General features: G+C 41.1%; 1 protein-coding gene and 1 long non-coding RNA gene across 2 annotated transcripts; one reads left to right on the top strand and one right to left on the bottom strand.

Annotated features, from left to right (window-relative positions):
• Positions 1-16,685: 16,685 nt before the first annotated feature.
• tshz3b (teashirt zinc finger homeobox 3b) lies at positions 16,686-55,780 on the bottom strand. Its single transcript, XM_047581083.1, has 3 exons — positions 51,126-55,780; positions 50,230-50,704; positions 16,686-22,023 (listed from the first exon to the last, which is right to left on the bottom strand). Exons 2-3 carry the CDS (start codon positions 50,267-50,269, stop codon positions 18,392-18,394), a joined length of 3,672 nt encoding a protein of 1,223 aa, XP_047437039.1. The 5' UTR covers positions 50,270-50,704; positions 51,126-55,780; the 3' UTR covers positions 16,686-18,391.
• On the top strand, positions 51,814-68,928 carry LOC125005624. Its single transcript, XR_007112467.1, has 3 exons — positions 51,814-51,954; positions 52,105-52,197; positions 65,316-68,928. It is a non-coding gene; the product is annotated as an uncharacterized LOC125005624 (long non-coding RNA).
• Positions 68,929-72,089: the final 3,161 nt, after the last annotated feature.

The raw sequence follows: 72,089 nt of genomic DNA, 5'->3' as shown, positions 1-72,089 counted from the left end.
CGTGTGTATGTGAGTTAGCGTGATGGAAACACTGACTCCTCTAATCTTTAAATTACCTCCGAAAAAGAGAGCGCTGACCTTTACACAGGAGTTATATAAAGTTCAATTTAACAAGCTTCTCCTCTCTATGATTTATTAACCTGAAATCTGAAGTGGAACCCATTTCTTTACCGCTATGTCTCTCGGTTTGCTGCAAGAAGGGCAGAGAGTAAAGTATCACCTGTGGAAGAGTTTGCCACTTTTTCTAAGTTTGTATCAGTGTGGGTGTGCGTCGCATGCTGTCTTGCATTTTGTCCCAGCTATTCCCGATTGAACATCAGCGCTTGTGTGTTAGCTGGAGTGGCAGAACAAAAATGACACAGGCATTGGAAAGCAATCATGCAAAATTGACTCATGCTTGTGTGCTGCATGTGCCAGTTCATTTCCCCCTCTTTGGTCTTTTGGTTCCTTTTGGCTGCTGGTGTCATTTCATCCCTTTACCCATATACCACTCCTCTTGTTAAAAAAAAAAGAAACTAAAAATACATCCCACCCTCCTTTTCACCGTACATCTTGAGCTCAAAGGGTTTAAAACGGGAAGAAAGGAGGGGCAGTTGTAGAATCAAGTAAGAGGGAGTGAGACAGTCCCTAAAAGGACAGAGATAAACAATTGAGATGAGAGGGTGAATGACAGAGAGAGAGAGAGGCAAAGATGGAGAAAAAGGCAGGATGGGAGGAGGGAGATCTCCGCAGAGCAGCCAGGCAATGTTTGAAGCAGGAAGCTGGCTAGACAACAGAGGCAGCTTTATTCCACAGACACAATGAACGAACGCCACAATGGGAGTCACGCTGAGAGCGGGCCTGCACTACACCGAGCCTCACACACAGGATTAAAGTGAGCACACACTTCAATATCCACCCCATGAAAGGGAAGGGAGGGGATATATCTTACACACCGACAGAGAAAACACAACACAATTCTCTGTTTGGTGTTCCTTTTTTCTTTTTTCCGATGAACACATTTTGTGAATAGTGTAATGTTTGCTTACACTTTCATAATAGCTGTAGGCGCATTGTGTCTGCCAAGCACCTTTTTGCCATTTTGAGAGATGATCCCAGCATTAGAGTGCATGGAACTGGTGGGGGTGGGTGGAGGAAAGGAATGGGAGTGCAAACATCAAGGTGCCGTGCTGCTTAAACAAACCTCTTCTCTAAATCATCTGTTTGTCATCCAATGGCGATTTTTATTTTTTTATTTTTTTTACCCTCCTTCCATCAGTACACCTGGGCCTTAAAGCCCCTCTCCTGCTCTGTGTGTCTAAAGCTGTCAAGGCAGATTTGCATAGAAAAGCCGTTTGCATATCAAACAGCTGGGACGCAGAGCTCACATCATCTTTCATTGATTTACAGGGAGATGCATGTTGTGCTGACACGCTGGAGTGCATGTCCCCTTTACCTCCATCTGCCCTCTGTGGGTATATCTTACAAGATCACTGGCGGCTGTGTCAAGAGTGTATGTTTCTGTTTGTGTGTGTCTACTCTGTGACAGTGCGATGTGTATTTGTGTGCATATTCTGATCTTGTGTGATAGAGAAGGTGTGTGTAAAAGCACAATAACGGACTTTCGCTACCTTTCTCTCTTTCTCTAACACACACACACACACACACACACACACACACACACACACACACACACACACTCCCGGTCAGCCTTGTTCTTGACAGGGTGCAGTGTGGCTGCTAATAAGGGTATTCGTCACGCCAGCAGCTCTCCGTGACAGCACACTTCGACCGGCCGCCTCACAATTGTCCCTCAAATATGAACTTATCATTTAATTACATTGGGGAGGGATTTGATTGCCTTGTCAAGATGCACGTTAGTTAAGAGGAGCAAGATCTTGCCTGGCGACGACATCGCTGTCCCGATGAGCTCTCAGGATCATCTAAGGTTCTAGTCTAATCTGAGAAATGCTCCTTCCTCTTCGTATTTTCCTCCAGCTGCATAGCCCTTGAATAGTAGTTTTACCCCATAAAGAAGTACTCAGAACGTGAGGCCTGTGAGTTCAGCTTCCATTGTACCTCTCTGCCTATGGTTATTTCCTCATCCCCATTTGTTTTCATAAACGATTAATTTTCTATGAATTCAGACCTGCGTGGTTTGGTGGTGGGCGTCTGCTGTTTTGCATGTGGAATTCCCATTCCTTCACTTGGCCTAAATTAGTCCTGTATCTGAGGTAATGAAATCACTCAGAACATTAGGAAGTAACTTGGCATTTCTTTTTATTTCCTGTGCACTGTTTAACAGTTCTCCTGGGGGAAACGGGCTCTTGCCAATGAAAGTTCCACCCTGGCACAGGCTAAGCCTTCACAAATGAAGACATATGTCACTAAGAGAGAGAATGAAGAAAAAGGTCTGCAGAACTTGTTTTTTATTCCTGCACATACCTCTCAGTTAACAAAAAGGCCTCATAAATTCAACCTTTCCAGTGAGACGCAAATGAAATTTGGAGTCTGAAGTTTTGGCTGTTTCTCTCTTGGATGATTGGAATGAATATGGGGTAGTTAAAGTTTAATATCCTATTATGTGTGTCTGTTTAACTTGCCTGGACTGTCAGGGACCTCTCTCTGTGTTTCTTTCTGCCTCTCCCTTGCTGATTTTTCAATATTTTCCAATGCCTATGAGCCTTTGTAACAGCTCAAATATTCTTTTTTTATATGACATGTTGTGCCTCCAGGGGAAGATTTGTGTCGTTTAGGAAGGCTGAGTCTGTAGGCTATGATGTCACACAAAAGTGCAAGATACGTCAACCAGCTCAAATGTTCACATACTGACAAGCTATTAACTGACACATGGAAACTTTTGCACAATAATAGGATAAAAATAATATATAAAAACAAATATAAGTTACAAAGAAAACATGAATAGAAATGGAACCTCTATACCATTTAAAAATAAAGTTACAAAGCAAGAATGATTGGTACAAAAATAGGGGAAATTGAAATGAGTGTCTCTGGCTTGGAGTTGTGTGTTTTTGACCTGTGGAGCTCTATACTGTAGCAGTTAACTCGCCTGTGATAGAAGCACCACTGTCACTAACAGTTTTATACCTCTGTGCTGTGGTTGAGATTCATTATCTATCTTTCATGTAACATCATCAGCTGTATTTTGTACTTGTATCTCGGTTGGATTCTACATACATTATAGTCAGATGTATGTTTATCTGGTGTCTCCTGCTGTTCTCTTCTCTCCCTTTTCTGTTTCTACCCTGCTGGCCTTAGGCAGATGGGTCCCTCCATGTGAGCCAGGGTCTACTTATGGTTTCTTCCCTTTTTCCTTGCCACCGTCGCCTTTGTTCTTGCTCTGGGGGTTTCGCTTGACGCTATATAAATGAAACTGAATTGAATAAAATTGTCTTCAAAAATGAATTTAGTAGTTATTTAAAGATGGCCAGATACTCATACAGTTGATAGTTTTATACGGTTCATATGGCAACAAAAGCTCATTAATGTATGTGGCACTACAGAAGTAATATATTTTTTAAATGTATGTAATTTTCTCCTCTCCTCCTTCTTTCCTCTCCTTTTTAAGACTATAAAATTCAGTTGAGTTTATTAGACAGCGACAGACATGCATTGGATCACAAACTAATTCTCCTAAGGATTCCATGCATATGCTGAACAGTTTTTTTTCTCATCAGATTTTTTTCACAAGCATTATGATAAAAATCATGTAACAGTAGTAAGGCATAAAAGGGATGTTCATTACATTGAGTTAATTAACAATGCATGGTTTACGCAAAATAATTTCATAAATGGCAGGACTAATTATGATAATGATGACAAATACTGAATGGTCCAGTATAATGAGTGAGTCCATATCCAATAGAACAAATTATTATTTATTTTTTTATTATTAAAAGAAATTACTCAGAGGTGGGTACTCAGAGGTCATCCTCTACGTAGTCACAATATATATTTCTTTTGAATGTACATCTCTGCCGATACACACAATAATTATTGTAAATACTGTAAATGAAGTCTTGTAGCATCTTATAGCAGCTTTGGATAGCTGTGGTAATGTTTACTTATAGCCTTAAAGATTTGAAGTAAGTGGCAAAGAAATTATACTCATATATGATACCGTTGCCTGTGCTGTACGTTGTCTTGCTTCAGCTGATTCTCCTAATAATAATTACAAAAATATGTTTCTAATCATATGTCTCACTTCACACTTTGGGAACCACAGACTTAACTAATGCAAAGACAGACAGGAGGCAGTGAGGATATGATCACATACAAGATTCTCTTTGAGACTAGTTACACACCTATAACAAGCAACTAGTAGTACCATCTTTTTACTGTACATCATTTAATCAATTACGTTTCTTTTTTTAATCTAAGTGCTTATTCCATTTTCGCACCATGGCTGTGATAAACCTGATAATATGCTGAATGCACCGTACACACATTCCACATCGGCATCACATTCTGATGTGACAAGCGTAGAGGAGTAATTGATTACATTAATAGCTAATTGCTGGCTCATAATTGGATCTGACTCAATTAAAAAACCTCTGGGTGATAGTAATGAAACAGGGCGCTGCGGCTGAGCGGGTGGCAGTGCGACCATGCTCACCGCTGTGCCACAGGCACAAAGAGAGGGGGGGTTGGCGAGCTCTTGATACACCTGCAATGCTAAATCATAAGTGCCTCAGAGGCCGGCCTGGGAATGCTTTGTGCTGTTTTTGCAATTCCTCAATGCGGATTTATATCTTTTGCTTTGGGAAAGGTTGTAATATTTCACTGGGTGTGCGGCAGTGGGAGTGCACACGTGAGGATTTGGAAAGGGGGGTTGTGGGAGGGTTGGGGTTGCGGAAATACGGTATCAGCATATATTGTAATTTCATTTTGATAAGGCCATGCTTATAGCCCGGTATGGCTCATCTTGAGCAGAGTGAGGCGAGTGTTATTTTACATATTCTCCCTGCTCAGGGACACTGAAGTGCCATCATTAGCAAGGCTGCGCTAAAAGAGGATAGGATCTGCAAATTAGGACAGGTGCTCAACTAGCATCGCAAACACAACACACTGGAATTCAGTGATAACACAAACCTGGCTTGGAGTCAGTTTATTTCCTGAAATGCAGATTTGATGTGTGCTGATATTTGTCTCTGTACGTGTGTTTAGTTGAATCTGTATGCAAATAGGTACACATTAATATTCCTGCACAAGTGTGTATCTTGTGTCTTAATCTTCAAGTGTGCTGCTGTGTCTGTGGATTTCTGCATTTTTGTATCTTCCATTCCCCCTGTCTGTCTGTGTGCATGTGTGTGCGTGTGTTGCATTCCCTACCTCCGCCGCACTGTCAAAATTCCCTTTCAAAGCCGTCTGATCGGGTCGGGCCTCGTCAGCCTGTCATAGAGGCCGGCGTTTCATTAGGGCTGCCGCTCTCCGTCCGTCCGCCCCGCCGAGCACAAGAGCTCAAACACATGCGCAAATTAAATCGACATCTAAACTCACTCCCATACACAAAGCAATTTAAATGATATTCATTAGAGCGATGACAAGTCCTGATGAGCCTTTCAGTACTGCAGAGAGACAGGAGGAGAGAGACTGAGAGACAGAGTGAGGGGATGGAGGACTCTTTTTTTTCTTCCCATCAGCTTTTTGCCAACTCTGTTTCACGGGCACTCAGGCGAAGCGTACCTTCTCTGAAATAAAACAAGAGAAAATTTGCGTATTCAAAAAAATACAGATGAGAGCTTCTTTGTTTCTCTCAGGTATGCTCACCTGTCCTGTTCACTCCTTCTGAGTTTCTCCCTTCATTCTGCGTTACCTGTTTTGAAAACTATTCCAAGTCTGGGACTTGCAGATCCCAATAGACCATTTACAGCACTCAGCCAACGTGAATAAAAACTGCTGGACCCTAGGTAAGATGTAGGATGTTGGAGTTGTTCAAGATTTCAAGTAATGGCTGTTGCACGCCTTCATACACATTTGAACTGTTTATATAAATTCAGTGCAATTTAGTGCACACAAGTTTGGTGTCTGATTCCTTTTGAAATAAACGATACTTAGCATGATGTGGTACTGCTCCTCAATAGGTCAGAGTATCCATGGTGATGGAACATGTCACCCTGTGTAAAAGTGTGGCACAATGCCGAAAATTTTATCAGGAGCGCTACATGGCCGCTATGCGTTAATAGGAGCTTCAGAGCTGGTTTCAGTCTTTCCATGAGGCTCACAGTAAGACTCCATCCTTAAACATTAATTATATAGTTATAACCATGGCAAGTCAACACTGTCAACTGACTCTGATGTAAGAAAACGTCACAATCCTTCCCTCTCCCGCTCTGTTATTTCCTCTGTCTTTTCTGGCACAAGCCAATTAATTCAGGTCTCTCCTTACAGCCCCTAATTAACCCCTTCTGGACTGAAATTATGCTTAACACTTGTGATTGAGGCCAAGCCTAAAATTATACATCCTGCTCTGGCATGATGAAAAAAAAAATCCAAAATGTATGTGTGTGTGTGTGTGTGTGTACTTGTGCCACCACACAGACACTTGTCTTTTTATGTTTGTGTCTGATATCTCTTGATTAACACCAGGCCTTTGTTGAATTGACACACATTTGTTACCTCCCTTATTTCATTAGCATATGCATAGAAGGCATGCACTATTTTTAAGATGCACTCACTGGGTACAACACTATACATTGTGTGGCATATGTAATATGTTTCTGCTGCCATTAGAGGCCTGCAGGCCCCACTGTGGGCCAGTCGCTTTTTGTTCCTGCCGAGGCCAGCTACGCACACACATTGGCTCTGATGTTGTAATCAATTTGTGCGGCCAGACGTGGTCTGGACATGTGTGTTAATTAACGTTCTTGTGGGAGGAAATAATTTAACTGCGATAATGAGCTTGAAGAGAGGCAGTGAGAGGGGTGTGATCTCTAGAATGTCAGGCAAACAGAAAAGGGAGCATCCTAACGCTACCTTGGCAGTCTACAGCTTATCTAGAAAAAAACAGGAAGCAGGAAATTTCTGGATTATGAATGTTTTAAGAGACCATTTATTTTAGCACATTGATTTTGATAAAACATTCAGTGTTTTGATAACCACCTCAGCTGGTGCACTTTTTACCCACAGCTCCTTTTGAACCATCATTTCTTTTCTTCATAACATAAAGCTCATGTGAGGTGTGGAACCTACATTGCTTGGAACTCAAACATGACTAGCCTGTTGCCTGACTCCTCTCTTGTCTCTATGTATTTTGCTCAGAATTTTCCTGAAACAACCTTGTGACTTATATATGCATTGGAGATCTTCACTGTAGAAAAATGTTTGAAAAAATTCAGCCACATTTTTTAAGTGCTCTTTTTCTCAGAGTTGAGTTTCAGGCCAAAGGCACACCCACCACTTTCCATTCATCCGTTTTACTCACAGGAGGAGTTCTATTGTGGAGTTGCACATTTCAAAAGGTCAATTTTCATAACATACGCTACCTAGTTCTTTCGGGTTCTAGCCTCTGATGAGATGGAGAAACTCTTGCTGATCATGCCAAATAAGAACAACCTGCTGTGTTTATGTTCCATGGTCTCCCACTAATCAAATGATCAACCAATCAATGGTCACCTGCATCAAATAAGCATTTGTAAAAGCATTAAGGATATGCATTTTCTGAATCTGTATTAATCAAATAATATTCTTACTGTGAAATTTGAGGAAGTGTATGGTGACTGCACGAAGGGACACTCAGCATGGATCACTTGTTATGTGTTATGTGTCACACTTATGTGTCTATCACGCTGTGGCCATTAAAGGGAAACACAGCTCATCATTTTGAATGGGGTCACACATTTGACCTCCTGATCCAATTTCACTATCAGCACCTATCAGGCTCTTCTCACGGAGGTTGAGGTCAGTAATGACAGCTCATGTACGCGTGCACTGATACACGTATATGTGCATCGCATGAGCGCAACACATAAAACTCTGGAGCCAAATTGACCACTGACTGTGTGTTTTGATGGTCACACACATTTTCTCATCACAAGGGTGATGCTTATTTCACAGTTGAGCATGCGAGATACTATGCAATAGAGTTTGAGGGCCTACGATTTGTCGGCCTGGTAGTGGAGGTAGCAACAATGTTAGAGGGTGGGAAAAAAACAGCACAGTTGGTTAGTTTTTTGGAAAAAGATACCAGGTGACCAATAATGACCAGTGACCAGTAAAAATACCTAACATCTAATATTGTAGTAATATTATTACTGGTATTAGTCTTGTCTACTTTTCAAAAGTAATTAATATAATAAAATGTTGATGCTATGCTGAACTTTTGTTCAAATCATTTGCTCAATGAGCTAACAATTCAGAATCATTCAGTATATGTATTTTCAATGTTCATCAGTGATCTGTTTAACACTCAATGCGGCATGCAGCAGAGATGCATTCATACACATGCACTCAACATGTGGTTGACAATACACCGCACTTTGGTTTGTTTTCTTTTTTATTTGCTCTCAGTATTTAGCACAGCTTATGGCTGAACTGAGCACTTCTCTAGTCCACACTGTGAAGCACTTTGAGTACCAATAGGTAGAAAACATTCTATAAATACAGTCCATTACAATACATAATAAATTATTTTCTATTCAAATCAAACCTGAAATAGATACTGCCAGACAGATACCTGAAATATCCACTACTCAGTATAATTTATTTTTTTTCTGTCCTATCTGAAAATCACAAATACAATTTTGTGGCCAAAATGATGTATTTTTCTGGCATCTTCTGTTCAGTAAGTGCCAAAATAGACCAACAGCTGAGTTAGCTTATCCAATAAGGATTGAATTTTGTGTGTTAATCAGCAACCCACTACCAAGGAGCTGGCTGTTAAGTCCCTGATTGACGTACACACACAAGTTTATTCATACAAATGGAAATAGCAAGCTCAGAAAACAAATATTACAACCATTGACAGTGAATTTACAAAACATCATACTGTCCCTTATGTCAGGCCTCTACACTCCTGACTTTGCAGTGGAAGTGGAAGTGTCGTGGCATGTGCTAGGGCTTAACTGGCCTAATCAACCACACTTAGAAAAGTTGATGACTCCTTCTGATGGGTTTTACCCACAGAGTTTTCCTATTTAAACCTCAACTCCCCACCAGTCTCTGAGAACTCAAGATGCTACTTGGATGAGAGGTGAAAGGGCTTCAAGAAATGAAGTCCAGTTGCCTTTATTCAACGCCTTGGGACTCTTCAGCTGCAGAAGGTCACCAGGCATCATTCTTTGTTATCCACTTGTGTTTTTAATGTAATAAACAGAATATGCATTTACCTAAGTAACTCTCATGGTGGTCTCCATTCGAGCCAGGTCATAGCACAAATGAAGGCTCATCCAGGAGATTTTGAGGGAGATTTTGTGGATACTGAACATCTTAGTTTGGTTCCTAGATGAGTGTAGGTCACTTAAGTTTTTACTTTGGTTGTTGACTGCTTTGTGTTACCTGTCAGTGAGTCTTTAGTGAGTGCCTTTTAGTCTCTTGTAGTCCCTTTGGTTCACTCATTTGTTTTTTATTAATTTATTTCTTAAGTAATCCTGGGTAGAGACATGTTTCTCTGGCTGAGGTAAACTAGTGATCCAGAAGATAGTTAGGATTTTATTTATGTTGGGCAGGTACCATGAAAATGTGACAGTAGGAGAAGTTGAAGTGAATGGATTGCTTTGCTTTATGGCCGCTTCTTGTTTCTCCGAATGTAGCTAGCCTGGTTTTAGGCCTATGTTTGAGAACGGCTTAAAGAGTCCTCAAGTTGAGGAGAAACCATACCTGTGACACAAACATGTTTTTAATTTCAGCAGCTAGCCTTTGTTACTGATGGTTTTGTTTTGGTTGATCAGGACCAGAGTACTGGACACCTCGTCCCTCAGGCGTTGGGACTGCTGGGCTCCAGTAAGGGGTGCAATTTTGTTCTTGGCAATTAATAGTAAGTAATCATTAATATAGGCCCAAGAGGACATTTTTGCCGACTGTGGCACCCCCTTCTTATTTGACCTCTTTCTAGGTCTGATGGATTGAACAAGGTAACTTAATGTTTTGTTCACCCTTCTGCACCTCTACTGACCTTCTCAGTGAAAGCTGTAAAAGCTCAACAGGTCATCCACTAGGGGTTGTAATCTAATAAATAGAATAAACGTTTAACTTTGCGACTCTGGTGTTGGTCTCAACTTCGTGTTGCGCAACTGATTCGTAACACCCTCAAGGCAACACAGTGGATTTAGAAAACATGATAGTGACAACTACTTACAGCCGGTGCTCATTCTAACCTCTCTTGTCAGGTCAGGTTCATTAGAGTTATTAGCCTCAGAAACCACATATTAACAGCCCCTCGGATTAGAACGTTCAAGAGTTCAAGTGGCAAATACATCTCATAGAAAACTGTTCAGACCAGACTGTGTGACTCAGGCCTTCATGGTCTAATCGCTACAAAGACACCTCTGCTGAAAAAGAACAAGAATAATTGTTTGCAGCTCCAACATAAACCTGGTGACCTGCTGTTGCATTCGTAACTGCTGAGGGACAGAGTAGAGGAGACACTCTCAACCACTCACGTTTTGTAAATGTTAGGATTTTCTGAATGTGTACACTGTGGATGTGCTTTCAACGACTGTCATGGAGCATGGGCGTGGAATACCATGTACAAGGAAATGATCAATGATCAATGCAGTGAACCATCTCAAGAATTCCAGCAACTTCAATTTCTTTGTATATAAAGATGAATGAAATCCATTTGTTTAAAGATTAATTGTATCTTTATAGGATACATTGGAAAATGCTGACTAAATGTGTCCATTCAGATACACCTCAACTTACTGAATTCAATAGGGCATTTGCTGTTAGTAACATCTGATACATACACTGAAAGAGAGCTATGCAAACAAATGGTGTACAGGTTATATTAAATTCTTTTAAAATGCTCCACACAACACCTGAAAATATAGAAAGCAGTGACACATATATACATAATGCAGTATGTTCAGTCATTGTATCTCGAATTTAAACAGCACACACATTCAGCAGACATCTTCTTGTGTGAATGTACGTGTGTTCGACCGTGTGACTGGGATTCTATTTGTGTCAGTGAAGTGGCTGAGCTGTGTTTGTAGCGTTTAGAGGAAATTACCCCGCAAGCGATGCCTCGGCCACAGTAGATAGCGGGTTGACTCTCCAGGCTGCATGGCATATTGATTTCTTGTTGTGAGGAGTGCTGTTCAAGCCCCATTTAAGATTTCCATCCAGCCCACAGCCCTGAGTACGCCAGTCTGTCGTAAATTAGGGAAATTGCACATTCATCACGTGCGTTATTTTAAGATACTTTGGAAATGCGTGGGGCCTGAGAAGATCTACAGCGTCCCAGGTAACAAACACACACACACCGCCTGTCTGAGTAATTCTTGTACTTATTAATAGACTAACAATGTTTATAGGTTACCTCTACTTGACAGCTTGCTATTTATAGATAGATGGATAGGTCATATGAGCTTAAAAATGATCAAAAATACTGAATGCATGATGATATATGAAGAACATGGGTAAACATAGAGAAGGTGATATGGCAAATTGCCTTGTCTTTGTATAGCGCCTTTCAATCTAGTTGTCCTCGAAGCACTTTGCAGTCACAATGACACTACCCATTCAAGTGACCTTTCAACATGTGGTCTACAGAGATCTATGATGATAACATTCACAGTCTGTGTATTTTACACAGTATCCTCTGTGATCAGCTGTGGACAGTGTTTTTCTGGACATGAAACTCCAGGAACCGGATGTAGACATGCCAGGAGCTAATTCTGCTGCTCGTAACTTGTGTTCTCAGTCAGTAAAAGTAAGTAAAACATTCACAGGAGTTAATGTACTTCATTACATTAACCCCCACAGAAAACATCCAAACAGCAGAATATATCTTCATGGGAAACATATTCTACATATATATATGTTTAATGTATAATAAGTGGATTGCAGATTATTTATATGGATTAGTGTCTGTCTTCCTCTTATATGAGCCAAAAAGAAGTTTTAGAGCCATTCTAGAATATGAAAGTTAACCCTTGAAAGGATTCTTTAAATATTTTATTCAAAAAGCAAATAAATGTCACAATTCTACCTCCCAGCTGCTTCTGATCTATGACTTTGATGTGCAACTTCCCAGTCTCTTGGCACACTTCCCATAGTCTTCTTAAGGAATCTAGCCCAAGAACCTCCTCAGACAGAATTTACATATGTCATTCCTATGATCTGAGACATAAGTGGCTGTACAAATGAATAACTTTCTCCGAATCAAGACATTAGTAAATCAAGGCTGTAGTGATGTTACCAGAAGAGTTTCTCTGGTGAATTAACAACTAAGTGGCTTGAAGACAGAAATCTGGAGAGTGCTCTTTTGGTCTCTCAGAGCCTTTCTTTGATGTTTTACATCCGAATGGGTTCAATTTGGTTTGTTTCTGTTTGTGCAAATGCTTCTGCTGTGTTCCATCTAAAGTGTATTTTGTTGCTGCAGGTAAGACTGGTTCTGGCATTGCAGGTTTGTGTTCTACTTTGAAATCAAATTAAAGCAAGCGCAATCAGATTAGTTATAAATGTCATTTCATTTTTCTCACACTGAACCTCTAGCAGCAATAGTGGAGTGCATGTACTGTGTAAGTGACAAACTTCTACAACTCAACATACCAAGTGGGAGAAACCAGTAACCAAAAAGTGTTTCCGTATGCTTTGCCTGTAATTATCACCAGGGAGCTGAAATAAACTCTTCCACAACCAAAAGCTTGAATTTACACACTTTATGGATATTGGGTCTGTTGCTGTGTTTTATCGCCAATATATTAAGTGTGTTTAATATGTATTTAGTATGTCTTTTTAACAGCAGCTTGTTTCTCTGGTTTGATTTGTTTCTCTGTTGGTGAACTTTGGCAGAGATTTGTGGTATTAGTGGAACTTAGTCAATTAGTCAAAACTTGAGGTGGAAGTACCTTTAATACCGATGAGGGTCTCTCAGTGCTGGCTCCAAAAAAAACAACATGTGCCGTTGTGATGTAACCGGCCAAATTCATCCCTTCTCATCAGTGAGATGGTGGTAACATGCCTGGCTTTTTTTATTTTTTGTTTTTTGGTAACATGCCTGGCTTGATTCACACATGGTCTGGAGTTTGACAGGCCGATTGGATGAAGCAGGCCAGGAGGATCATTCATCAGTGAAGCTGAGTCACATGTTTTGTTTCAGTTGTGATATCATGACTGCTGTGTTCTAGTCAGCTCTTGGTGGCTATGAGCTAACACACTGATTATGCTGTGCCTATTAGCTACAGTATGTGTTCCAATCAGGTCTCAAGGGTTACTCTTTATAAATATTTTTTTTTCATGTGTACTGTATATGTCAAAATCACCCAGTCAAATAATTGATGAGTTGTGGTGTTAATTGTGTTTCCACAACGGAAAAATATATAGACTTAAATGCCATTCAAATATATTTTTAGTGATCAGAATAGTGAAATCCTCAGATTATCAAGGCAAATCTGTAAAATGTGTATTTAGAGGTTTTATTTGTGAGGTCAGCAGTTATCGCAAAGAACAGCTGAAGTTAATGGGAAAGGTACTAGTATTTATTCATTTCAATTTTGTCCTAACAGAGGCACTTCACAAAAAATCATGGAATTGTCAAAGAAGAACAAACAAAAATGTTGACTGCCATCCTAGACTGCTGAATTCTCTCTGGACATAGTTGAAAATTCTGTTCTTGTTGTTCCATGATGTACTTATCATTATTATTTTTAATTTTAGATCTTGCATATCAAATAAGTTTTAGACATGAATCTCTGCTGATTGTTTTATTGTGGCAAATGTGCCACTACAATCTAGTAATTCCAGTAAAAAATCTAAAAGAAGAGCAGTTGGTTTCCTTCTGACCTGAGAGCCATCAAATCTCACTAGCAGGAACAATATTATGTTTGTAGGTAAATGGAAGCGTGAGACAGTTGCCTCCTCTGTCCAGAGGAAGCAATGTGTCTGTGTGACTGTCTCGCGGAAAAGAATGGAAAGAGAACAAACAGGAACAAATAAAAGAAATCACGAGAAAGTGAGATGGACAGGGCATTCTCCCTGTGTGTGTTTGTGTAAGGACTGTGCTTTCTTGTACCCGGGCTTTATTTGTGTTATGCTGTGTGATTCCATTGTGAGGAGGAGATCCACTGAGCTTGTATTCCCACCCCACCACCAGCCCCCCTGTTTTAGATAAAGCTATCTGGATCTGCAGCACACCTTCCTCAGATACATGCAGCTTACCATGGTGCAAGCTTTGTCTGTGTTCCTGAGGGATTCTGACGGTTGTATTGTGTGGGCTACAATGAGGGTGTGGTATGTTGGCACACAGCACCATCTCTAAAACCTAGGTTAAGATGTTAATGTTCACTGGCAGCTGCAGGCAGTGAAGTCCTTTTGCATTTCAGAAGGCCAACGTTCCACTGAAAAATCTACAAAGTCCACAGAAGAGTATGATGTATCAATAGATTCATTAAACTTTAGGGCACGAGACATGCACCTGCGATGTTGCTGCTAAGCAACAAGCTACATCAGCATGAGAAGGTCCGAACTGCAAATCCACAGCCAGGTTCCAGTTAGAATGCCATTACATGTATTTGTATTATGTAGAGAGTTCTGTAACATAATTCAGAATAATCAGTCTGTTAGTATTTAGTCACTTTACTGACTGTTTTCCAGTAGAATTGAGTCAACATTGTAATACATATTAAGTACGTAGTAATATGAGTATGTTCCACTTTGTGTGTGTGTGTGTGTGTGTGTGTGTTCGTGCATAGCCCGGCGGTGGCACCTATTGTCTCCTCCATGCTAGCTTTGAACCTTAATAAGCCCTTGCCTCTGCTCACCGGATGTGAAGGCAGGAAGAGAGAAAATGGCTTTTTTACACTTCAGCTCCACGCATATTTTCTTTGAGGCTAATGAGAGCCTTAAATACGGTGCCAGACTTCAGGCTGCACTGTTGAAGGCTGACATTTTCACACACAGTGGCACCTTGTCACTGCGGATGAAGTCCTTCTACCTGGCTGTTGAGAGGTGTGTATGTGTGTGTGTAGGTGCGTTTTGTGCGTCTATGTGTGAGGAAAAGGAGAGAATTACTGGTCGGTACAATTCAGAGCTTTTTGTGTCGTGTGGAGGCGTGTGTACTTGCCCATGTATGAATTTTCTTTTATTTATTTTTTCAGCATGTTATATTAAGAAGCAAAACCGTGCAGAAAGATGTGATTTAGCTGAGAAATACATCTCAGGCTGTTATCGTATGTGTGCTCTGTATATACTTATGCATTCCCAATGTCTGCTTGTATGAGCAGATGTATGTGTGGTTAATGTATTTGGTAGTTGTTAAAACATTTCTCTCTCCAACTAATATCTACCATTGTTTACCCTTATATGCACAAGAACACCTACTGAATCTCATACAGATCTGCGGTGAATCATCTCTCATACGTCTGCCCTCTTTCCTTATTCTATCTGCTTTATCCGTACTGTGCAGCATGCCTCATCAAATTATTAGTGATACAACTGCTATGTAGACGCAGTTGCACCCGGAGAAAAATGTGACTGAATGAACACTTGAAAGGACAAGCTCGTCTTGTCAGCATTGTTGTCATCTCCCATGAAGCCTAACCAAATATATCTGCCAGGTTTCTTACCTTGTGGAGACTAGTCACAAAATGGACGTCAGGGGTAATTATAGAGCTGAAGACATGGGAGGGAAACGTTGTAGGGGACTGTGCGGATCTTCATACTTTCATATCCCATGTGGAGGAGGAAGGTGAGTATGAAGCTCGGCTGATGTCTGGTTTTTAATTGCAAACAGTGAATGGATGAAATGGACTGTCACAGTGCTTTGTGACACTGTCATACACACGGATGTGTGCAAATATGCATGCATCCCTGCATTCAAAATCTATTTGCATGGCATTGGAGCAAAGTAGGTTGCAGGATTTTTCATTTCTAACTCTTTCTTTTTTTAAATAACTGAATTTGTTTGTTTGTTGTACTTAATGAGTACCCACCAACTCCTACCGAGCAATACTTTGTCTCACTTTCTTAGGATTTGCTGCAGATTCAGCATAACATATGCAGTATGTGCCTTGGTCTCAGGCACGGGAACAACTGTGAATGCTACAGGAAAGAAAGCAATGATGGTGTCTGTTTACATGACTGAATATGTGGTCCAGGTATTGCTCATGTTGTGGGGACCTAACTCTGTTTACGCAGTGGCACTATGGTAACATGTCTTCCCTGTGGGGACAAAAAGCATTTCCCATCCTCAAGTTTTAAGGTGAAGGCATGTGTTAAGGTAAGGGTAAAGTAGGGGTTATGGTTAGGCAAGTAGAAGTTGTGTTTAAGGTAAGAGTAAACCTCCAGAAAATGAGTGTAAGTCAATGTATGGCCTCTGAAGTCATGGATACACCTCTGTGTGTATGTGTGTGTTCGTGTGTGTTTGTCTCCCACACACCCTGCTGCTGCCACTCACTGTAAACTAGTCTGCAGCTCGTCACAGACAGACGTTGACACACTCCCAGTCTAATGTGCTCATTAGGGACTGCACAGCACACACATAATTGATAGCCATGACACACACAATGCACACAGACACATTATTGCAAAAAACGGTTTCCTTTTTTTTTTAATGCTGCAGTAGAAAACAAGGTTATATGAAGTCATATAATGGGGGTTCATTGTCAAGAACAACAACAACAGAAAACAAAAGAACGAAATGAAAAAGACTAACGGCACAGACTGCATAACAGTATCTGTGCTGTTTACATGCCGATATTTTACACATAAGGATTTTTTTTTTCATTATTTCTCTTCACTGGCAGCTGTCAGTTACTTCAGCAAATTAACTGCCAAAAACGTAGCAGAAGTTGTCACTCAAGAGGTTAGTGTAACCATGGTTACCTTTCATACCCCAAAAATATAAAGCTGCAGTGTGGAAGAAGAGTAATTAGACAGAACAAAAAATAGGACCAATCAAAAAGGCATTCAACGATATGAAACAACCAAGAGTGCTTATAAATAACAGTTTACATGTGAAATATCTTCATAAAGTAACATCTTTTTGTACAACCTTTAATATTTTCTTAGTGTTCATACAGGGGCACAAGTAGAGTAGTGTATGATAAAAAAGAGTCTTTAACCCTTTGAGCACGTGTTGGGAATAAAAAGATTTACCTGTTGACGTTCTTTTGCTACCAACCTTTTTTTGTATCCTCTGATTACATAACACATTTATAAAACTATTGTGCAAAACAATTTTCTTTATGTCTTCATATACTGTGCACCAGCAGATAGTCGTAATCCTTTTAAATTAAAAATATAGAAATGATGCATAATTTAAACAGGAATTAATTAATATGTTTTTATATACACATTTTACACAGACCTGAATTAATATAGGTCCCTGATCAACCAAAGTAAAATATTTCTTCCTTTTATTTTTTCTTATTTTATTTTTATTTTTTTGTTAACCACGTAGCTACAATGCTTGTGTCAAGTCCTGTGGGCATCAGCCAGACAAATATAAAGACCAAGATGAAGATTTTTCACTGATTAGTGAATGCTTTCATGTCTAGGATTAGACTCAACAAACTACATGTCTGGGAAACAAGCACTGCAGACGCAATGCAATCTAATTCTCACAATAACCCCAATAATTCCCAATCTCAAGTCTTGAATCTTAAGTGTAGAAGTGCTTTGATGTACTCAGAGGGTTAAATTGTATATGCTGACTCCAGCACATAAATGTTACAGGAAAGAAAAAAAATAAAATGAAAAATATAAAAAGGAGAGAACAATAAGCAGAGTGAAAAACCATGGAAAGTGCACCAGAATTAGTTATAAAATGTTTAACTAAACAGTTTTATTTATGCATGCAGCTTATCACACCTCAGTGATGACAAAATATAAGGGAACTTAATTCAATTTACACACCAAAATATACACCACTTCATTTTAGAATCTCTTTGTTAAACCTTCATACTTGTACCTTCTCAATAACAAAAGACACAATTCGCCGAGTTTGAAAAGGAAGTATATTTTTGCCATAGGAGATAACTGAAGTCAAGTGTGTTTGGCCAAAGGGTGTTTATCTCACACATGAACAAAATAAAAAAAAAAATAAAAACCTGCTACAACAGAAAATGTAAAACCATGTGCCAAAACTCAGAGCAGTAGTTGTATGGCATCTTTGTGCAGTTCCATAACTTTAATAATCCTTTCCTTTTTTAATGTCTGTGAAATGCTCAACAGAGACAGAGCAATAGTGAGTCATTAAGAAAGAGAGCAGCATTGTCCTCAACCAGTGCTACTGTTTCTCCAGCTCACACACATACATGAGATGATCTTCAGGGGACTTTCCATGAGTCTTGCTCAGGTGAAGCTTAACTGCATGCTTACTTGCAAAAGTCCGGTTGCAGAGCTTGCACTGGTACACAGCCCCACTGTCATCATCGTCTGGGGAGGGTGTTGGGGATTCAGTCAAGGGCAAAGGTGTGGCTAAGGATGAGGACAGGGAGATGGATAAGGAAGAAGGTAGGGATGTGGGTAGAGACGAAGGTAAAGGATGGCTGGATGGGTGAAGATTAGAGAATAGTTTTTCAGATAGTCCTTTCGTGTGACGTTGATGATGTGATATTTGGCTGATCAGCTGCTCCCCAGAAAGCTTAGCCAGGTCTCGCAGACGAAAGCCCAAGTGGGATTCTAGGTGGCTGACATAGGTCGATGGTGACCGAATCTGGGAGGCGCAGTCACTGCAGAAAAATACTGGGTGTCCTGAATCCAAGTTTTTCAGGAACTTGGTGCCACCGGTTCTCCTCAGCTGGTACTTGACATTAGCTAGCCAGTGGGATATTGTAGTCATAGAGAGGCCGGTGAAGCGGGAGATGTGCATTCTCTCCTGTGGGCTTAGGTCTGACATCATGTACTTGCCATCATTTGTTTGTCTCAGGCTGGAAGCAAACTGAGCTTGTAAGATGAGGAGATGTTGAGGGTTCCAGTTGGACTGACGTCCCTTACGTTTCTGGGCTGGTGAAACATCTTCTATCTCCTCTTGTGTGACACCTTCAATTTCTGAGCGCTCAGACTGACTGGTAGGTGTTGAAGACTTGGAGACAGCCTGACTTTCTGTCAGGTTTCTCAGCATGTCAGAGATATCTGAGAGGGCATTTTCCCTCAGAGGGGAGGTGGACATAAAGGAAGCTACTGCAGCTGAGGCTTTGGTCATAGTGACAGCAGAGGAGGGAGAGACTGAAGATGGGGTGGAGGTGGTAGAAGACAGAGCTGTCGAACCCATAGAACCACTATTGCTGCTTTTGTCAGCATGTTTTCCTTTGGTGAGATCTATAGGCTGATCATTGTTTAGATGTTGCTGGTAGAAGTAGCGGTCTAAGTGGTCGTTACTTGTCTTTTTGGTCTGTGCTGGTGGGGTGGAAGCAGCCACTGCAGCTTTCTCTGCCAGGCTGTTGCTCATCTTGAACAGCATGCTCATGGGGTCAAGGGAGGGCAGGGCAGGCTTAGCAGCCTTCCCCAGGTGGACGTTCATTACTGACTGCAGCGCACTTAGAGGGTTGACAAAGGGCTGTTCTGGAGGTGGATGGTCTGTGATGATAGCTGTATTGCCACACAGAGATTGAGGCAGAGGGGATGTCACGGCACTGGATTCCACCCCATTCTCAACAGATTCTTTTACAGAAATATCACCATTTGAATCTTTGTGGGTGGCTCCATTTACATCTCCTGCTACTTTATCCACTCCACTTGCATTCTCGGGAGTTTTACAGCCTCCTGCTCTATTTTCTTTAGGGGACTCCCCTTGGGCTAAGTCCCCTGCCTCACTGTTGCATGGTGAGGGTGTGGTATGTCTCAGAGGAGAACCCCTCACAACAACACCAGGCTCTCTCATTTTCTCCTCTACCTTGGCCACTTTCTCAGTCACTTTTTTGACTAACTCCTCCATAGCGTGGAAGTTGTTTTTAGGTAGTGGGGAGGTCTGTCGACTCGGAGGTGAGATCAGAGGCTGGCTCTTAGCAGTGGGAGAGAGAATCTCTCCTCCAGGGAACATATACTTGAGGGGAGAGCTCTTTCCAGAATTACCTAGAGAGAGCTTCATTATGTTTGGAAGCTGATAGGCTGCGTGGATACTGGGATATCCACCCCAGCTTGGTGCCCCATTCTGGGCTTTGTTGATTGCTGAGGTCACTGTGTTCTCTAAGGATTTGAGGATATCCAGACCACCCTTTGGACTTTCATCCAGATCCTCTTCAGTCAGATAAGTGTATTTTGAAGAAATATCAAACTTCTCCTCAGTGTCCTCATCATTTGCCTTCTTGTCTTTATTGACAATGTTACCATTGTTGATAACGGACTCTTTAGTGCATTCCTCTTCCTTCTCCTCCTTTTTTATCTCCACAATCATTGCAGTGGGGGAGATGCTGGTTGGAGGAGGCACTGGGGCAGGTGGAGGAGAGAAGGTTGTGGCAGCCAGGGGAACAGACTGCACTTTTTCTTCAACTGTTGAGTTGGATGTGGGGGCTTGGGTGGTTGACTCTATAATTGGCTTGCCTTTCTTAATTGCAGAGTTGGTCACTTTTATAAAGTGTCCCGTCACCATCATGTGAGCGGTTAGCTCTTGCAGTGTGTCATGAGAGCTGCCACACTCCATGCATTTGAGGATCTGTGACTTTCTGGATTCAAACTGCCAGGCATAACTGGCGCCATTTTGGTGTCCATAGCGATTGTTAGGTGTGATGTAAGGGTTGGTGACCTTTTGCATTATGTCATTAGAATCATTAAGGGAGGTGGGCTTAGGTGTGGTGCCTCCATTAGAGTCAGGTGAGCTAGGGATGTCTAACTCAATAGGAACTCTCTTTCGAGCTGAAGAGATAATCTTAGCTGCCACTGGAGTAACAGGCTCTTTCAGAGGCACTTTCTGGTAGTGTTTAGTCTTGATCATGTGGACACTTAGGTCCTGAAGGGATTCAAAGGAGTGTCCACAGTACATACACTTCAGCACTTTCTGTGCATCCTCCTTCCCCTCCATCTCTAGCAAGGAACGCTTTCTGGGTTTTGACCACCGTTTTGCACCCTCACCATCTGTCTCATGGTTATCATCGCGGTAATGACCTGTCTCGTTCATGTGTACCGTTAGCTCGACTAGTGTGTCATATGCTGCACTGCAGTCCTTACAACGGAATTTGCTGGCACCAGTGAATATAGAGCCATAGAGCTTAGAGCTCTGTCGGTACAACTGGACAGTGCTAAAAAGGTTGTGTTCTGTAGATGCTGTGGATACAGACACTGTGGGATGTTGAACCAGGCCGAGTCTGTTGTGGTGGTTCTGTGCCTGCTGGAGTGTTTTGGCCATAGCTGTCTGATGCCAGTCATAGCCTCCACTCCCTCCGCAGCTACTGCTACTGCTGCTACTACTGCTGCTGCTATGACTACGAGGCGGTTTTTCTGGAGGGGGCTGAGCCAGGTTCAGATTCAGTGTAGACCAATAGGAGTTGGTGAGAAAAGAGGTGTAAATGGCTTTCATCTTCTCCAGGCTATCCGCAACAGACCCTGTCCCAGCCAATATGGCCTCATCTCCACCAACTGGTGCAGCTGCCATCATGGCTGAAGAGGAGGACGGGGACAGGGCATTTGAGGGGTCTTTGGAGAGAAGGACATCATCCTCATTTTTAAGTGACGAGCTCTCAAAATCAGACATTCTGTCACTTGATTCACTCAGGTGAGACTCACTGTCCAGCTCCTGACCAGAAAAGTCAGCAGCATTGGGGGAGTCATGGAAGCCAGTAGATCCTGGCCTGTCTTTAAGAAGGAAATCCTTGTCATGGCACAGGAGCTTAACCGTAGGCTCCTCCCCTTCCTGTGCTGAGTCTTCTCCTTCCAGATCTTCATCCAATAGAGCAGATTCCTTCTCATCTTCAGGGACATATGCTGCACAGGCAAAAAAGAGAAGACAAAAAATACATTTGTTAGAACACAGTGGCAGCATATCTAATGATGGAGATTCGCAACTGTATTCTTCCATTCTTACCAGGGAACCAATACAATTAGTACTAGTGCTAGTGGTAACAGTACTGAAAACGGACCAGTGACATTCATGGACAACGTACCTACTCATTACGTCATAAACAGTAATTCTGTTCTTCTTCATGTACACTGACATTGTTTTCAAATTGGAATCAAGTCACTACCCTTCCTTTTCTTTCTCCACACCTTGTCTTTGTTCTGTACTGAAGAAGCCTTTACAGCGAGAGAGAGAGAGAGAGAGAGAGAGAGAGAGAGAGAGGGACTATGGACAGAGAAAGATGAAGTGGGGAGAAGGGAAAATGTCTCTTCAAACAGAACTTGCCACCTTATTCTTCTCAAGGGGCAACAGCTTGAAATTAAAACTAAATTTGAAATTAATGAAGCACATTCTGGCGGTGGCATTCGTTTCTGAAGTAATAAATTACTTGTATCAACCTCGGAGACAGCGGTTCCTGTCTGTCAATTAATATGTCTTACGCTTCTTCTGCAGACTCTAATGCATTCCCTAACAGACACACTCGCCATTTAAATTAAGCATGCATTTTCACTCATTACACTGCTCAGCCCTCGCCTCCTCGTAAATAAAAAAAAAATGTATGTACATTTCCCTGCGACAAATCTCTCCCCGCAAAACCCATTTGCTTCAATTACCAAAGATTAGAAAAAAGTTTAGAGTTATTATTTACAGTTTAGCTTCAGGGAGAGGGCTTGAGGCTTTCAATTTATATTCAAATCCTTACAGTTTAAGAATAATACAATGGAAGTCATATAGAGACAAATCACAGTCTCGCCTCTTTGTACATCTATGAATGTTTTCCTTTGTTAATAAGTCTATCAAAGGGATAAAACAACATCAGATGAGAAAAGCTTTATGCTCACACTCAGATTAACGCTGGCTTTCTGAATAAAAATTCAAGCACACATAGGGGTGTGCGTACACAAGCCTCTCCCACTGTTTTAGCAACTACACTGGCAAAGAGGATGAGCATGTGCATAGACGCCACTGGCCTTGTGTTCAGCATTCCTTTCTGTAACAGGCCCTCACTCATCTAACCTGGTATGTAAACACAGAGTGAGCGGGTCAGTGAAGTGGGTGTGACACAGAAGCAAATATGCCCTCATAATCTGAGACAGACAAAAAAAGACATACATCTATGACAAACAATATATACATTAGCACAAACGAACTGGGTTAAAGACACCACATTATGTCTTGAGTTTTGTGAAAAGATGGGAAAGTGGGGCTTCCACAAATAATACCTGCGTAGCATGCTAGACCTATCACACGTACCACACACTTCAGCTGTTGCCAACTCGCATCTCTCATGGAGTACTGCAAGTTGTGTGCGTGTATGTGTGCAAGTGTGTGCGTGTGCGCGTGAAGTTGTGTATGTGCTGGTACTGCATCAGCAGCAAAACAGAGAGGAGTCTTTGTCATTGTCAGACCACTGGTTGCCATCGGCAATGATACGACACTGCCGTGGGATAAACAGATGCATGGAGACACAGATATCCCAGAGCCCATCACACATCATGCACACAAGCAGGCACTCATACACTCACTCACTCACACACACACACACACACACACACACACACACACACACACACACACACACACACACGTACCAATTGTACTGTAAGTGCAGTCTAACAACTCTTTGCCTTCAGGCAAGCTCAGGAGTTTCTCTGTTGAACATGCAATCTGTTCCAGCATTCAATCTATCAAAAAGGATCCATTTGAAATTCTTAAAAGACACCGTTGTGTGCTGTTTCAAATTTGCAGCAACACATGACCCTTATGGATACTGCATTTATATTGTGTTAATACTACTTATCTTTTATTTCATTGTAGTATAGCTATCTAAAAACATGGATAGCCCTTTCCAGCTACTTTTTCTGCATATATTACATGCGCACACATACGCACACACATACTTCTCCTTATTCTCTAATCTAACAGAGCCTCCTCTTCTCTCCTCGTCTCTCTCTCGGTCTCGGAGGCACATCCACTCGCCTGAACATACGTGCAGCCGAGCAGACCCACATGTACATGCCATCTGTTCTGAATCAGCCAAAACGACAGCTGTTTAAGAGAACAATGCTCTGGCTGAGGAGACAGTTGAACACAGCAGCCCGGTGCTCTCATCAAGGCCAAACATCAATGTGAAATCACCTTTAAAACACAACGTGCACTTCAAATTAGCTGCCTTTGTGTGTGGAACATTGCGAATTTGTTTGTGTGTGTGTCTGCCCATCTGTGTACCTGCAAGTGTGTGATATGTGTGCAAAGGTAGAGAAAATAGTATTCACAAGCAAGACGGGATATGTGACAAATGAAATCTTAGTGTGTAGGCTTCATCCACCTACATGGGGAATGAAGCGCACGGTTGATTTCTAGACTTGTTTGAGGCAGAGGTTGGTGAAATATAGAAATGGTTCACCCACAGTTACCTGCATTGTTTCATGAAATACCCTAGTATCTTCTTTTATGAAAATATACTTAATGTTCTTTTTGAACTTGGATTACTGATTATCGGCCTTTTTGCTCAACAGTCCTGGTAGATAAGCTCTAAATGTGTTCCAAATGACAAATACTTGACCTTTCCCAACCTGTATTACGGCCAGTGTAGTCAGCCTGTCACTGTCACTTTATGGTGAGTGTAAAGAGGGCAGGGTGGGGATAGGGTCATTCTACACCTCACCCGGTACTGTATTCATTGTTGCAGTAAATGCAGTCAAATAAATCTGCGACATAATTTATAGTGTAAACCCAGGGAAGAAGGAGAAAGGAGGTGTGAATAAATGTTGTGCAGGGAGTGGAGGCTGAAGGAAGAGAAGAAGAAGTAGAGGAGGAATAGCAAAAAGACAAGAAGGGAGGGGGAGCCAGGACTTGGAAGGAAGTCAACTCTGGGGCCACACACACACTTGAGCACGCAGAGATGATCCCCAAGGCCCCTGGCTTAGGCCCAGACTGAGAAGTTCATAACACTATGACCCAGAATGCCGAGATAAATATGGACAAACACATGCACACAAATATACACACACACACAAACACAACCGCTGGAGTAGAAGGAACCTGGGCCAAATACAGCAGGAATGCAGGTGCTCTTTTAATTAGTAGAGCAAGGGATGGAGAGATTTCCAGATGAATTGTCAGCAGGGTGGAAAAGGGGGTTTGATCTCGTTTTGAGAAGAACTTGGTGAGACTGCTGCTTTTGAAATGGAGGTAGGCAAGATAACATCACTGCTGATCCCATGAGAGGCATCAGTCAAATTATTCTTGACACCTGAACAAAGTAACAAACCGTGCTATAATTGTAAATAATTCTATTAATAAGTTGAAGAAAATTAAACATTTGGATTTACAATAAAAAAATATTATGTAGCTTAACAACGTCTTCGAATTCCTGTCTGTGCTCAAAGTGAGGAAATGCTTATGCACTCTGCAGATGTTATGATGTTAGGAAACAGTTTATCATGCTTATATAACCACTTAACAGCCCTATCAGAGACACAGGCACTGACTGTTTACACTTCAGCTTAGATCGTGCAAATGCAGCATGTGTGCGTGAGAGAGAGAGAGAGAGACATACTGTCCACATCAGTCTCATGCAGGGCAATAGGTTTTTTTTTTTTAAAGCAAAGCTGAAGACAGCCCTGACATGAATTTTCTCAGATGTTCCCTATGTGTGAGTGTGTTTATACATATTTATGTGTTACATGCATCAACTCCTCTGCCATTTCCCACTTGATGAGATCCTATAATCTCCACCCTCACCTCCCTCTCTCATTTCTGTCCCTCCACAATCACCAGTGCAACCCACGTTAATGAAGTTAATTGAATCTGAGATCGATAATGCTTAATTATTGTGATTTGACATGCACAGACAAATTGGTTGGATGGCTACCGTGTGTGTGCGTGTATGTGTGTGCATCGAGGGTGGTTAAAGGGGCATGGCTGTCTGCAGAGTGCCTTGGGACTGGCGAGGCGTGCCATTGATCCCAAGAGGTGTTTGATCGACCCAGATGCCTGATGAATGGACCCGGTCCTTCAACCAGCTACATAACTTACTAGAAGTGGAACACAGTTATTATTGGACGCGTTCATTTCTTTTGTGAGTCAAGTTGCTAGAAACATCACTCCACAAACTAAATGCCAAGTCATCCAAAGATCACCATTCTGTTTAAAAGGGACTTTAAAAAGTGTCCGTTTTACTGAAAAGCATATATAGCATATAGAATGCACAATATAGTAATTGGACTATATACTTAATTTTATAAATATTTCTTATACCATGTTTATAGTCATGATTTCATGATGGTCTTGTTGAAACAAGAGTGGTGGCTTTATGTTGTATTACTCCTATAAATTAGTTTGAATAGGAACAACATGAAGAATAAACTCATCACATCACCCTATGTTCTGACTGCAGTGTGAAATGTCATCATGTTACTGTAAGTGTTATTATTTTATTTTATTTTTTAATTAAAAAAATAATCAAATGGTATACTTCATATAATCTAAGGGTGTTCTCAAAATTTGTTAAATCAACAATACTTGCATTTAGAATATTACAACTACACATAATTTTGTCATATAATTTTTTTGTTTGATTTTTTGGGGAATCATTTAATAGTAGTGGTTAGACGCTCATGTTCCTTTGTTCTATAAAATTTTAAAATGCATTTTTTTTTCTTTCTTTTTTTTTTAACTTTACCAATGTGTTCTATTTATGAATAATTTTCACATGGGATCTCCAAGCTGATATGTAGTAATAACCTGCTTGATAGCACAAAATTATGCAAAATGTCGTTTCGAAAAAGCTGAGATAATATTAGCATACTCAGCACATATTGGCATCAGCGTTAGCAAGAGAGAGGAGGATGAGAGAAGGGAGATTAGATTTGGAGTGGCAATGGTTAGTTCAGCTGCCTCTGGCTGCAGCGGCATCGCAACACGTTGAAATACTGAGATTATTCAGAAACACAGGTGCTGTTGTAGCATGTACATCCATAAACGTGTGTGAGTGTATGTGTGTATGGATGAACGGTGTTAGCCTGGCTAATCATCTCCCCATGCCACTCAGCTGGGGAGCTCCTGACAGTGTATTTACATGCTGCTGTTACAATGCCAATACAAGACCGTACGTCTGGGCTACAGAGCTACTGACACACTCACTGACTCCTGTCTCTGTGTGTGTACTGCGTACGTGTCATATACTGTACTATATATGGGGTATTTATACTTTTTTAGTACGAATCACATTCTCCATAAAGCACATGCAGTGCTATGGAGAAAATGGCAACTCATTATCAAGACGGTATATTCAGCCATCATCTTCTTAACATCCTAAAGCCAGATGAGACGGGTAAATATTTTACACACACACTCAGTAACGCTGAGCCTCTATGTGACCACGGTGGTTGTAAAGCTACCAGTTAATTATTGAAGACCTTTAAATGAATAATTGAACTACCATAAAAATAATGATTAGTGTCTACTTCAATATCCTGTTTGAATTTACTTTTTAATGAAAGAAAAATGTTGCAAATGTCAAATGCGCAATGAAAGCATGAAATAACGGCGGGCTAAGCATCCATGCATTAGCTACAAGAAGCCCTCCAGTTGAGAGCATATTGTACTATGGGTAAAAGTGTAATCACAGTTATTTTGGTGATAATGCACAGCTGATATTAATTAGCCCTTTTTGTATCATGCCCCTGACATGCTACCAGCTGATTTGTTTCATTCTATATTCACCCTCCAAACAATAGCTGTACTCTGGCCAATTTAAGTGCTTAAATTAGATTGAAAAATGGTGACAGCATAGCCTGCACATGAAGTACTGACCGCAAAGCACGCACATAATTAGCTCATTTGATCATGTAAATTACTAGTATATAACATTTAGGTTTATTTGTAATAGGTACACATAGGAATCTACCTCCTGATCATCTCTGAAGGTAGCGGTGTAGAGATCATTAAAAAAGAAAAAAAAAAAAAAGAAAAGTTCAGCGGAGTTTTTAAGGACATGTGCAAATTATGCAGTACGTGCACACACACAATGCCGCTCAATTTTGCCTTCCTCGTTTGTTTGAGAACCGACAGGGTCTGTTGATATGTTGATAGACACTGGCAATGACTACATTATATGTATCTACAGTCATTAAGAAAATTAAGACTATTGAAATATTAACGGTCTGTGCAGACAGAATACAATAAGATGGAAAATATAAAAAGCACAAGATAACATAGCTGCTGTGCTGTTAATACTGTGTGTGTGTGTGTGTGTGTGTGTGTGTGTGTGTGTGTGTGTGTGTGTCCTGAAGGACTTTGGTGTCTGTGGGTATGACCTGCTGCATTTAACCAGAATTAAGCAAATGTGTGTTGGCATGAGTGTGAACAGACAAAATCCAGCTCACACCACAGAAATATTATCGGTGGGTGAGTGTCAGTAAATGATCCTCTGCCTGTCCTTTGTTATTCAGATAGCGTGCACTTGGAGCAGTCATACTCTCAAAGCCCACAGGGCAACCTAGGGTCATGAGCACTCGTCCCAGGGGATATGAGAATATGTGAGTGTGTGTGTGTGTCAACGTGCAGAAAGAGAAACCAGCGGAGTGTGCAGAATTAGCCAAGCAGCGCCGGGCAAGATCCATCATTTCCACTATCTTCCATTTGTTTCTCTTCTCCCTTCTTCTTCCTTCCTGGTATTTTCTGGCTCTTCCCTGTCTCTCGGTTTTGCCCTGCCTCCATCTTTGGCAGTCAGTTTAAAAAAACATGGGCCTGCTTTTACTTTGCACTCTGCTATTTTTTTTAATTATTATTATTATTATTTTACTTTTCTTTTATTTCTCTGTCTCCATCACTTAACCAGAAAAGACCTTGGACTTGTCAACATGTCAACACATATAAGAAAGAAAATGCGAGATGCTCAATATATGAATTAAAATAATAAATTTTAAACACACATGCAAAAGAAAGTAAAACTATATGCAGCAACTGTTAAGTAAAAAAGCATGCTTTTGAAAGTCTGTGTTTTCTATCTCGACACACACTGGCATGTGTGCATGCAGTCAGAAATACACACACTCGCATACTCTTTGCAGAGCAGTCTGGGTATCTATTACCTGCCAGTCTGCTCTGATTTCTTTGGACAGCTCTGATCAAAAGATGTCATCCGACCTACTCGACCCAGCTCGCAAGGGAAGTTAGAAATGGAGAGTGTTTGTGTACGAGTGTGTGCATGTGTGCGCGCGTCAGCGTAAATCACACAGTGGTCTGGGTGTAAATAAAATGACAGGATCACTTTAAGGTCCTGTCAAGTAGGCAGCAGGCGATTATGATAACGCCCGCTCTGTTTCAACGCAAACGGACATACTTAAATTCACTGGCCAGAGGATAATATACATGATATAGCTCTTTTTTCTGTGCCTTCCTGCCTGCTTCGGTGCCTCATCATCCTTTTCTTTATTTTTCCCCACATCTCCTGGGCATTAATAGCTTTCTGGTGGGGGGTGGCTGAGAAGGTGTGGGAAGGGGACATTGTAATACAGCGGTGTTACAGGCCTGAGGTGCATTTGCTGAGAACTGACCAAAATGTCACTCACATAAAATTGCTGGCCTTTAAATCTTCATGTAAACAAAGGGGTGCACGGGTGCCAACTTAACCACACACATATATCTGAACAACCATATAAACACCACACACACACTCACGGAAACATTCTTGCACCTATCACGACCAAAAAAACAAAGACAATTCTCAAAAAATGAAACTGCAAAGCAAACAGATCACAGATGTAAAAGAGAAGTGGCAAAGCTCCCTCCCAGCAATAAAAGGTGTGAAATGTGAGGGGTTTTGGAGGAAAGAAAAACGGCTTGCAATAAAGCTGGAAAACAGCACTGCTCCAAGGCAATTTAGACTGCAAAACACAAACCATTAAGTTTGTGCATTATCTTTTAATTTAATCTTGAATGATTTATAATCCATCACGCAAGGCTTCAACCATATCCAATTATTCTCTGCTGCTTGATTGACAACAAAGGTGATTTATTAAGCTAATAAAAACTGATGTGCTCTCCACTTGCTCTGAGAATAACCAGCTGGACAGTGAGCTTAAAGACACAGTCGCCCACAAACACGCCTACACGCGTCCCTCTTAAGAGGTGAAAGATTTTTTTCTTTTTTGACGTATATGTTTTAGTTTACAAGGTTAAACTATGTGTGGGAACAGCCTGAACAATCACTTAAGTATCACTTTACTTTAAAGACAAATCTGTCTCCATCTGTCCCTAGTCCTGATGTTGCTGTGCCAGAAACATCGGAAATCAAAATGTCAGGCGTAGTGGCGAGTGATGGTTTTTCCCTATGCAAGGCCGAGTGATTATATTAGGCTTTAATTCCTCCATCTACGGTATATATGTCATCTTAGTCTCCGCTTTATCTGCTAATGTTACGCTCAATCACTTGATATTAATGGAAAAACAGAGAGCCAGCGGGCCCCGTAATGGTGGCGACTGTGTGCGCATGTGTGTGTGTTTTTCTGAGTGTGTGTGCTGTGCTCTGCGGATGTGCAGCGGGGAAGGGTGGGGTGGGGTGGAGGGCGTTAACGGTCTGGAGTTCACATGCATATCAATGTAGGAGTGTGCCATTAAGAAATATTAGCATGTTTACAGCGCCAAGCCGTGTATGGGGCTCATTTAATGAGGCTTAGAGTCATACTTATTTTTTTTATGTTTTTTTTACGTGCCCGTGCAGTTGCATGCAGTTCTGTTTTCACTGTCTTTCAAAATACATTTTTACTCTAATTTAGGTATGTCATTGTAGTAAATCATCATTCATCTAAATGAGTTTTATTTACAAATGAAATCCTTTTACTGTTAGTGTCCACGTATAGATGTAACATACAGTATGTGGTCCCAGTGTCTCTTCTTATGTTGTGCCATGGGAATAAGTGTGTATTGAAAGAACCACTCTATATAGCATAATGTGGTTCATGAATCCATTTACCTTGTGGCTTATTAGCATTTGTGTTTTTGAGGATGGTTACAGAGTCCCACCAAATGCATACCATGTTCACATCTTACAGAACTGCTCAGATGTTAAATGAATCAGCTACTGTGGGTATATCCTAGTCTGGATTGGATGCACTCAAAAATATAGAGCATAACACAAAACTAAATACTGTCCGTGTCTGAATTTTAAAATCCTTGGATGACAGCTTGGACTAGACAGTTTATTCCGTCTATTTGACTTTTTCTACGCTTTCTTCACTTGAGTGCAATTAAAACGCAACCTGAGATCCATAGGTGCTCAACATCAAGGCTGTTCCTTGAGGTTAATACATAGTTAGCGTGTTGTGAACATGTTCATCTGACTGCAGATATGCCGCATGATTGATATCTGGCCTTTGCAAGCCATCAGCACCTTTCATCTTGGCCACGGGGTACAATGTGAGCCTAAGTATGTGAGTAAGATTGGTTTTCAGTTTCAAAGCACTGGATTTGTGTCTGCGACCGTGTGTGTGTATTTCCAGCAGGATGGTTAATACACAGACGGTGATGAATTATGTCAGGAAGCAGACTGCCATTTTTAATCATGTAATTAGGCCTGAAGACCAACAAAAAAATCGTACAGAGAAAGTCTTTTATGGCAGAATGGTACAGTGATGTGTGGATGTGGTTGTGTTTGCTTGAGTGTGTGCAAAAATCTGCACACTCAAACACACACAGATGATTATTGATTGAACAACCACAACATATAACATCCACAACCGCAGGTAGACCCATAATGCACCTATATAGTGACACAACTTCAGACTGTTATAGTAACCAAAACTTAAGGCCCCATATAGTACATCCAAGAGGCTTAAGATTCACAGGCTTGCTTTTAAAATATTTCCTTCTGTCTTGCAATGTAATTTTCAGTTTTTAATACATTCTGCAGCAACACACTGACAACCAATAATGAATGTAATTTCTTTTAAACTGTAGTACAGCAAATATGAACCAAAGGCCTTTGGCGTGCTACTGGGGGCCACAGTGGAAGTTTTAAATCTAAATGTCAGTAGTGTTGACTAGATTCAACTCCAATATCTACACGTTTAGAAATTTTATATATTCATTATTAAATTTTAAGAATTAAAATGAAATGTTCATGGCAAAATGTCTGTATGACTTTTATTTTTACAAAACATATGAGACTAATAAACGTCTTCTGACCATAAGTTTTAAATTATAAACAGTTAAAATGACAAATAAAATGAAACAATGAAGTGATGTTTGCTTAATTTCCAATATGCAAACCATGGCATTACTCCTGATGGCAAAATTAAATACAAAAACTATTCATGCCAAATAAACCAACTAAAAATCCAATTTCCGACCATAAACCCAAACTTCTTCCATGCTCCTGACACTGAAGACATGCACCTGTGACGTCTTCGATCATGTGAGCACACATTACATTAAACCATTTCAGTACTCCACCACAACATGTCATGTACATTCCCCATGTTTCACTCTTGTACAACTTATGCGCACACACACACACACACGCCCACACCCACCCACACACACAGTCATGATACAGTCAGTAGAGTACCTGTGGTGTTGCAGACACATAACTGTGATTTGTGACAGCTGTGTGCAGGACATCATGTGACAGCCACACAAATATGCACACACACATACACACAGGCCCCCCCCCCAATGTAAAACAGACCGTTCACCATGTCTGGCATGCCTTGACACAGGCCACAATTGATTAGTGTGATTTACAACATAACTCCCCCACACACACACACAGTACACACACATACAGACATTGCAGACATTCTCTGTCAGTAAGATGTGTGTTTGCATCTATATAATCATGGGTGTGTGTGTGTGTGTGTGTGTGTGTGTGTGTGTGTGTGTGTGTGTGTGTGTGTGTGTGTGTGTGTGTGTGTTTGCGTGTCCTGGTCTGCATTTGGACCAGGCCTGAGGAATCCATAAACACTGTGTCTTGTCAGGATTATGTCGAACGTTGTTTCCTCTTTGACAGGAAGACAGCTTTCTCTCTCCATATTTCTCTTTCTCTCTCTCTTACACACACACACACACACACACACACACACACACACACACACACACAGATGTTTTTAAATGTTAAGCCAAGCATTTGAACCCTTGTGTTTGTTTTAATTAAACACACCAAAGTTCTATGATGATATTGCTGTTTTCATAAAAACTACTCTTAGCATAAAATTATAGAAACATTTTACATGTTTGATCCCATTATCTGTGTATGACAAAAGAATTGTTTCACCCTAGGCACTGGGCAGAAAACAGCAGGTCATATTTATCTAAAGAGGCATTAACTGATGTAATTTAACCAAGCGTGATTTTCAAAAAAGGCACAAGCACCCAAAGAAAACAATTTGTGGACTTTGGATCAGCTCAAATCAAAAGGATATGAAGAACTTACATAATTAGTTTTGCAGCAGCTGATGTTTCAGATGCTGATAGATGAGACAATTCATTGAAAAGCTGAACTTAATTTGGGGGTGGTGGGTGGGGGGTGGGGGTCTTCTATCTTTCCAAGAGTGCCAGAAGTATTTTTAATTTTATGCTTTGTGCACTACCAAACAAAAATATCTCAAAACTAATGCTCATTAATTTTAATATACAAATATTTACATCCTCATTTAAAGCCTTAGAGCCTTGACATGCCCCATAATTTCGATGACATTACACAGTGAGTTTAACTTTTACAGCTTTTTTTTTTTGTCTTTCTTTTTCTCTATTTGCAGCATGATACAGGTTTCCCATGCTGGAACTCAGAGTTGATGAGATCAATCCTAATCGCTGAAATTCTTGAGTGAGATATGTAATGGTTGCTTTGGCTTAAGCCATGTGATGACAATTCATATGTTGCAGCCAGCATAAGACATTTATTTAACACACGTTATTGATTTTTTTCATGACTGATAAGAGTTCAGGAATGCTCAGACAATAATAGAATCCTTACAAATATCCACTTATAATGGTTTCAAGAGCATGGTCTTATACAACCAGATAACATGTCTTTAAAGTTGAGAGGTTATGAGAGGTAAAGGAAAACGCAGCTGCAAATGACGTTTTCAGGCATTCAGATATGATATTCAGATATTCAAAGTGTTTCAGAATAGATTCCACTAAAACCAAAGCTGTTGTAGCCAGGTGTTAACACCCAAGCTTATAGTGGTCAGTGAATCAATAGTTACATGTTAACCAATCAAGTGTCTAATGACTGGGATATAAGGGCTAATGAAAGGCGCACACACACACACGCACACACCGGCACACCCCTCCTTTCTGTGCTCGCTCCTCCATCTGTGAATTGCCGGCGATTATGTCCCACTGTACATTCAAATAGCCATATTCTTTCACGTAGTTCAATAAAAACAGAGACTTTCATTTCTGTTGCTGCGTCGTGTGATGGTTATGAGAGAGAATTGTGTGCGTTTGTGTGAGTGTGTGTGTTTCGGCGAGGGGTGAGGATTGTTCAGTGAGAATGAATGTAACCTGGGGCAAGGCTCGAGGCTAAATCATTCCTGGAAGAGTGACAGAAAAGGTAGAAAGCAAAACGTTAAATGCTGACTGATGCTCTGTCTGCTGCAACCATCCCTGCTGCTCTGCTGCTTTCTCTGTCTCGTGTCTCCCTGGTCTGTGCATTTCTATAGTTTTCCTCACTGCCTCTCTTTCTAACTTCCTGGGTAAGTGCCTGTCAGTCTGCTGAGCCTTCATATCTGTAGCTATGTATTAGTATCAAGTATATGGTCATACTGCGAAATATATTCGAATAACCTTTGGTTACCATTCGTTTCTTCTCCTTATCCAAAGCTCCTCAAGTATGTCTACCTTGTCGGTGGAGGGACTGCAGGTGTATTTTTCTTAATGATTTATTTAACAATACCAAAATATTACGTTTGTTTGTTTGGATGATGGTATCAGCAAAACCTTTTATATGTACAACATTGCTAACCGTGCCTCCTACAACTATTTAGCTGCAAGATGAAATTGTCCCTGGTGGATAGTGAGTAGCAATAGCCAGTCCACACAGTACAGCGTGCTAGAATCGAATGTACCCGGGAGCCTTGGCAGCAGCCTCACATTCGACATTCAGAATGGAAAAAACTTTTGACCAGAGAAGCTTCAATAAAGCACGTACCACACATTATCTCCTCAACGAGTACAGATGCCGATATGACAACAAACCTTGCTACTCATGAAACACAAGAAATCCCCATATCTAAGTTCCAAGAAACATGTTCATGCAGGAAGAACAGTCTTTTTGATCACGTGTTCAGTTGTATGAATTGTAAATGAATACAGATAAAAAAATGTATTCTGTTTTCATTAAAAAATATATAATTCATGACCTGCTTTGTCTGCAAAATGATTTCTGACATCTTAAATTGAGTCCAGTATGTGAAGTACAAAACAACCTCTTTGCGTCTTCCTGTTAGTCTATCTGTCTCTTTCCCTCCATCAGTTTGTTTCTCTCCCATGCTGTTGTTATGTCTCAAAGCATAGCTGGTTGCGTGTACAGAACGTTTGGTTCCACCGGTGTGCTAGCTCTGTATAAACTCCAGATAATAAATGGTGGTGGGAAAATGGGGGATGTCAAAACACAGGAGAACCCAGATTGGAAGATCAAAGATGTGACAAAGAGGAGAGAGCTACGGATCCTGTCTGATTGTTCAACAGGGATGTAAAAGCATGTGTGAAAGTTCACAATGAAATGCATGCAAGTGCAATGCATATGTGGCATTAGTTAGGGTTAGGGTTATTACTTCTCCCTGAATATAAATCATCATATTGAAGGAAATGAATTTAAAAATGTGACCTAAAAGTGAATAAGAGTCCGATATGGCCAGAGACTGATTCCTAACAATAACAAATGTGACCAATAACCCACACACATCTCTAAAACATTTAACCAATGACCACAATACAGTACTTTAGAAAAGCTAGTAAAACTGGTTCTGAGTTTTAGAAAAGTGTAGCTACTTAACTAACGCTAACTAGGAGGTCCATTACATAATTTTGCCCAAGGGATCATGAGATTAAAAGTTCAGTGGCCTTCAGTGCAATACCATAGTGATAATCCAATAATAATAATCCAGATTTAAAATGAGTCCTTCATCAAGCACTTCTCATGAAGCATACTGGTGACTCATTAGTTTATGAGTCTGCTAAAATATATACCAAACTTCTGTCACATGATTCTGCCCTCTCCTCTCTGCCAAAAAGAAGCAACATTTGAAATACTGACAAAGCAGGCTGTTGTCCTTCCATCTGGTTTCTACATATAGCCACATAAGTGTGACTATAGATGATGCACCCATAGTAGTTTGAAGAGTTCTTTCATTCCCTCTGACATTCCTTTTTTCCCCCCGAAATCCTTTCTCTCGTTTTTCCAGTCCATCTCCTCCTAATTAATTAGAGCAGTGCCACTGACTAACAGGGGAGCCTGTTTTATCAGCACTCACTCATTCTACTCCTCCATGTCTGGGATGAGTGTTTCAAAGAAGGAGGGGAGGGGTCAAATACAAGAGTGTTAGAAACAAGGAAGCATCTTAACAACACTAGAACCGCTTGAGCCTGATACTGCATTGAAGCAGTGAATGAGTCCTATTCCTCTAACCTTACTTTTTTTTTCATCCTCCCCTCCTCCCGCTCTTTTCCTGGGTAAACCAAGGACCATGTACCGGCAAGGGTCATATCTTTTTAATTATCTTTCCCGCCTTTGATTAATTATTCTGCGTGACAACGGCGCATTGGTAATGTTTTTCACCTGCCGCCGCTGACTGACGGCCCCTCTGTCGAACTCAAAAGCAAACAGCTGCTGCCATGATCGCCTAGCAACCGGCCAGTGATGGATGAGCAGGAGAGATGGATGGCCACAATAAATCACTACGTCTGCCTTGCCTCTATAGAAACCTGGGAACAGTGGGAGAGATGGAGGGGAAGCAAGGCGGGACGGGAAGGTGGGAGCATATTGAAAATCCCAACATATAAGTGTTCTGATTAAAATAGTCACATACACAGCAGACATGTGCAGAAAGAGTTTTGACAAGAAGCCATAGTTTGCAGTAGTGGTTTAAGTTCCCAGTTTAAGCTGGATTAACATCCACAAAAACTGCTAAAGGGTGTGTCAGAAAATCCATAAAGCATCTGCGGAAATACAAAAATTGTAATTATGGAAATAATTAAAAGTCTGCTATATGTATGAGAATAGTTCGCAGGGGCAATTAAGAAAGAAAATCTGCATCAAACAGCAGTGACTGAATGAAATCAATTATGTCCACCAGTTACAAAAACAGAATCTCTGACACATGCGATGATGCATTTATGATGGTGTCAAATCTGTGACTGTGTATGTGCATAAGTATTGAACTTTATTTCCATAAAAGCCCCAAGGTCTTCCCAGTAATGATGTAGGCCACATATCTACCTGTGGTTTCCACAGACTCACATGCTGCCACAAACAACTCAGCCCGAGTTTGGTATTTACAATGTGTACATGCAGAATTGTTAATATCTGTATGATCAGGAGTTTGTTTCCTCACCTTTACCATGTGACTGTTCGTGAAAAGACAAGTCCTGCCCGACTCCAAAAGAGTCAAGATTACATCTCAATAAGAAACGTGAACTGAAAAAAGAAATAAAACTAAACATCTTGAAAACATTTCATCTCTCATTCAAAAGTCGTGTTTATTTCTAACTGACTGGTGGGATATAGGAATTTGTTAAAAGGCAAATGGCAGACTAGGAATACAGATGTTTAGTAAGCAACTGGCAGTAAATGGAAATCACATTCTTATTGACGCCATCCCTGAACCCTATCACACTAAATACACTAAACACAAGACTAAAACTGGAAAACAGTCACTGGAAAAATAATTATTATATTGTAGAACATACATAAGATGTTTTAGAACATGCTAAATTGAAAAGCGATAATAAAAATAATTTTAAAAATCATGGAATTTTTTTTTTAAAGGTATATGTTATTGTTTTATTTATTTATTTTTTCAGAGCCAGTTCATTCTCTGGTGCTGTTACATTTTATTTTCATTACCAGTATCAAGTGGTCAAGACTCCAGCAATGCTTGTAGTATATGGTCTCTATCATGAGCATTATGCATCAGTGTGTAATTACTCTGACTCCATACACTGTCTCTTTATATTACATTAGATTGTTACACTACACTTTAAGGCGAAGTTGACCGTCTTATGTGAGACTGACTAGCTGTAACAGTAGTTTCCCAATACAATCAAACAAATGTCTGTGATAAAGATTTCACCAGTTTGCAAGAAACAAGACAGGTTTGAGATGTGTTTTTATATTTGTGGTTTAGCACTCCCTGGAAGAGTTCATAGTTGAAGCACTGCCTCTTTTTGTTACATACAACACACAGATCAGCTATTTCTTTATTAAGAGAAGTAAAAATTAAAAGTAGTTTCAAACCATTGTGGCCAAATTGCCACACCAATAATATTGTTTTACCAACCATGGATAGTTGGAAAAAAGGATCCATGAAGCAGAATCATAAATAATCATTATTAAATTCATCTTTCTTTGTTGTCGTTACTCGGCACCTACTTCAATCATAATAATAACTCATAATAATGACTTCATCACTGACGATTAAGTCATTGATTTGGGTGATTTAAAACAGAACCGGCTATGGTTGCCTCGGATCAAGAGGAAATGAAAAGGTCTGGTGGGTTCTGATCTTTCTAACCTCATTGTCATGTTCAGTCTTGCAGTTAGCAGCCCCACAGCCACTGAATCTACTTTGTACAGCTTCCACTGGAACCAAAAACGATATTACACTGTTTTGTTCATAACACATTAATACTCCCAAAGACTTCCAAACTGACTTAGGGTGGTGGAGTTTCCCATATACATCCCCATTTAAAATACTCGTCTCTGCAAGTTGGGAAAAACAAACTAGAAGACGAGTTATGTCAACATGCATCACCAACTCCAACCTTTGACCTTCTAGTACTCATATTGCTATTTGGTAACCTCTCTATTATGTTTTACTCACTTTTTTCCCTTCGCTTTACTGTAATTCAACTTCTCTTCCTGTTAAAATCCCAACTGTCCACCCAGCCACATCTCCACCCCCCTTCACCTGCCATCTCCTCACACACACACATGTTCGTTGCTGTAGCTCAGGTTACAGCTCTGTAGCGATCCAGTCTAAATAATATAGCAGTGATGAATGGCGGGGCCAGATTCATATCCATCAACAGGCTCTTTTTTTAAGGAGCATCCATCTTCTATAAGGCCTCCCTTTGAATCAGGGAGTCAGGAAAGTGAAGAGAGAGTGAGAGACTGCACTACCCAAGCCCATGGGAGAGACTCGCAAGCGGCTGTGAGTTTGTGTGCATTTGTGTGTGTGTGTGTGTCCGTTAGATAAGACATCATGACTGATACACGCCTACAAGCAGCCCCAGGACACATGAGCATGAGAGAGACATACACAGATTGTTATTGACACACAAACACAAACGCATGTCTGCACACGAATCAGAGATTAATGAAGGCATGCTTTACAATCTATACTTTTTTATGATGTGAAATGTGAGTAATTGCGTGTAAAATACTATTTAAAGTTGCTACATCAATATCACACACACACACACACACACACACTGGAATGCTTTTTTTTTATCCCGAAGGGTGTAACAAAAGTAGCAGGGCCACAATATATGTGAAACTAGTCTAGCTGATGCTTTCCTCTACTCCCCCCAACTTCTAACACACCCACTTCAACCAATAATCTCTCCTTCTGTTTCTCTCTCTCTGTCTCACTCTCCATCCCTCACTCCCTACCTTCTTCACTGGGGGACCTCAGAGGGAGAAGAAAATGCTGCCCTACAGACCGAAACACACATATGTGCTTATATACACACACACAAATGTGTATGCGACGCTATGCACTCCCACACACACATGTGAGGCCCTGGCAAGGTCCTGTTTGATAAATGACACACGTCATTGTGTCAAGAGAGAAGGGTGGGTCTGTGATGTATGGTGCGGACGATGAGAGGGGGAAATCGACTGTTTGGCAAGGAGACGGTGCTCGTCTACTTGCCGCTTTCCTCTTCTGGTTTCTGGAAACCTCAGAGTACATGCAGCAAACACACTGTACATGCATAGATGCTTAAATGCACACACACACCCCGCGCACGCGATCTCGAACCTGCTGCAGATATTGGGTGAAATTGTTTGATGTGCGGAAGCAACGTCGCCCTGATTTTCCTTCTCAGTTTCTCCTTCTTTTTTTTCTGTCTTTCTTCACATGGCTCTCTCCTCATTTTATTTCAAGCCCTTTGCATTCCCTGGCTGAGTTACAAAGAATAAGAGTTCATTGAGGAAAAATAAAAAAGGAAAAGGAAAGAGAAGCGACTGCTGGATGTGGGCAGGCAAGCAGTGATGGGGGCGCAGCAATATCAATCACAGTCCTGTTTGGCAACAGAGATACTAGTATTTCAAATAAAACAGTCAAACCTAGACAAATAGACTTAACATGGGGCTGTAACCTGAGCACCCCCCACCCCCCACCCACCCCCCCCCCACCCCCCACCCACACCCTGAAAATTCTCATAAAGTGGAGAAACAGAGAGAGGCTTTGGCGTTGTATTTCTTTTTTCCCTTTTTCCTCACTGACTATCTTTCTCCTGCCTCTTTCTCTCTTTGTCGCAAGCAGCCGAGGTGGCTGACATCTGCAGAGTGCATTTAAAGAGAAAAAAATGTGTCAGAGGAGTGTGATGCACCCTTTTGCACGCATGCACACACACACACACACACACACACACACACACACACACACACACATACAGGCGGCCCCCCTTGCTTGGTTTCATTAGCTCACTGGCAGGGTGGCACTTCTCAAGCTCATTACTGAGGAAGGATTTATGGCGCGGCAGCCAGTGGCGGAGAAAAGGCATCTGTCAATAATTGCAGGGAGCAGCAACTCCCATCTCCACCAGCTTTGAAATCTCATTAGGTATGCAGTTATCAGGCATAAAGATCAAAAACATTACTCAGCTCCGACAGAAACCGACCAAGAAACATTAATTAGCAACAGGCCCTCACAGTATAAAATAAAACAGCCTTCCCACTCCTCTCATCTCTCTTTCACTTCTTTCCTTTTTCAGCATGGTTGACTTTCTCTCTCTCTCTCTCGCTCTCTCTGTCTCACCTGCTTCTTTACTCTTAACCCTCTTTAAAGAACACAAAACAGACACAAACACATATGCAGGAGTAAGTGTGCTGGCTTGCACATGCATTTCCGACCACACCCTTGTAAGACCAGACTATATCAAACCATGCATTTCCTGGTTTGACTCATAAACCCCTCGGAAAACACACACGCACACTGCTACCACGCACACATCAGACACACACACAGTTGTGGCGTTGTAGAGGGTGAGAGTAATTCCTAGCATCTGAAAGTGATCAGAACATGAAACAAGAAGAAGGAATAAGGGCGCCAAAGTCATGTCAGACTGTCCTTTGGCAATGACTGAGTGGTCACCATATATATATATATGTGTGTGTGTGAGTGTGTGTGTGTGTGTGTGTACGCACATGTGAGGATAGAAGAGGAAGGCGCTGTCAGCCTGAGAAGGATGTCAGCTCGGGCTGGCCCTGATTACCAGGGCCCCAGACGGATCCTCACTGGCTCCCCTGCCTTTCATCACAGCCACCGTTGAGCGCACACATGCATACACACGCACACACACAAGACTGATGGCTGCCAGTCTCTTCTAGGTTGAGCCAAAGCCTCCGTGGGAAAGGGAAGCAAAGGGTTCTGATTGTGCAAGTGTGCACACAAACACACACACATACCCACATTTTGCAGACATAAAGGCAACCCCCACTGAGGGTAAGAAGAAACCCAGACCTGGAGCCAAGCCCAGATGACACTCAAAAGATGCAAGCGCGCACGCACACACACACACACACACACACACACACACACACACACACACACACACACACACACACACACACACACACACACAGACTCACATGCACACATAAACACCTTGTCTTGACACTAACTCATCCACCAACTGGGCCTGCAGTTTCTTAGTCTCCCCGAGTCTCTTCTACACAAACACACATATACACATACATCATCCCATCTCCTGAACATGACACAAAGCATAAAAGGCCAAACATGTTACGAATGCATGCTAGCCACAACCACAAATCAACTGTCCTGTTAGACACAACACTGGCTACTTGAGAGACTACTGAAGAGTTGAAAATTGAAACGGCAGTTTTTACAAAGAGTTAGATGAGAACTGTGACGTGTAGATATTCTAAAGAAGACTCGGTTATGGATACAAACCAGCTCCATTCACACTAACACAGGTCTAGCATATGCTTTACTGTAGAGTTTTTGGGATCAGCACAGGAAGTGTGTGCTGTGTGTGTGTAGGGAGAGAGAGAGAGAGACCTCAGTCCATTCACCAAATTTCCCGTTTTAGTTGTTTACCCAGACTGCCTCAGTTTGGGTCTACTAGCACCTCCCAGCGAGAGGCTGTCGATTAGGACTAATAACCTAATATTACAAGGACATTTGAGTTGTATTTGAAAGCTTTTACCTGAATTAAAATAAATATATAAATATAAATAAATAAATAAAAACACTAAATTTTCAAATACGAACAAAAGTAGCCAATACTTTTTGTATATATTGTCCACTGATCACTTGCATATTTGCCCAAATACGAAGTTACTACGTGCTCAGCCCATCCACACACCGTGCTGGTATAATATCCACTTCAGCATTTCATCACACGTATTTACAGTTATGAGTTTCTTTTTATCTTTGTCGAATTTTTGCACACATATTGTAGTTGTTATTCTTAATTCATGCTATCAAGATTCTTCTGTTCATTATATTCATTGGCAGACTTTAGGTTTACAACTATTTTAAAAATATGTTCAAATCATTTTGGTAAATTTAAGGCCATTATTGAGAACGATTCGTTCAATACTTCAAAATATAACCTGTCCATGATAAAAAGTGGGGTTGTTACTGCTGCTCGAGTGATCCTCAGATTCTGGAAAAGGGATGAACTGTATGTTAGAAACTGTATCATATATGAAGGCATGCATACACACTCAACCCTCCCTCCTGATTGTGTGTCTGTGTCAAATCCACCGTCCTCCCCACCATGCTGCCTTACTTGCTCTATTTTTAATTATTTTTATTTTACTCGTATTTTTTATAGTGCTTATTCTGATTTTTTTACATTTGCACTACTTAAATCAGGAACCACTGCCGAACATTTTATGTCCTCACATAATGACAATAAATGATTCTTGTTTTTATGTTTCTTATGTAATGTGCATAGTCATCATAAGTCTTGCTCCTATTAGAAAAGTTGAATGACAAAAATTCATTTGATTCCATGCTTAATAATTGATTTTTGTTTCAGGCTAACGCTGTGTGATTATCTGTGAGGAACTCTTCTCTGGCACAACCCACTGCTCCCTCCTCACAAAATATTCTTTGGGGGAGAAAGAGGAGCACAGGGAGTAGATAGTCAGAGGAGAGAGGGAGAAGAATTGGGGGGGGGGGATGAGGAAAGGATGCAGCCTTGTGAGCCAATTTAAGAAATAACTGCTGATGCATCAGCTATTGACTGTTTGAGCGCTCGTGATAACGCTCAAGGCGAAACTGGGAGCAAAATGACAGCATCAACTGCCTGCAATAAAGTGCAGTGCGCCAGACCAAGGGAGCTCTAATTGACAGCTGTCAACCTAATGGGAGCCATGACGGAAGATTCTCAGAGAGGGAGGAAAAGAAACACTGTTTATAAACCATCAGCCACTTATCCTCAAGGAATGGAAGGGCAGGGGGATGGGAGGGGGGTGCTCTTCTCCCTCCATCCCTCCCTTTTTCTCTGCCTCTCTCTCTATGATTGTCTTTTGTCTACTTGCTTGCTTTTTCATTTGTTCCTACTTTCTCTTGCCTGTGCACATAATCTTTTTTTACAATCTCATTCCCTTCCTGTCCTTCCCTATGATAGAATATTTAACCATGCTACAGTTCTCCCACTTTATATCTTCTCCCTCACCCTCTCTTGGTTCATTGTGGCATGGTGGGGCAGAAGCACTGAGAAAAGCAGTGGAAGGCCATAACAAATCACAATGTCAGTTAGCTGCCTGGGAAAGACTCACTCGGCACAAAGTAATGCATGGAGCAGGACTGAGACTGGCACGGCAAGACCGAGTGGAAGAGAAACTGCTTTCAGCTCAGCATACATGCAAAAGTTTTATTAAATGTGGTGAGTTTTAAGGCAGAGACAGGGTGGTGAGGGGAGATTTGGGATTTAGTTGTGTGTTTACTAGAGGTGCTGCAGAGGCAGAAGTGATGTTTTTAAAACTCATTTGGTGGAACCAGCTGAAACCACAGTTTTAACTAGACATGCCAACGGAACTGTGGTTCCTGCAATTTCTAAATGCGAGTCCATAATGGGAAGAAGTACTTACTATTGTAGTTTGAGTGACTTTTCTTCTTCACACTGTTTCATTTGAATACTTTCTAGGGATCTTTTAGTGCTGAACAAATAAAACTATGAAGTCTTTAACAAGAGCAATAAAAATCTAACACTTGTGTTTTTTGAGCATTTAGTAAAATTAGCGACTATAGTAAAAATTCACCAAAAAAAAAAATTAAAAAATAGAAAAATCACTCACCTACAAAAAAAGACAAATAAACAATATAATAATGCACAGCATTCACTAATTTCAGTCATAGTTTATAAAACTCATGCCCTAAACGTGATCCTATTGTCAATGCTCAAAAATGAATAAAGAAAACAACTGAACACCGGTAACCAAAGACGCCGATAGTAATGTTTAAGGCAGTGATTTTATTTCCATAGCAGCTCGGCTTTTCGAGCACTTTTCGAAGCACTGCTCATTGTATGCATCCACTTTATTGGAAACTGCGGTAAAACATTTTCACTTCAAGGATGAGTAACCTCTGAATTTCATTTTATTACCAAGGGCTCAAGTAATTCTTCTACCAGGTCTTATAGGTCATTTCCAATATGACATGCTAGTGTAAAAAAACGACACAAACAAACAATCAAACAAACAAAAAAAAAACAGAAGACATTAATCTTATGTGGTAAACATTTTCAAACTGAAAAGCATGCCGTGAATAAGATTACATGATTACGGGTTGTGTTCTAAAGTCAGTCATTGAATAATTCATGACAGCTAAACAGGGATAAAGAATTTATGAGATGTAATTAGTAGACAACGGTAATGGGTAAAATGCAGACCGGACAGTATAATAATAAATTAACAGTATTTTATCTCTTACCATATCTGCCTAAAATAAAATACATCATAGCTGAGAGTGAGTTGAAGCAAACGGCTGCATGAAAGGTTCTGTTTAGAAAATAAAATCAGTCACTTAATCCAGTCAAAGAATTATCATTACTTCATTTAAACAAGGTTGATTATCTTAACATTATTGACTTGTTTTCATTAGGCCATATTGGCTAAAGGCTCTGATACACTGAGCCAGAATGTTGTATTTTTCTTTTTTTTTTCACCTTGAACACACTCAAAACTACTCTCTATATATTTTTTAAATGTCTATTAATATCGTGTGCTGTTCTCTGCCGAGCAAGGTGAACATGTGCATGTCTTGGCTGAGTGTGTGTGAGTGTACCCGCTCCCTCCTGTGAATCTGTGTGTGTGTGTGAGTGAGTATATTTAAATGGGCCACTGCATCTCGACTTAGATCCACCGCGAGTGCAACGTTAACACACATCAAGCATGATTAATCTCTCGCTCTCATCTACAATCAATCACGCACGCTTGCAAATGTATGTACACACAGACACACACACACACACACACACACTGTGAGGCAGAGAAATCACAGAAATCAGCTGCTTTTCCTCCCCGGCTGCCATCTATCTCCAGTTGGACAGAGGCAGATCTGTCTTGATGTTAATATTTACATAAATCATGCTTAGCCTTTTTGGACACCATGCTGATGATAGGTGTTTCTGAGAAATCAACGTGGGTGAAAAATCCCTCCAGTTCGGAAAAGTGTCATTGAGCAGCTAATAATGACCGGTGTCGACATTATCAATCAGCGGAGCGGTTGTAGAAGGACAAGACACACTCGCATACACGATACAGAGTTCACGCCAAACAATTACTACTTATTACTGAACATCCTTATATTAAAAGATTATAATTTAGCTTTAGAAACAATGAATTTATAGTTTCACATCTAGGCCTGGAAGTCACACACACTCTGGAACTGTTAAAAAAAAAGAAAAGTTAAAAAAATAATCTGCTGGATGTCTGATGTTCAAGCTTCCCCTCAAATAACAATGATCTGTTTGGTCTAGCCCGGCTTTGAAGCCCGTGGACAAAATCCCGGCGCTTGCCTCGGCTTTGTCTTTTTTTCTGATGTCAGGAGCACTGAAAAAATAAATACCCCTTCTCAGAGGACAGTGTGTGTGTGTGTGTGTGTACGCGTATGCACGTGGACACGAATGAAACGTGAAGACTTGCACAGAGCTGGCGCATAAGACACATGCCCACCAACTTAACAAACACCTGATGTTCTCCCCGTCTAACTGGCGCCACCCACACTTGTAACACGCCACCTCGGCCCAAACTCTCACCTGTTGAGGGCAAGAAAGGGGAAAGCTGGGTGGAGCGAGGGCAAACGAGGACGGTGTAAGATCAAGTTGATTACATCCAACTATGCTGCAGACCTAATTGGTGAGCGTGACAGTGTGTGGAGCTTGTCATCTCCAATCATTAGACCTGTCAGAGATCCATCAGCTGCTCGGCTAATTAGGAGAACGCTAATGAAGCTGGCAAAACAACTCCTCTTCTTAGACGGCTCAGTGTGCTCAGTGGGAAGTGTGTGTGTCTGTCTGTGTGTGTGTGTGTGTGTGTGTGTGTGTGTGTGTGTGGGATGTGTGCGGTTCTATGCAACAGAAAGAGGAAGAGAGTCAAGACAGACCAATACAGGCACGTGTAAAACTGAAGGAATTTCCTTACAAATGGACTTTTGCGGAGGGATTCTGGCGGAAGAACACACGGGAAGCGGCAAAACTTTTCAGCAAACGCACAGACGTCCAATCATATTTACTAGTTCGGGTCAATCAAACAAATTAGATGGTTGACTGAATCGTGCAGCTGCCTCCTGCATTTAACCACAAACCCTTTCAACGGTTTGTTCTCAGAGACCAAATCAGCTGCATAAGGGGAAGGAGAGGAAAAAGTGAAAGAACAGAGGAGATTTTGTTGCTAAAAAAACAACAAAAAACTCAAGGTTCGGGGTACTTTGCCCAACCCCCTAATCCCAACCCCTAAATTCCTAATCAAGACCTATCATTTGCCATCCTCCCATAACTCCTGCCATCACTGCAGCGCAATCAATTTGTCATCACTCTTTGTGTGCCATGCAGTTCTCCTAAACCTTACAACTTGCAGCTGGAGAGAAGGAGAAAGGGAGGGAATGAGCAGGAGCTGGAGAGAGGAGGAGGAGGAGGAAGAGGAGGACTGAAGGCTATAAAAAAATAGGAAGTTGCCAATAGTTTAAAATGAAACTCCTCCTTCGCTTGCCTCGTGTTGCTCTCATTTGCTCATCAGAGAAATAAATGCCTCATTTTCTTTCCCTCTCTCGCTGCCGGCGCACTCACTCCGTCATTCTGGCTGAATAAAAAGGCTTTCAGTCATCCCACTGTGCATCTATCCACCCATCTATCCATCCATCCATCTATCTGTCCGTCCTCCCATTCCTTTGCCCCCACCCATTGTGTCCATTAGGGCTAAAACAGTTTGATCAAGTGCGACTCTGGACCGAGAATACATAAGACTCTCTCTCTCTCTCACTGTGCCAGCCTCTGATTGACCATTAGAGCCATTGATGAATGTGGCTGTCAGAGGGCAGACAATTAAATCAAATATGAAACAAAGTCTCTCTGACGGGTCTTTCTGATGGAGCAAACCAGCCTTCTGTCTCACACTGAGACTTAAACGTACATTTTTAATACCACTCTGTGTGTATGTGTGCTCGAAAAGCATTGCTCTCGTATTTATCTGCACTGCAACCTGTGGAATCCTAGAGAGTCACACAAAGTTCCAAACATCAGCGTGCTGGTGTAACACATCTCAAAAATAATATGTTAAAAGTCATGCAAAAATGCTTACTAATTCACTGCGGTTAAGGACGGTAACTGAGTAAAAAGAAAAAAGGTAAATTAAAAAAAAAAACACACAATGAAATGACGGTGTTGATGGCTACATACACGTGAGGCCATGCAGGCACGACTTCAGCAGGCCCTGCTTTCCTACTGGAATGAGTGTGAGGGAGGGAAGGTGGGGAAGGAGGGAGGGAGGGAAGGAAGGAATGAGGGAGGGGTGATTTATTGACACTTATTGGGAATGAACAGATCAAAGGCTCGGCCAGATGACAGGTGATCAATCAGGCGTCAAATCAAAGATGGCAATTGTCCATTAAAGCTCTCTTCCAGTATACACTCCCTCCCCGGGCTGTGAAATAATCTTTACACTAGAAGAATAGTCTTTCCCAGAAACCAAAGGGAAGGAGAGAAAGAACAGACCAAACCCTGATGAGAACAAGGATGGCACGTCTTTCAGAAAATGCAATTTTGACCTATGTGAATAGTTTTTATATAAATTTTGCAGAAAAACCCGGACAAGATGGAAGATAAATTATACTAGAGAATAGAGAACGGTTGCTAAAGCTCTAAACTGTGAACAGAATATGTTAGAGAGTTCTGTTGACAAAACGCAGAGAACCACCGGTGTATGGCTCTACTACCAGCGGATCACAAAAACATTGTGTTACCAACATTAGATTAAAGTTAGAGAAATGCTCAGCACAAAACAAAAATAGAAGATCACCATCACACAAGACGAACGCCACTAAAAGAGCTAACTTCCGGTCATTTACCAAGTTGTTTTAGAGTTAATCTGACTTCCCCAAAATAAATCAGCAAGCATCAAAGACATCTGTAGCAGTCAGTTGACCCCAGGGCTCCACCACACCTCTCCTCCATAAAGCCCTAATTCCTCAGTCGATATCCGCAAGCGGAGAGAAGGCATAGGAAGAGAAGGATGAGCCGTGGAAGAGTAAAAAGAATTGAGAGTGATTTAAAAAAAAAGATCCAAGTTCTCAAAAGGAGGCAACAGGAGAAAAAAATAACAAACAGGGCTTTACGCACACAAAAGAAAAATTCTCGCAATTACACTGTTTTTAGTGATGTGTGGCTGACCTGTGACCTTTCTGAGAGTCACTAGTCACACAACACGCATGTATGAAAAATATTCAATATCTACAGATTACAACTGCTTTAGGTATGTGCCAATCTGAACATCGCTTCCTTTATTAATGACTTTTCAGAAAATAAAGGAAAATGCTCATTGCTGTTTTTCAAAGTCTCAGGTGACTTTTTCAGATGGTTTGTTATTATTTGTTTATTTATTTATTTATTTTCAATGCAGCGTGCATCCGAGAGTGTGAGATATTTATTTTTACAGTTCGCTTGGAAAGTAACTCAAACTGTTAACCAGTCATTCAAGCAGTTGCAGACTATTTTCCTGCGATCGACTGAAGTGCAACTGATACACTTCTGACGCTAGAAACTAAAAGAAATACTTGTATAATTATTTTTGAACGGCAGGGCGTTTTTTGAGAATTCTAAAGATCACAAAGAGCTGTTCAAACAGAAGAATGGAGGCTGCACAGGTGATTCTAAAACACTCATTATGAATGTAATAGCCTGTGTGTGTCCAGTGAGAGGAGGACACTGGCACTAAGAAAAGTATACGGAGATATCTGCTCTAAGTACACAACAAAAAAATGATGCTGCTACGCAAATGTTGCTTTGTGGATAAAGGAAATATCAGTGAAAAGTAACTGAATTGGGAGGAGTGGGTCGCAAACACAGGGAGAGAGATAGAGAGAGAGGGGGCATGAGAGAGAGAGGTAAATTGCAAGCAAACCGAAATCAGTGCGTACCTGCGGCGCGCCGAGGCGCTTGCTGCTTCCTCCGCGGCATGTCGGCTGTGGGCGCCCGGCAGGGAGTTCGTTTCTGGCCACGGTGATCCGAAGCTGCCTGGGGGATCCGCGGAGCTTTGATACACAGTTTCCCCCCCTGGGTGCGCTCTCAGGGCTCCCACATAGGTCGGGGTGGGGGGTGTGAGCGAGCAGGAGAGGATGTGCAGTTTTCGAACAAAAATGTCAGAGGAGAAAGAGCCACGGGGAGCGGAGATTAAATATGAGAGCGGGGGAAACCAGAGTCCCCTGGCTGGCTGGCTGGTCTCTCTGTCCGTTGCTGGATTGCTCCCTCGCTTGCTCCGACTTCGATGGACGCCACGGGCGCTGGTAAAGAGGTTCCGCGGCAGGAAAAAAGACAGAGAAAGGGAGGTATATAAAAAGCGCCTGGTGTCTTCGTGTGATCCTCTACTTGGTGTCGGAGGCTGCAACAGGCAAGCTTGAAGGGATAAAAAGGATTGCGTCAGTCAAAAGTCCGCAAACAAGGGGACACACATCAAGAGCTGACACAACTGAAACCCTGCGCCTCTTCTACGGTTCAACCTCTCCGCCGCTGATAGGCGTCACGTCTCTCTCTCACTCCCTCTCCTCTATCTCTCCCCTCTTGCTGTCTTTAGTATCCATATCACTCTCTGACTGACACCCTCTGCCTCATTCTAGCCCCGTTTATTTCAAACAAACAGGGTCATCAGAAGCTTCTGCTCGTGGTTGGGAGTATGCGTAATATCAGGCGTACTGCAGATGGAAGGAGAGGAGCAGACATGTAGACACATGGTAGCCCAACAAAAACACATACACAGTATCATTCACAAAAAACGCACAAGCTTGACAGCGGGATCTGAACGGAAATGAACACTTACTTTACGGGCTGATCCGCGCTATCCATGAGGTTTCCGCTTTTTCTCCACCCGGTAATCACGCACAAATCAAAGCCAGGAGATATACCAGTCTCAACATGCCTGAAACAATCTAATAAAAATCCATTCGCCTCTGGCAAGTCCTGTCGGTGGTCAAAAAAAAGAAAGCCACATGCAGCTCTTTCAGTTTGTTAATTCTCTGTACCGACAGCAGAGGAGAAAAGAGGAGGAGGAAGAAGAAGAGGAGGAGGTGACGGTCGGGACTGGTCGCCCACACGCTGCCCTGCCTGGCGCGTTTACGTTGTTTTGTCCAAGAGCGGTTTGAAAAATCCGCTGAGGGCAAGTCACTCAGTCAGTATGTATGCGTATGCACGTGTGCGCAAGCACGTGTAAGAGCGCGTTAGTGGAACTGCGCGCGTGCGTGCGAGTGTGTGTCTGTGTGTGCGTGAATCGATGAGATACGTGCTTGATTGGGTCTCCCTTGTTGTAATAATGTACATGAGGAGGAGGAGGAGGAGGAGGAGGTGACGGGCTCAGGCTGCTCCCATGCTTGCAAGCTGGCTGGAGCGCACAGATCAGCCGAGCTCTAGTGTCTACTGCCAAACACTTTCTTGGCCGCTGTTGGTACTTTTGTCCTTTTTTTTCTTTACGTGGCCTGATAGGAGCTATTTAAATCAGCCACGCAGCGAATCAGACGTGTCTCCCAACACTGCGCTCCGATCTCCCTCCTGCGCCTCAAATGACCGGAGAGGCGCAAAAGCTTCGCCAAGTGTTTGTCCCTTTAACCGACAACGGATAGAATGGAATAAAGTGCTGTTTTTTTCTTTTACAGGTAAGCTCAAGCTCTTCGTCAATTAAGATGATTCAAACATATCTCGTGTAGATGCACTTGCTCCTTTCACCTTACATTGAGGAATAAAAAGTTTTTTTTTGTTTCAACGGAGTTGGTGAAGTTTGTAAAATTGTGTCTTGTATTTTTCAGGCAATCCTCGGAGTGGAACGCGTGGCGTGAAAACAATGGATAAATAAAAGATTCCTGTAGAGGGAACAGAAGAAACGAGGGAGGGTAACAAGGGTGAGTTGCCAAAGGCTGTCTCTCTCTCCCTCTCTCTCTCTCCTCTTGTCTTCCTCTGAGCCAGATGTGGTGCTGCTGCGTCTCGTCTCTCACGCTCGTCAGTAGCAAGAGAAACAGCTCTGTTCGTAGGATCCGCCGAGGGAATCAGATCCGCTCAGCCTCTCTGTCCGCGTCGCTTCTCGGTTAAACCGGGGAGTCCGTCCGTTGTCCCTCCGTTCGCCGTGCTCGTTGGGGGGATTGGTGATCGGCGACTCTCCGCAGATCGAGGATGTTTTCGCCCTAATCTCGCCGCGACTGTGTGCGCCGCTCCACCACTGCATGCCGTTAGATCCGCCCAAGCATCTGTCCGTCTTTCCATTGGCGCATCCATCAGTGTCACACACACACACACACACACACACACACACACACACACACACACACACACACACACACACACTACACTCCTTGCCGTACTACAACAACCATCCCGCCCCACCGTGTACACTCAAACATAGCGCGCAACTCACACGCGTTCGTAAACGACGGAGAACTCTCCTCCTCTGCGTTTGACTGACACAGTTCACTTTTTTTATGAAAGGCAAATCGAAAATCTGCGTTCTAACAAATAGGAATTTGGGTGTTTTTTGCTGCTCAGGATTCAAGCACCAACAAATATCCAAGGAAACAGATTTTTGAGAGACGGAAATACTTTTTATAGGCTGTTTCTAGAAAGTCTTAGTCTGGGTTTCTCTGCTCCGCAGTTCGAATGCAGATACACTTTTCATTCTCTTTATTAGAAAAAAAGGACAAAAATGCACACCCACATGCATGTGTTCCAGTATCCTGACACATGGGGTTTACGCATCTCTGTTAACAAGAAAATCAAGTGTTTCTAAATGGCACTTGTCATTAATGCTCAGAGTACCTTGACCGCTTTTTACTTTTACAATTTTTAAAATACAGGACGACTATTCTTTCATTTTGTTCGTGTGTTTTTAGCACACCTGGAGTTACCAAAGATTATCTCTGATCTTTTTTAAAATATATATTTATATATATAATACTTAATCTGACACTTTACAATTGCTGTCTGAACTCTGACTTGAGCACATTGTAATACGAACACAGACAGTCTACAGACGGACCAATACGGCGGAGGTTGAGTGGACAGACCGGTGGGGGCGGAGTGGGTGATTTGATTTCCAGCACATTAACGACTTAAATGTATTATAAGAAAATAATTATTTTTAAAAAACCCAAATCATATAAACCCATAACGTCTGACAGGTAGAACAATTTACATATATCGTGTATATAATTTTACATATATACTAGGAATGCCTGCATATTTAACTTTTACCATGTACATGATTGTGCACATAGAAAAGATGTGGTGTTCAAGTAGGGTAGGTGAAAACAACAAACAGCGATATTTATACGCACCGTAAACTAAAGTCAGATAATAACCTATAAACATACTGCGTCTGTTATTTTACTTTGTCATTTAAAGAAGAGCGCACGGTGCACCGACATATAAAAACGTAACGTCATTCATTTTTGCATTACAATGTTCTTTCAATAAGTTTTCCAAAAATTATACTTCAAATTATTTGAACCTCTGTCACACACACATGTACACTGCATGTGTGAGAAGGAGAAGGAGGGAGAGACAGAGAGAGAGACAGAGAGAGAGAGAAACTACTGAAAGACCATTCGTCTCAGGCTCACGATTTAATACGTTTACATACAGCTTTCCAAAGTGCTTAAAACTCTAATAAGAACATCCAGCTGTGTAACAAAAAGTCATTCGCCGTGTTCCATAGCAGGTAAAGCTGGACATCATTTTATTTAAAAATAATAATTCTTTCCGGAGAATTTAACTGATCGCAGTGGAGATTCTAATACTTGGGTCAGACTATGCAGTTCACTTCTTTCATTTTTATCTGCTCACTTCTCTTTTCCGAGGTCTGATTTCACATGAAAATGAATGTTCTGGCTTATTTGATTGTTTGGTTTACACTTATTTAGGCTGAAAACACAACTTTATGTATTATGTATATGTTTTTTTGTGTAAAATACACAGCTGTGTTTCTTTTCTTCGTTTTACCATGTGTTTAGAATGCTGTCATACGTATATATTTTTAATGAACTACATGAGAAACTCACACAAATTTATTTGGTGTCTGCTTGTACCATGCAACAAGACTCTATTGCAAACTAAACTAACGTATCCCAGATATTGTTAGAATCAACCAGGAGGCCTGTGAAACATCGCAGTATGTTCCTGTCTGATGCATTTTTTTGGATTTTAACTGTTATTAAAACGAATTTAATTTAGCTCTTTCGTGTTCTGTTGCACGCAACTTCGAATTTTTTAAGGGACATTGATGACAAACAGATTTATTTCTCCCCTCCAGAGCAATGTGCATTATCCGGTGAAATTAAACAGCGGTGGCATATCACAGTTTGTTTAAATTGCAAGACGTGGGCTTCATAAAGGCGGAATAGAACTGACTTATATTCGAGTGTTTGAGACATTAATTGTATTTAAAACGGAAAATGGGTTAACCGTTGACAGTTGTAATATTGATTCCATCCGCAAATGAAGAGAGAAACTGAGCTTAAGCGTATCACAGAGAGAACACGCACACTGAAGCCCAGACTCCCAGAGTCTTTACGCCGTCTGTGTGTGTAGGTGGTAAAAGAGGGGCTGCGGTGAGGGATCGGAGCCTCGCCTCTGACCATGCCGGTGCTGCCTTTACGCACAAGCCGGAGCTGAAAAAGTCCGCGGACGCAGGCGGTGTGGCACTAAACGTGGAGAGGCTCAGTCAGATTCGTCTTAATATTGCTATTATTTCTCATTGGGTGGCCAAGTAAGTTAAAAGTGACTGAAGTTCTGTAAACCAAAGCACGGACACGCGCGCGCACAGACACGCACACTGAGTGAGTTTAAAGCATTTAAAACTGCAACATATACTTTATCACTTTATTCTACCTCTTATATAGTTATCAGAGAATTCTCAACTCCCCAAACAATATTCAATTTGCTGGATGGAATCTGTCACAATTTAGATTAGGATTGAGGTTGGGGGCATCTCTGACCCACACTACCAACATCCTCAATTTAATCCCCTTTCTTGCTTTTCCTGATATTTTACGATGATCACTAAAGCGCGTGGAGGCGGCGTTGCGCACTGACTTCACGGCACACTAGAATCTAGCACAGTGGATTAAGAGCCGCGGACAGTCCTCAGAGTGTTAGAGGAAAAACACAGGATATATATATATATATATATATTTTTAAACGACAGGATATTCTGTACTGATTCTCAGTAAAGACTGTGAATCCTTTTAATCTTTCTCAACATGACCGCACATTTCAGGGCAAAAAGTGGGGCACTGGCTGATGTACGTGCACGGCGAAAAACGAGTGTGTTGATCAGCAAATGCTTGAATAATATTCTCCCAAAAATGTAGGGCTTACCCTAAATCTTGAAACTCAATTAAAAATATCTGACTATATATTATCTTTGAAAAACTTACCCAAGTTAAACGAAATTTCGAGTCGTGCTGTTATAATGGGTAAGGCGGTAAGACAGTTTTACAAGTTGTTTTTCTCTCCCCTTAGCTGCTTTTTGTCATCTTGTTTTTGATTTTCTTCATCTCAGCCTAGGGCCTTGCCTGTGGCTGCTCACCAAACCTACTGCCCCCCCCCCCCCCCCCCCCCCCCCCCCTCAATTTGAAACAGACTGTTTTATTATGTAGTCTTAAGGTTTCATCAATATCTGAATGACCTCCAAAACTAGCCTTCACGAAAGGTAACACCTATTTGCATGGAAAGAGAAAGAAAAAAAAATAAGGCCAGGGTTAGACTCTCCTCAGATAACCTTAAAAGTTACAAACTCTGACCAAAAACAAGACAACGCATTGACAAGAAAAACTGAAAAAGATAGAGTGGATGCTCTCCCTCCCCCCCCCCATCTTCCCTCCCTCCTCTCTTGTTGGGTGTGCTGCGGAGCTAGCAGGGTTGAGAGGGCAAGTGCTGACCAGCCCTCTTTCTTTCTCTGTCTGCTGTTACTAGGTCACCACACATGCATACGCACGCACACAACACCGACACGCACACACCCGGGTGCACACACACCTCTCCTTGTGGTCAGTGCTGCCACCAGGGAGAGGGGTAATTTAAGCCCTCCTTGATGTAGCCTATTCATCACTGTCCCGTGGTCCGTGCTTCAAAATTAAAGTCTGATCTACAAAGTTAGACTGAAATGAGATAAAAATTGTCAGAGGTCACAGAGGGCTGGGCCAGTCAAAACACAAAGCCATGGCTCAGCTGGTTCAGGATAAGGTGGCTGTATTTATTATTATTTTATTATGTTTTGTGGTTTATTGGATACAATTGTTGTTTATAGAAAGGAAAAGTCTAATTAGCAGAGTAACCTGTTGGGAAGCCTGTTGGTTCAGTGCCAAGAAACTCCTAAGGTGGACCAGTGATCCCAGTAAACTGATGCTTCATTTGCACCACTCAGACTGGAAGCTGTGTGTAACTATTATCACTATAACTGCGATGAAGCAGCACGTCTGTAGTATTCCATGATGATGCGACAGAGACAAAAATTATTGAAAGACTCGACAACATGTAGGCACAAAGGAACGACTGAATAATTCACAACAATTCCTTTATAACAATAAAACCAGCCTGCATTGTTGTCTTAATTTATTTAAAATCCAGATGTGTGGAAACAAAGTCTGCTTTTATTTCATATGAAAATAATTTTATGTCCTTGTTATTTTGTGTATGACAGTTTTCACTGGCCACAACGCAATAAGCAGCAATAACTTCAAAATTACACCGCTCCCTTATCTTCTGACTTTGTTAGTGACCAATAGTGCCGTTCTTTTAAGGGGGAATGTTTTATGTTACATGTTCTGTGCATGGATTATTTGGAATGTTGGAGGGGAAGCGCAGTTTAAAAACTGCCACTCAGTATCAGTCACAGATTCAGAGCATGTGAAGGTGGCTTGCATTTAAACATGTTGTATAGTTGGGTGGCTGACACCCAAACAAAAGAGCCTTTCAGACATTCAAAAAGATGCATTCAAACTATGTTTATGACAAATCCCTATAAAATTAGCTAAAGTCATTGTCAAGTATGTTCTCTGAGCTGTCGGGGTTCTTTCTGCCCAGAATCAATCAGAGAATTAGTGTTAAAAATTCAGCAGAATAGAAATGAGCTTCCTTCACATGGATTGTTAGATGAGGAGGGGGATGATTAGGAAGTAATGAGTAAATCAGACTGCAATCATGCACATTTGGAATATTGAGGTTTTTGTTCCCGATGTCCAAACACAACCGATACAGCACGATACAGCTTACCACAAGCTTTTACTCAAGGACGGTCTTATGGAATAAACTGAGACATTGTGGATTGTGACACTTTAAAAATGAATTTGACAGAAATATAAAACACATGTTTTCTTTGTTGTGCATACACTGCCAGCCAAAAGTCTGGACACACCTTCTCATTCAATTCATTGATAAAGTGTGTCCAGACCTTTGATTGGTTGTGTATATTTGCAGATATCTGAAAAAGGCAGAATAAGAGGCTGGAATAAGCAGCTTTTTACTTTTACTGTATCTTTAAGTGAGAGGCACAATTAGTGTGTTTTTCATCCTGAAACAAGTCATAAACTTTAAAGGAAATTCACAGCCAGATATTTTCAGGAGGAGTAGGTATTTCTGAGGAAATGTTTGTGTCTAATGCCTGATGCAAACTCTGATGAGTTACACTGTTTATCAGCGTACAGTATGACGGCGCACTGCTGAGTGAGTCACTGCTTCCTCCGTACTGCAAGTGTGTGTGTGTTTTATGCGAATGTGTGTGCGGAAACCACGCTGACAGCTGCAGCTCATTACAGGCACTATTACTGATGGGGACTGCTGGGGGAAATTCCTTCTTCCACAGAGCAAACCACCCTGTTTACCACACATGCACACACACACAAACACATGCACAGGTCTTGCTTATTCATAAAGCTGCAACATCTGTAACTGAAACAAAAATGAAACAGAAGCATTTATAAAACATTTACTCAGCAATGTGGGAAATGAAGAAAAAGGAAGCTTCGACAAGAAGGAGGTGAAACACATGACATCTTTCCAGTTGGTGGAGAATGAAAGGCATCCTGTGGATGATGAGATATACTCTTCTACACGCAGTAGACACAAGTCCTGTAGGTGGGTGCGCACGTAAACACAGACACATCCACAGCCACAGGGTGAGCACTCTTAAGAGGAGATGAGATCACCGGAGTACTCTAAGCCTTGCTATATTGGCAAACAGCAGCGTCTCTCTTTCCCCCCTCACACACGCACACAGACACACACAGACACACACACACAGCCACAAAGTATACAGTGTCCAGTGACGTTAATGAGAGGGCTGAAAGCCAGACACACATGTGCTAGAGTCATTAGGGAAGACTTCATAGCTACACTTCAGGCCACTACACTCCATTACTGTACTTCATTGGTTACACTGCTCGAAAATAGCGGTTTCTCAAAGTCAGGTTCAGGGACCACCAAGGCACCTTCGAGAGCCCCGGGGAGTTCTTCCCTAAATAAAAACGTCCAGTTACCTGTTCAGGCTGAAGGCAAAATTGCAACTTACAATAGTTTATTCTTTACGGATTACTGGGTATTTTTCCTACTTGTAGCAGTATTAATCATATTTGTGTACATGATCTCTTACGTTCATGTCAGCTTGCATTTTAAAGGTGTGTGAGAATCTGAGAATCAGTTGCATAAATTTTCAACATCTTTATACAATGCACAAGATGCAAATTAAAAGTGAAAACTTAATGGAAGAACATCCAATTGACAGTTCTAGTAATTCACAGTTAACGTTTAAAAAAATAAATAAAATAAATGACGTTCCTTGGAAGGGACATGAATTGGACAAAGAAACTATATAATCACGTAAAATGTTTGAAGACATAAAATTCTTCAATATCTTTATTAAAAAATGACACGTATTCGTCCACATTCATTCAAAATGTGGAGCTCCCTTGTGATTTGCTCACTTTAAATCCTTGTTGCTGTGGCTCTTCATTTGTGTGCCCCCTGCTAATATCTTTCAGGAATCACAGCCTTCCAGCTTTTTTCTTTTTTCCTTCTTCTTCAATGAAGCACACTGTTGCATCTCACAGGCTAACTATGGAAGTTTTTAACTAAAATCATGTGTGTGGAGGATGGTGGTTAATAAATGTATGATCTGCGTAAAATCAGAAACTCAACAAGTGGGTGTTATCCGTGTGTAACTGTAACCGAGACTGGCTGTGAAAATAATATTTCTGCAGACAAAGCGTAATTAGAAGCACAGTCAGTCATAACCTGATGCTCCGTCTATATCCTCACGTGGACAAATAAAGAGGCAGGTAGAAAGCTGGTCGACTCCGTGCTGTAATGTATCCGTTGCATTAATCCGTCTCTTAAATTGGAACGGGCTGCCCTTAATTAACAATGTTCGATGTGGCTGTGATAAGGCATCTGCCCGACACCCTCTTCTCCTCCTTCAGACACACCTATCAGCTTCAGGAAGAAAGGAGGTGGAGAAAAGAAAAAAAAATGAAAGAAAAAAGGGCTTTTCAAATGCTGAAAAAAGTGCATGGGGTGATGCAGTCTTATTGGCATCTGTGGATTTAAAATAGATTTAACGACAGGAAAAAGTCGCTGCTCCGCACATCTGCAAATATTAGACTAGTGTACTATAGTGGGACAGATTGTTCCATTTTAATTTGAAATTTATTCCAAAGCCTAACCCCATTTATCAAAGTTGTTAGTGAAGTTGTACTGGATGCATTATAAAGCAGAGCCAACTGCATTCATTTATATCTGACTTTGGACTAATTGCAATACAGTACCTTGTGCAAGTGGACAGAGGCGATAGGACAGTAATGAAGGTAATGGTTATAATTTACCCAGCGCAGACTGAATGAATGAAATCCTTGAAATCAATATATACCCCTGTTTTCACACAAATATTGGAGTAATAAGCTTTTTCAATTGAAACATGACTCAAGCAAAAGTTGTTTGAATCATAGAAATGTATCATCCCATGTGGTTGGAAGAATGTATTGTATCACTGGGAAGAAAATGAAACATTTTATTATTTTAACTTTTAATTCTGTGAAGACCCAAAGGACAATAATTCCCCAAGTCTGTAGAATAGGCTAATGTGCAGTGTCAGACAGTACTCGAGTTTTACATGATGTTGCGGTATCGTTCATTTAGTTAGATTCAGTTAGTTAATTAATTATAAAAATGACCCATGCTTGCAGAACACCACCCCTGCCAACATCGATTATTCATACTCAAGCTGCAAAAGTGAAGACTCACAATAAAAAATCACTGAACATGTATATAGTATCCTGGAATTTGGAAAATGACAGTGAAACAAACAGTGAGTAAAAACTACAACACAATGGACCCACATAAAACTGTTCTCTTGGGAGAAAGTCCTAGAACTCCCACCAACCCTGCATCGTCCTGCACTTCTGTGTCTGTGTCTCTACCTGATATGTACACAATTCAACCAATGACATATTGTGGTTATCTCATAAACTGACAGCCATAAGTAGTTTCCAATAGCAGCTACAGTATATTATAGAATCATTGGCTATAAACAAACATTGCACTAGTTTACAGAAACACTCTGGATTCAAATGTTGCACATTTATGTATAGTGAGTGTGTGGGAACCACTCCACACTGAGAGCTGCAGTGGATACAAATCACAAGCCGATACTCTTGTCACGTCAGCCCAAAGGCACTTCAGCTGCACCCGGTGTTTATCTTATTGTGACATTCTCTGAGCTGTTATACTGAAGCCTCTCTCCTCCTCCACCGCATCACTACCCTGTATAAGATACCTGCTAAGTGGAAAGAGAGAGAGATTATTTTAATACTGGTAGAGAGATGCAGAAAGTGAAGGAGAGAGAGGGAGAATCATGCATTTGTCCTGCCTGACAATGCTCACGTTGTTTCTCTTATGAGAGGCCCTGATTCTGCATGCATCTGCATGCGAGATCATCAGATGTTGTGCTTATAATGTATTATTAATTCTACAAAGAAACATATGTATCGGACACATCTGCAATCTTTCCATGCTGAAACCATTTCAAAATGATTTTCATTTTGTCCAATAAAACATGATTCGCCCTGTTATGGCTTATTTAGTGTTTGGAGAAGTGTCAAAATTGAACAGATAAATAATTATTATTAAACCAACAGCAAACCAATCAAAATGTTAGAAATGTCAAGTTGGGTTTAACTAACGCTGACTCAGCTGGTAGTTGTCTTAATTTACTATGAAGGAGGGCTCATGGAGACAGACTTTGAAACTCCCACTCTAAAACAAACACAGTGATGCCACTGCTTCACTATAACTATGTTGTAAATCATATTGTATGGCCTTCGCAGCCAGTGCTCACCAGCCATCATCATAGTCACCATCAGGGAGTAGGTTCTGTGACGCGTCAAAGATGTGCCAAAGTTAGAGGCCCTCAAAAGACCTACGATTACCTAAGACACTTCCATTTGTCAGCCGTCAGCTACATTTGGCAAATTAAATTAGGTGTACATTAACAATTTATAGGACAGGATTGTGTAGGAGTTATAACGTGTAATATAATTCTGCCTACAATAAATACAATAAAACCACTGGAGAAACATATGTCAGTGAAAATCGACTTAAAAATTTCATGCACGTGTGTGCATGCTACCTCTCACGTCCACACCCCGCCCCCCACCTGACATAAACTCACACTGACCTCACACTGAACCAATATCCATATGATGTACATGCCTCTGCACACACAATAGAAGGGATACTGTGTTAAATGCAGGCACCCCAGGGTGCAGTGGTCACGGTTTCTCCTTTACAAACTGGCAGTAAGGTGCCCTAGGGCCTTGTGGAGATCCAAGCTGACTTGACACCACGTTGGAGTCATGTCAGCTTCACGACTGCTGCACGCCTGTCTGAATTAGCGCTTCACTGCAGGGGCTGGAATGGCCAACAATCTGCCCCACCCCGGGGGACGAAGGAGGAGAGGTCAATACTCTCAAATGATTTTCCACTTCTGTAGAGAGTGAGTTGTCCTAGCTTTAGGATATTTAGTGACGCGGAGGATTGTTTACTGGCGTGATTTTTTCAATATGTCTCCTGCCCTTCAAATGCTGAGATGTAGAGTGCTAGTGATGACTGATGGTTCTGGAAATTGGAAGCAGTGTGCTGGACAGTAAACAGATGCTGACCAGCAGATCACCATGATCGGGCCTCCGAGGTTTTGGACTCTCACAGTGAGTCTCGCAGTGCGTGCTCCTTGAAGAGGGTGTGTTTGAGTGTGTGTGTCTGTGTGTGTGTGTGTGTGTGTGTGTGTGTAGTCTAAAGGAGTTTGCAAAGGCTCTGCTTCCAGAGTGTCAACCTCCCAGAGAGAGGATCATGTGCTAAGCTGGGGACTCAGCAGCTCAGTGCCTGGTGTGTATATATATATATATATATATATATATATATATGTGTGTGTGTGTGTGTGTGTGTGTGTGTGTGTGTCCAGTAGCCCACACGTCTGGTTTTAGGAAGTAATACCAGAAGTGTTTTATCTGTTACTCTTGGTGACCACAAGCCTGACCAGAGTTGCCCCTTCAAAGCTAAATCCACACGCTCATAAAATGATGGATCAGTGTGTGTGTGCGTGTGTGTCTGTTGGGATGTACAAAGGCCCTTCACAGAGCAGGGCCTTTCTCCTCAAGGGGAAGTGCAGAGTTTAAAGGTCAAACACACATGTGGAGAGTCAGTAAGCAACCTGGCAAGCGGAACAGAAACCTCATATGGACAAACACACTCAGGTCTGTTACTCTCTCTCTCTGTCCTTTTGTGTGTGTGTGTTTGTGTGTGTATGTGTGTGTGTGTGTGTGTGTGTGTGTGTGTGTGTGTGTGTGTGTGTGTGTGTGTGTTTCTGTCCGTGTGTGTAAGAGGCTTCAAAGATGTTAAACTTCTCCTGTTTTTATTTTATTTTTGTTAAATAAACATTTGAATTCGTACATGGTGCAAGGCAATCATTTTGCATTGTATTGACTTTGTTTTATAAAACAGATGATCATTTTACAGCACTCAGTTTGTGATCACATTACAGAATGATACCATAGTTCTGCTTGTGTCTCCCAATACCACTGATTCAAATACATATGCTGATGGATCATTGCAATTTCAATTCAAGAGATTGAAGTGGATGTAAAGTTTTACGGCATGTTGTCAGACCTGTGTTCAGGGCACTCATGAGCAACGCACAATTCAAGCTTTATTTACCACAATCAGCGTGGAGAAAAAGGAAAGCAAATAAAACACAGAGACCAGGGTAAAAAGCAGTAAGCACTGAGCAAACTGAACACCGAAAAGCTAAGGCACAAAGTTACATCTGGTACATGAGTAATGGTGAGCTGGTGTATGTAGCGCAGGGTTGATTAATGTAGTGGCGGCAGGTGAGCAAATCAGGTCATGCAGCAGGTGGGAAAGCTGGACAGACAATAGTAGTTGGTTTGAAGAGGCCGGAGAACAGGCCACGTAAACACAAACAAATGGAATGAATGAAAGTACGTACGGAAGGACAGACAAACACAATAGGGAAGCTAATAAAGTATAGGTGTATATAGTGAGGATGCAAGTACAAATATGAGCTTAGTAACATGCTATTTCATTACAGGGCAGGTTTCAACTGATAAAGACAAAAGAATTGCGCAAAACTGACTTTGTCCCGCAACCAGTAAGAGACATTTTGTTGTACACTAATTCAACTTAATAGCATTTACATGACGTCTATGACTATGTCACTGTTACTCTTCTGTTTATCGATGCGTAAAGTCAAGTAAAACAGTGTGATTGGTGCAGCAGATCTTTGCTGGAGTATAATCACTTTCCAACAGAGAGGTTGGAGGTTTATAGGCAGGGAAGTCGGCCTGACTTCCAAGCTGGTGACTCTTAGCTTGTCTGACTGTGGGTGGTTCTTTTTTGTGCTTGCTCATTTCTTGTTGTTGTTTTTTTGGAGAAGTTGAGGTAGAGGTCAAAATGTCTTGAATCAAAGGAAATCTCAAAAGAAACATAACACAAAAAAATTATTCTCTATTCTAAAATTCAATCGACTATTTTCTGCGTCAACAGACGGACTTTTTTAGAAATTTAGGGTCTACAGCAGCAGGACAAGATCCAAGTTTTGCAAGTGCAAAAGTACAAGTTAGATAGAAAATATAATATGGTAAGAAAAAAAATGTACAACATAGTAAAGAATTTACAGTCACTATGGAATTTATTGAAATGTTACACATCAATGAAATAATCAATGACCAGGAGAAAGATAAACTGAAATGAAAATACTAAATCATAATAACACAAATATAGAGATTGTCGATGGTTTTGATTTTAAATACCACCAACTACCCCATGAACATAAATAATAGGCTATAAGTAAATGAGAGCTAATAATTTGGTCTGGTAGGTAGTGTGGATACATCAATAGCTGGATTTAATTGTGTTTTTGTTGCTTGGATAAATAAACTGAGAAAATGACATTTGTGATTCTGTGTCACTGACTAAAGCATTTCACACAGCCTTACGCTACTAATGTTGGTCATGTTAATAGGTATCCTCACTGTGACCAAGTGGACATGGCTGCACATTTTCTCATTATTCTATTAAACACATCTTTTTTTCCATTTATAATACACGGTATGCTCACCCCGTCAACCTACACACTAGCGACATGACTTTCATTTACACTTGGGATGAGGTAATACTCTCGGCAGGAAAATAGAGAAGTACAGTGATTTTACCCCTCCTAACGTATTATACCACGGTTTATGGTGTTGTAATGGGAGGCGGCGCATGTCAGGGGGGCTGAGCTACCCGACAGTGTAGGGAGAAACGTGTTAAAAGCCAAACCGTGTTTGTCATTGTGTTTTCACTGTTACGGTCTAAACTACAACAAGAGCTGGTGTTACCGGGAGGACAAAAGGACGACTCAGGATTGCGGCTCCACGGTCACAATCTCATGTCTTTCTGAGTCTCCTTCTGTGTTTTGCAGGTCGGTGCCGACATTTGCGAGAACACTCATTGATCCAGTGCATTTGATCTCATCTGGAACCAACAGTCTGCCAGGGTATGACAGACCATATGCATACACACACACACACGCACGCACACACACTCATCTTTTAAAGGAAGCAAACACATTACTCTTTGCTAAGTGGAAATTTCACTCATGTGTTAATGTCATCGCTCACAGCTCCACTTGAGCATCACTCATCAGTTAGTCACACACACTTCCCTCCACAGCCTCCACACCTAAATGTACATCTTTCCGTTCACGCAGAAAGCAACTTTTATGTCTCACATTAGATTACCCCTGATTCACACACACTGGTGCGCACACACAAATCACCACACATCAGTTATATCTTTTAGGCTGATGGAGGGAGTGGGGGGGTGTTGGCATTGGGAGGGGCTGACAAGGGAGGAGAGGAAGTACACAGGAAGTACATTAGTTATCACTCCCATGTCTTCTCCACCTTTTCACTTCTTATCACCACCCGACATCTCAGGACCTTGCTGAGCTACTTCTCTTTCTCATCTCACCCCTTTCCTTTTCTCTTTCTGTCTCTGTCTTTCCCACACTCACGCCTTTAAAAATGACTTCCGTGCTCCACTTTAATGTCGGGCCCCTGGATCTAGATGACACTTGGCAAGCCACAGAAGCCGCAAGACAACTGGATGAAATATTTAAATGAAATATGGCAGGGGTATAAGAGGTGAAGAAAGAAAGGGGGATAACGGATGGAGGGTAAAGAATACAAGGGCCGAGGGAATGAGAGAGTGACAATATTCAGATGGTGAGTAAAATGTGAAGATTTTTTTTTCTTTTTGTGGATGGAGAGAGAGACAGTTGAGGAGACGTGCAGATAAATTGGATTCCACCTACATGTAGCCTGAAGACATACATTATATGTAGCAATACAGTTCACATCCCTTTGTCTTGGAATCATCAGCAAATCTCAGTGTGTCAAGGTAGAGTCAGCAGTGTGCCAGCTCAGTTGCTGACCAGAGGCCAATAAATCTGAGAACTACAAACTAAAGGAAACAAACAGGGGTTGGGACTTTTTTGTCAGCAAGACTGGAAATGTTTTTAGTCATATAATGGAATCATGGAGGCTGTACAAATAGTTGGGCAGTATGTGTCATGCAAGTGTCCATCTGGCAAGTGGAATAAACAAAGTGCATCCACAGTTTTTAGTAATTCTACTCAGACAAAGGGGTGACTGTTAAGGAGTTACATTTGTCCATTAGCAGCACACATGAACTACAGCCAAGTCTGATGGGAATGTTATTCCTCAGTTATTAAATTTAATCCTGAAGGGAACATGAATGTCTGTACCACATTGTATGGCAATCTATCCAGTAGTTGTTGATCTAATTAAATCGTAATCACAAATGGCAACGAGTGGCACAAGTGAAAAAATTAGAGGATGATTAAGATCATTAGTAGTCAGTATCTAGGAAACATGCATCTGTTAAGATTTGGTTTCAATCCATCAAGTGGATAACATCCGCCCTAAACTAAAGATGAACATGTGATGGGATCGTCTTGGCTGCAGTGCACTTAAACAGGTTGATATTACTCTGAGAGTAATTAGACCGTGGCCATATTTGAACCAAGCCTCTACTTGGTGGTGATTTTGTCTTGCATGGCTGTGTGGTTGTGATGCTGCCGCACCGACAAAATCTATCCTCAGACAGACGTGCAAACACCCACTAAAGGTAGCAGTGTCCCGCATCCACGACCAGGATCAGTGTCAGGATCACACACACACACACACTCCACATTCTATGACCAATCTATTCTGTCGTTTTTGAGGTGTTTGATTCTCAAAGTAAAGAGTTAAAGACGTGCATCACCATCCTTAGAGACACTGACATGGTTAACAAATGCACCGATAGTAATCCACATGTTGGTTTATATTCAAACTGAATTTCATAGCACAAACAGGTTCTATCTTTTTTACCATATTGCCTCACTGCTCTTTGAAACAGCTGAAGAGCACATTATCAAGGACAGATATAAATGTAAACTTAACTCATATTTTTATTTCTATTCAAATGTTTTTAAAAAGCTATTCTGTACCACTCGCACATCCATGTAATGCTAGTGTTTGTTTTATAGTTAAAGAGCCTGTCCAGTGAGCTTAAAAAACAATAGGAAAAACCTGCTAAGGAAAAAAGGAAGAAGCAAATATGTGAGAGGAACTTCAGACAAGTGGCGGAGTAACAAACAAGCAAAAAAAAAGCAGAAAAAGAACAGAAATTTTTTCCACGCAATATTTTATTTATCACTGATATATATATATATGTATATATTTCTTAATCATTTGTAGCTGCGCAGTAAAGCACCCACAGAAAAACTAAGACTTCATTATCTTAGTTTTAAGAAGGACTTTTTTAAAATTTCTGTTTGTTTCGATATAAAATAAAATATTCAATAACATATCACTTTACATGTGTTTAGCTTGCGGTTTCTGCAAATTCAGATTTAAGGTGTATGCATGTTTGTCACTGTAGGCTTTTGTTTATACTAGACCTATGTACATTGCTGTACATGTGTAAACGTGGGTTGTGTGCATGGGTCTGTATTTATACTACTTATTACAAAGATGCAAACTTATCAAATCAGTTCTATCTGCCTAACAGGAGGGGGCATTTGTTAGCTTGTACAGGTTAAAAATAAATGTGAAAGTGATACAAGTAAATCATATTCATTGTGTCCTGTAATATTTAATATTTATAATAAAGACAATTAAAAAAATGTGTGATGTCCTTTGTACCATTATACTCCCATTCCCTTTTGTCATTTCACAAAAGAAAGTGCTCCCACTTTTTGTAGCATGAAAAGATTCTCACATTTATGAGACAACGTTGTAAATAAACTGCCAAAAAAACAAAAACAAATACATACCGCATGCTAGCGTCACAGAATAAATTAATAACTTACGGCCTGGCAGTTTTAAGAAGCAGCTGTGGGACTTAGTGAAATGAGAATGGCCTATGCACAAGCAAGCTTAAGTAAAAAAAAAAAAAAAAAAAAAGTATGTATATATGTATTATACATGCATACAAACAGTTTCTGGTCATTTAAGCAGTGAGGGAAAAACACAGCCATGCTCTCCATCTCCAGAACAGATTGTACATGCAGCAATGAAAACGCTAGCTGTTTGCCATCCAGTAGTTCAGAGTAAAGTATTACTTCAAATAAACATTCTGTTTCCCAGTGCTGGGCTTTGTGAATAAATGAAATGGAGAAGGAACAGAGGGGTTTTCTCCTGTGATTGGGTGCAGATGTGAGCTCCAGTCTGGGTTTGGTTAAAGTCCTGCTGCCAGGAATATTTGCAACAATTCAATAAATAGAGCTGTTAGGAGCGAGGCATTTCCTTGTCACCATGTCAAGGTTTCAGAGCGGATGTTTCTCAGTGGGTGTTTTCACTCAGCCTATAGTGTATCCAGAGCTGAGCGTACTCACTCAGCTCCATACAAAACACTGTAACCTAAGGAAGATTAGTGAGCAGCTGCAGGGGCATATTCATGATGAACCTGAGCTTTAATTTAGTTTGGATTTACAGATATGCATGTCAAGGTTTGACTGGCTTTCCAAAAAAAAAAAAAAAAAACAAACATATTACATTACATATTCTTTTATAATGTCTAGATAATCATGTGTGGTAAAAAATCCAAAAATGTCTTATTTTATATATTTTTACTGATATTCCTTAATAAGCAGTGAGTGTATTTTTAATAAGTTCCGTATAAGTAATAAGTAAAGTAATTCTAAATACTTTTAATTAAAGGAATATTAAAATATACTATTGGCTATACTCGCCAATGTATTTCAGGTTTGATGAATTTCCATAATAGCTCATGTTAAAAACCATACATCTGGATAAATAGGATTAAAGTTCGTATGTTTGCAGTTAGGGAATATAAAGGATCTATGAATGCAATTCATACTAACTACTAATCTAGTAATGTAACTGTGTAACATCTTAACGTCAGAGTATATATACATTACCAGTCAAAAGTCTGGACACACCATCTCATTCAATTCAATGAGTCTTAAATACTATATATTTAAGAGTGACTTCATCATCTATGTCGCACATTCAGTACACTCATTTCCTCACTGAATCAATTGCTCTCTCATAACTCCCGTGTCTTTTCTTTGCCTTTCCTCTTCACTCCCCTCCTCCTACCCCTCTTCCCTCTCCTCCCCCGTGCCCATCTGCGATCAAATCATCGTATGGAGAAATCCTGGTGATCCAAGAGGGCCAGGCAGAAAGGTCACGGAGAGAGTCCGTAAAATGGATGAAGCCTAATGATTAGCTCAACCTTTACCTAATCAATAATCATTTATCCAACAATATCACCGGCAGCCATAGCCCCATTTGCCATTAACCTCAGCAGTGAGGAGAGAGGCAGTATTGTTTCCTCTGGCAGCTTTATGGCACTCAGATGAGTGGTAGGGGCCGGGAAAAGCTTAGGGTTGGATCTCGATGGCTCAAATCCTATTAAGGGACTGTAGGTATTTTAGCGTAGCACTGTCATATAATTACCCTTTTGAATGATTGACTGTGACACTGGCCATACCGTTGAAATGCTGGAATAGGATGAACCTTTATTTAAATTATTTAATGATACAAGGGTCTCGTAAAGTAAATACATTCTGAAAATTGATAGATGCACTGCTGAATTTATGTTTGGGGTGCCAAATCCTCAAAAGTGTAATTTAGGCGATGTAGAGCCAGAATCTAAACCTTCTAAAAAATCTACTTTTTTCACCCTCTTCCCTCTGAAGCTCCATTTAGTTTCTTTGCTCCAGTTTTAAGAAAGAAAATAAATAACAGTTTCGGTTTAATTTAGCTTTCATCACTTGCAACAGAGAACCACTGGAAATATTGCAGATTATTTTGCGACGTGGTGAACGTGTCTCCACATGCCGCCTCTCTCTAACACACACACATAGAGCAGCAGCACTTGTCTCCTCGGTGTCTCATGATGCCATCTTCATCATAACCTCTCCCTTTTTATTGCCTTTAATGACTCCGTCTCTCTTTTCATTAATTCTTTATCGATTCCTCCTGACATTGCCTGAATTATTTTCCAATTACAGCAAATAAAAGAAAAGGAAAATCCATTCCAAACACATGCCAGCACATGTGTTTGTGTTTAACTATGCACACATGTCCATGTGTTCAGTATCTATACGTGGTTATGTTAAAGAATGAATTTAGAAATTGTACTTTTTTTTTTTGCAACCGGCACTTTCACACAAATTTTCACACACACACACACACACACACACACACACACACACACACACACAGTCGAGGCAGAATGTGAATGTGACGGCAGAGAAAGAGTAGTAAAGGTCACAGGAAGCTAATGGCTCCAGCTATCTTACGTGGAATAAGTTCAGACTCTTTGGACAGGTTTGTGTGTGTGTCACAGAAGAGCAGGGGCCAGACGTGAGTGGAAAACACAAGTTACACAAAGAACAAACACAGACACATACACGCAGAAATACATATTACACGTACAATTTGCAACATCTAGAGAATCGTTTAATGTGCTGCTTTAAAAATGTGAATGATGCTCCCGATACCAGATAGATTCAGTGGCAGAATTAGCCTCAGAGGTCCATCAGATGGTTGTGGTTAATACCCACAGGTCATTCATTACAACAATTATTCAACTTCATATCGCAGACAAATATCAACTCCATTTTTTTTTTTCCCCTCTATCGGGGTTGTTTGACAGTGCACCCAAAAGGCTTGATAGGAAAATGCAATGAGTGTGTGTGTGTTTTTGTGACTGCGGGGAACAGAAATGGATTTTTACCTGCAGTCTTGAATCGTTTCATATGTACTGTACAACACGTTTGTTCCTCTGTTGTCCAATTAGACTGCATTACTCTGAAAGTGATGGGTAATGATGTAAAACGTCATTCACAGGAGCCTGATGCAAATGCACAAATGTGTGTGAAGCTTTTTTACATTTGTATTTTGTCAAATGGGCAGTGGGAGGAAATTGAATTAACTTTTGTTATGCACATCAAGTATTTGCTGTTTTGTTGTTACCACATTTTTTTTTTTTTTTCAAATGAGAGCCACATGTTATCTTGGCATATGTGTGCATGTACACCCCAGCACGGTCCTGTCTGACCTCACGCTTTAAAAGTGTATGTTTACTTGTATTTACACTATGTCCGGCACCTTGCATGCCTGTCTTGGCGAGTGTGTTATTTAAATATGTCCCTGGGCGTGCACATGAGTGTGTATGTGTGTGTGTCTCTTGACCTCTCCCTAGTCCATCCCTCCTTTGAGAGTGCATGTGATATACAGGGCTCTAATTGTCAGGTCTGGCCCCCACATTCCTCGCCTCGAACAGCCTACCAACACTGTGTCACTTTAACAACCGCAAATTATCACTGCAATGGAGATCTCGGCTTCACAGTGGCTCTATGAGAATATAGATACATTTCCTTCAATAAATTACCCCCTCCAACCACCGGCACTACACACACGCGTGCGCACACACACACACAAGTCATTACCTGCCCACAACCCTCCTCCCTCACATTCGCTGCTCTTTGACTGACATTTTTACCACAACATTATTGTGTCCGCCTCAAGATGGGAGAATATCTGCCTAAAAGGAGATGAGATGAATCTCACCCCTCTGTGTCATTTGACCAGGTTTATTGATTCTCACAGAGGTGAGCGGGAACAGAGCGGGTAAATTTTGCCAGGGTAACTGC

This window comes from Mugil cephalus, chromosome 3, assembly GCF_022458985.1.
Source record: "Mugil cephalus isolate CIBA_MC_2020 chromosome 3, CIBA_Mcephalus_1.1, whole genome shotgun sequence".
Taxonomy (NCBI): Eukaryota; Metazoa; Chordata; class Actinopteri; order Mugiliformes; family Mugilidae; genus Mugil; species Mugil cephalus.
Note: the sequence above shows the minus strand (reverse complement) of the source record. Positions and strands in the feature narration are given on the sequence as shown.

Excerpts from the sequence above, each read along its gene's own strand:
- tshz3b (XM_047581083.1), bottom strand. The coding sequence starts at position 50,269 with ATGCCGCGGAGGAAGCAGCAAGCGCCTCGGCGCGCCGCAG. Across the intron at positions 22,024-50,229 it reads AGCGCCTCGGCGCGCCGCAG|CATATGTCCCTGAAGATGAG; the intron begins GTACGCACTGAT and ends TTGCCTGTGCAG.